The 66270-nt window shown below is 41.3% G+C and overlaps 3 protein-coding genes across 3 annotated transcripts; 1 reads left to right on the plus strand and 2 right to left on the minus strand.

Moving 5' to 3' along the window:
- Positions 1-5441: 5441 nt before the first annotated feature.
- On the minus strand, positions 5442-7143 carry LOC140225532 (ATP-dependent DNA helicase RecQ-like). Its single transcript, XM_072304733.1, has one exon. It carries the CDS (start codon positions 7141-7143, stop codon positions 5725-5727), a length of 1419 nt encoding a protein of 472 aa, XP_072160834.1. The 3' UTR covers positions 5442-5724.
- A 6312-nt stretch (positions 7144-13455) lies between these two features.
- Positions 13456-60367, plus strand: superdeath (Suppressor of ER stress-induced death). Its single transcript, XM_072304766.1, has 16 exons — positions 13456-14163; positions 15439-15597; positions 16621-16938; positions 25696-25879; positions 27554-27710; positions 28994-29075; positions 33521-33704; positions 41017-41221; positions 43342-43425; positions 45089-45285; positions 47175-47371; positions 48629-48712; positions 49351-49434; positions 54455-54598; positions 56076-56157; positions 57914-60367. The coding sequence occupies exons 1-16, from the start codon at positions 13493-13495 to the stop codon at positions 58121-58123; spliced, it is 3042 nt and encodes a 1013-aa protein (XP_072160867.1). The 5' UTR covers positions 13456-13492; the 3' UTR covers positions 58124-60367.
- On the minus strand, positions 33711-36543 carry LOC140225545 (uncharacterized). The gene is given in 2 exon segments (XM_072304767.1): positions 33711-35617; positions 35620-36543. Coding segments are annotated over 2 exon segments (930 nt in total). The 5' UTR covers positions 35990-36543; the 3' UTR covers positions 33711-35057.
- Positions 60368-66270: the final 5903 nt, after the last annotated feature.

A 66270-nucleotide genomic window follows, 5' to 3' on the forward strand; every position in this document is an offset into this window, starting at 1 on the left:
CTACTATCATCTAAACGATTCAGTTTTATGGTGAGATTCTTAATAATATTAAACCACTCCACGTAATGTAGAAATCCTTCAGTGCGATTACTACATTTCCCGCAAATTCCTTTTCCATAGTTTCCGTCTACCCATTTACAAATTAATTCTTGGTAGCACATCCGTTGTTGAATGACTTTGAAATGGACCATTAATCTGTTATTGCCCTGCACCATCGTGTTGCCCGAAACAATTTTGCACGATACAAATTCTTTGCGCTGCATCGCCTCCTCCAATTGATAACATATTTTCTTATAACTATACGAAGAATCATAAAATGTGATACAAAAAGAATTTTGCCCTTTCCTACCACAACGTCCTGTTTCTTGAATCCAATTTGAAATCGACGAGGAAGCTCCTAAATGTACAGCAAAGTCGCAGTTTTTATTGTCGACGCCCAATGAAACGGCTGACGTCGCGACTAAGATATTCTTTTCCCCAGAAAGCCAGGAATCAATTTCCCTTTTCTTCCTTCCTTCCTTCATTTTGCCGTGGTAAAAAGCACAATTAATTTGATAGTGGGTGAAACGTCTGTATAGATTCTTTAGTTCTTTGATGTTATTCAGAAAAATAATTCAAGATGATTTTACTTCCAGAATTTTACTAAGGATCTCTATTAGGGAGGAAATTTCTTGTTGAATTCCTTTTATGGATTTAACTGATTCATTTATGGAACTCACATGGAGGCAACTGTATGTAAGCTCCTTCCGCATATTAACGACACTTACTTGAACCCTCGAAACACCATGTATTTTCGCAAGGAAGGTTATTTCTTCCTCTCGCAAGGTGGCGGAAGAGAAAATTTTTTGGACATGATTACTTTTTCCTATTATAAATGAAACATCAATCAACCCGCGTCGGAATTCCAAACCCCATGATGGAATGGTGTGGGCCTCGTCAAGTACGAAAGAAATGTTACAACGGGCAATACAGGGCATTAGTAAAATAAAATTGTATAAAACGATTTGGATAGTTAGACCGCGATAGGTACCATATTCGGGATTCTTTCCTAAACCTAGCTTTCCACCCAAATAACTGTAATGACCAGATAAAAATTTGCATATGCATAAAATGCATCCTTTTGTTGGGGTTTCGAGAAACTGTATCCGCGGCAGCAGAGTCGTCAAGGGTTTGATTATATTCAAAATCTGAAAGTTCTCCGGCTCAACGCAAGCGGAGCAACAGCCACAATCGGGGGAGTCGCTTGTCTTCCCAACGAAAAAAAGCATTAGGCTCTGAATGCATGAGCGTCGTTGGGATAGAACAAACCACCCGATCATGGCGTTGTTTCCGAATATCGTTGAAACGTGGGTAGAAATATGTAATCGTTCCTCCCTTTCGATCCTCTGACATGCTTCATTATAGGAATGGGACGAGTCAACCAAAATTACACATTTCGATGCCTGATTAGCTCGGCCGCACCTACCACTTTCCTGCAGGAAAGTGTCATTACATCGTGGAGGGCTTGTTGCTTTAAGAATGATTCTTGGTTGCCTACAAGAAAAAAAGAATCACCTCCATCTCTCATCCTTAGGATGTCTCCTACGGTTGCCACACTTAAGGTTTCGGATCGTAAGTCAATAGCATTAACAATATTACGCAGTCAATCGAACATATTCTTGTGTAAGCAAATAAGGGGTAATAAAATTATCACTAAACATTTTTTCTTAATTAAAAAAGGAACGACGAAACACAACGTTTTGCCGTGTCCCGTGGGTAATCGAAGAGTCTCATCTTTCCCGTCCAAAATGTGGTTCATTGCCTCTAACTGGGGTCCAGATAAGGCAGTGGGGGATGAGTCGGTGCACAGTCGGTTCTCTGCGCGGGGGCGGAGAAAGCTAGGATGTCTCCTACGGTTGCCACACTTAAGGTTTCGGATCGTAAGTCAATAGTATTAACAATATTACGCAGTCTATCGAACATATATTCTTGTGTAAGCAAATAAGGGGTAATAAAATTATCACTAAACATTTCTTCTTAATTAAAAATGGAACGACGAAACACAACGTTTTGCCGTGTCCCGTGGGTAATCGAAGAGTCTCATCTTTCCCGTCCAAAATGTGGTTCATTGCCTCTAACTGGGGTCCAGATAAGGCAGTGGGGGATGAGTCGGTGCACAGTCGGTTCTCTGCGCGGGGGCGGAGAAAACTCGCGGTTGAGGCGTGGAACAAGGGAGAGCCACAGTGGGCTCGAACAGGGGCCACCCCAACGGTTCAGCATTTTGACGACGTACGTGTTCAGCACCATACGAAACGAACCTTAGAGGTGGAGTGTCGGTTTCAACTTCAGGACTTCGATGAAGAACCTCAAACGCGTCAGGTTCAATCGTAGGGTCGCCAGGTTCGTTTCTAAGAAGTTGAGCGAACTTAGCAGGAGGTGTTACCTCAGATTCATCAGGATCTTCAGTAGTTTCTGAAGACGATGAGGCGGTGTGGTACAGCTCTTCGGGGTTTCAACGTAGAATCTCAAGTCCCGCGGGTGAATTGGAAACAGCCTGATAGATCGGAATGCACCTCATCAACTCGCACAATGGGGCGACTGAACGTGCCCCAACAACTGTTACATAAGCCCTGGGGGCTATCCCTTGGAGGTCTTCACCACCATTATTAATTTATATTATATGCATTTAATCCACTATAAAATAATATGTATAACTTTTTAGAAGGTAATAACTAAAAATAAATAAATTAATGTCATAATTCATACATTGAGTTTGGGATTTCTAATTCCTACCCTTTGATTGCCATTTACATGGGGTTTGGGATTTCTAATTCCTACTTTTTGATTGCCACTTCTCAGTTGAAATTGATCAGTCACCGATGACAGGGTAATTCCTCCCGATTGATTTATCTCTCCCTGTGCGCGGCGCACAGTGTGGAACTTTCATAAGCGGTGTGGACCGAAATCAAAGGCACCGTACAACTAAGACGTACGGAACCAAGAAAGTAATGAGATAATCAACTGAGCCCCACTGGACCTATGCAACGAATTTTGACTTACCCAGCATCCACGAGTCGGCATCAGTAGGTCAAAAGTGGCTATGCGCTAAATACTCGTAATTAGAAGTTATGAAACTAATTATTGCAACTATAAATGGTGAAGTTAATTTGATTTCGACCACTTTTTAAGTGCAAATAACTCCGATAATTGCCAAAAGTCGTAGAAGTTAAACTACAGGATTGAAGTCGGGTGTCAACACCCAACTTTCACAACGACGACAACAACTATCAAAAACACATTGGATCTGGAGTCCAAACTCTTAAAAACATCGACAAGAAGAAATACTCTCGATTCAATCAGATTTAAGCTTAAATCTTGAAACAAGCCTCTTAATTCGAGCGGATTTCCTTTTGATTTAAGCTTAAATCTGGTTGAATCAAGAGTCCTTTTTCTTGTCAATGTTTTCTAGAGTCTCGACTTCAGATCCAATGTATTTTTTTCCAGTGTAAGATGACAAACTCTATAAAAAAATATGCAGATGTCGAGTTGCGAATTTTCGATTTCTGTCCACAGAGGGCCGCTGCCGCACTGTGCGGCGACTCCGGCGTTTGACGAAATCCGGCGTGATTATTGGAGTAAAAATGACGGGACGGATAGCGCTTACCGGCGGCGCGCGGCGGGTGCTTTCGGCCTATGCAAACGAGCTCGAGCGGCTCCCACGCTTGATTGGCCGGCCCCTCGGCGCGGAAACCGCTCTCGTTTTTCATCGGAAAAAGTTGACTGCTCCCGGGTTTTCTGTCTCGTTGAGTATTGCTCAACGCTCTGCCGCTGCGATGTTTCCTCGCGGACTTTCGTCCAACAAGACGATGCTCCGTCATTAGGCAGCGGGCTCACCGTTCCAATTTTTGGACAAAGCTGTAGACGAAAAAGACGAAAGGTATATGAAGGGCTCCTATTTGTGGAAGTGGGTGGTTGCAATCGACATATGAGAGGTTTGGAGGACAATGCGCCCGAGTGCAATTTTTGCTGTTTCCAGAAATATGAGTTCGCAGTCTCGAAATTACACGGATCCTCGAGGCGGAAAGAAAGTTCAAAGTGACTTCTTGATGGTTGAAAATTGGAATTTTGGAACGAATTTTTCTCGGAATATGCACTACACTGGGGAAAAAAACACATTGGATCTGGAGTTGACACTCTTAAAAACATTGATAAGAAAAAGGACTCTTGATTCAATCAGATTTAAGCTTAAATCCAAAGGAATTCCGCTCAAATCAAGAGGCTTGGTTCTTGTTTTAAGCTCAAATCTGATTGAATCAAGAGTATTTTTTCTTGTCGATGTTTTTAAGAGTCTGGACTCAAGATCCCTCAATGTGTTTTTTTCCCCCAGTGTAAGACTAGTTTTACTTGGAGTCGTTGATAGCTCAGTGTTTTCAAAAACTGCTCTAAAGCGCCTTGTCCTCCAACCCCCCAAATTTGGTGGTAATGGACTAACTAACGGCAACCTACGAGAGAACCCTATTGTTCGGCCATCATTTTCTCCGTTTGTCTATTGAAACCGGCCATTTTAACTAATAGGATCGCTCCATACTCCCTATGTCAGCTTTGTCCATAGCTTTGTATATAAATTTCAACCATCACCCCGCAATAACTAATGTATGTATTTCGTCCACAGTCAGCGGAGTCAGCGGGATTTGATCCTGGACCAAAGTAATTATTTTTGGTTCCTGGCCGACGTTGTGTTCCTGAATATCTGATGGCTCTAAGTTCATTTCTGGCAGATGATACATTTACGGGATTGTCACTGGAAAAGCGAGAAAAAAATGAAACACACAGAAAGTGAACAAATACTCCCTTATCTGATGAGACTTCTACAGAGTCCCTATGTTTTCCTTGCTATCTGGGGAGCCTTGATACTCAGATGAGAGGTGAAGCGACATGATGATTAAACTGAAGAGCGCTTTCAGTCCCTGCGCTCCTCACTTTCCATACTTAAGAATCGGAACTACTCAGTTTTCCAAAGTCTCCTTTTAGCTAAGGACACATGGCCTCCTCCATCTAGTTTCATCCATGCCAAATACTGGGCTTGCAGACTGATTAATGAAATGTTGCCTTTGAAGATGGAACACAAGAAGGCCATGTTGAAATGATGAAGTGGTGTTATTTGTAGGCAGAATCACGAGTGATTTGTAAAATCAAGCTCGATCAATGGTTGGACGGCTCCTAAAGCAGAGCCAGTAGCTCGTCGTCAATCCGATTCCATACAATAGTCTCTTGATCCAATCAAGCGATGAAATATCTCCATTTTAGCTTTGCATTATCAATTCCCATTTTTTTTTTTTTTTTTTTTTTTTTTTTTTTTTTTTTTTTTTTTTTTATTCAACAAATTATGTTACAACCACCTGTCTACAAGTGTAAATTAACTTCGTTTTACAAATTTAATAACAAAACAACAAAGGTGCCTTTTGCATTAAGAAGTTTAATCACGCCTGATCACTACCACATACACTGCGCAAATAATAATGTGAGAGATCGTCGATGATAGTCGTATTAAACGTTGATCGCCATCCACAGACTTCGTCAATGTTAAAATCTGGGAATGTTAATGTATAAAATTAGTGGATGAAGATCTTATATAATGACGACAATCATCCATAGACTTCGTCGTTGTTGAAATCGGGAGCGTGAATCTATACAATGAGCTGTAAGCATCTACACCTACAAATAGATTAAAATTGGCACGGTTTATTAAATGAAATTGACATCACGAGCTTCAAATGACTGCGGATCTATGTCGATGTGTGCTTTTAGGGTGCCGTTTGCAATAAGAAGCGTAATCATCTGGAGGATTAGCTTGATGTCATAATTTCTGTAAATTGACCTTTCCGGATAAGCGTCCAGGTGATTACGTTTCGCAAAATCACAAGATGCCGCCGAGAGGAATTTGGCTAGTGTGAGAATGCACGATTTCCTTTGATCCCTGATGTGCCTTGTTCGCTGGACTAACTGTTTAATGACAAAAGCTATGCCGGCCAAGTGAAGGTGGTCACCAGGTGCCAAGCAAACAGTGCATTGCCCACACGGCTCCGCTGCAACTTCGGGATCGACAAATCTGAGAAGCAGCAAAGGGATGCAGACGTGACGTCCGCAAATAGCCCCCCAAGCCAGCAACTCCGAATTACCAGCGAGGATCTGGCTGACGGCAAGATCATTTTCTGCTTCCCTTTGCCGCTTTTCGATTTGCGCGCACATTTGATTGTAGGTTGCCGATTTATCAGTAACGACGATACATTCGGAAGGTTGTCCTCTTCTGCCAACGCGACCGGTCTCCTGAATGAAGTTATACACGCTTGCCGGGTTGCCGAAATGGACGGTACCAATGCAGTGAGCGTTATCGACTCCCAAAGAGATGGCTGAAGTAGCAACGATAACGCGAACCTCTCCAGCGGACCAAGCGTTGAGGTAAAGTGTCTTCAAATTAGACGGCAGGTCGCTATGAAACCGGACGGCCGGCATACCTGCTTCATTGAGTCCTGCCGCCAATTCGTTTACCCGCTTCTTGTGTTCGCTGAAGAGGATCACGCTGCCATTGGGAAACTTCTCGGTTATGAACTCGATAACGTGTGGAAAGGATGAGAGAAATTTTGCTACGCTTTTCTTGCCACCCGGCAGCGTGGAAACTTCTATGACGGAATATGTTACGTTGCCGCGAATGTACAAGTTAGAGATTGTCTCGTCCATGGAGGCACCGTAACATCTCTTAATGAAATCGACGTCGCTTAATGAGATGGAAGCGGAGGCAAGTATGAGCTGGCAATTCGGAACGGAGCGGATCGTCGTGGCGACTCTGAGGAGCTCCTTTCGAAACTCGAGGCCCCAACTCGGGATCGTGTGGGCTTCATCCAGTATGAATGAAACCCTGAAACCGATGGTTTGGGCGAAAATTCTGAGCTGATGGGACCTGTTCAGGGCTTCAGGTGTCATTAGGATGAACACAGATTGTCCGCTATTTAACACGTGATAGACGTTGGTGAGTGCATGCATATTGAGTTGAGTTGAACGACCATCCAATATATGGATCCTGTTTGCAAGTTTGCGCAGTTGATCGTGCAGCAGCGCTATTAATGGCACGACCACTACGACTAGAGAAGGAATTACAGGGTCCATGAAGGGGACGATGAAAATAATTGTCTTGCCCGCTCCTGTGGGGAGACGGACGCAAACGTTTCTTCCCGATTCGATATGATCCATGCACCTCTCTTGGACTTCAGTAAGGCTTATGATGTGCTGGTTAAGGCGCCTTGCTCTCTGCAACCTGCACAGAATATAACGAACAATCATTTTCTCTCTCCACCTCTGTCGATGTTCTGTTCCAGGCAATTTCCATGCGCCAAGACAAACGAACCCACCAGGGGGACAGTGAAGGATAGGGGACAAAGAGAGGATTGGCGAAAAAGGATTCCCATATCCGCGGAGCGTCCCGCGTTATTGGTTATAGTTCATCCCTCTCAACCACAAATGTATTTGTCTACAATTTCATGTGCAACTATCTACATTATGTACACTCGCCGTCAACCATCACTGAAAATTCTACACTCAGTTCTCTACTGCAATCACCAAGCGTATGACGACAGTAAACTACTTACCCGTCTAGTTCAGGAAAATATGGAGGGACGACCTCTTATCCGCGGAGCGCTGCACAGCACTAATGAGGCCTGCCAGAATAGCAATCACAGTAGGGCCGAGAGGAACCACATAATCAGTAAAATTAGACAATAGACGCTGGTCTACGTTAACGCATAGAGTCCTTCCTGTTCGGCACTTCGTAAGCCGCCGGTACAATCGGGACTCTACGTGTTTCCGCACTTTCTGCTGCCATTCTGAATTTTGTAGTCCCCCTTTATCGGCAGGAACGTCAATGATTATCCCCGTTGGAGGCAATTGGCCTCCAACGGGGCCTCCAACAAATTAACTATTTTTAATTTTCATTTTTAACTTTAGCATGTATAACCTATTCTCACACAGCACCCAGACTACATTCATACAACACCCAGACTACATTCAAACTAATTCCCATTGAGACAAACTTTCGACGACTGGTCAGCAGGTCCTCATTGGTACGTTTAAGGTTGATAATCCACGCGAAATAAATTGAGCCACTTCAGCAGTGAAGCAGAGAGTTTGCCACCTTGATTCTTGCAATTAGTTCCTAGTTAAAAGGACAGAGTCAAATTTTCCATCACACTTTAAAAAAGTCTCAACTAATTTGGCATGGATTTAGAGGGAGCATTGACCTGATATCAACGATTTAGAAACTATAGAGTGGTGGTGGCCTACGAAATAACGTAACACACATGGAGCGGTCGTTCGAGAGGCGGGCGGGGAGTGGAAATGGCCGATTGCTATCTTCGTCATAACCTGAAATACATGGAATCTTACGGGAGTTTTTAGAATAAATGATTTAACGTTGAAATTTTCATCGTAAACGCACTTGATGAATGGCTAATTACCATATCTAGACACAGATTTTTAAATAGTTAGTTCAATAGTCAAATAAATTCTGTGGCAATCCTGATAGTCGGCTAAAGTAATGCACTACCCTACCCTTCTAATTCCTCCAAATTTTAGCACCTTATCGAGGAGTTGACGCAACTTGCAACGCACCTCAGTTCAATCCGCCCTGTAGTGGATACGACGGAGTGAACTCCGTCGTTGACGCGGTTTTGAAGTCGTAACCGCGTAACTGCCTCCGCCGGCGCGGCGTGCCACGAAGGGCGACACCTCTCCGAAGCGTCGATTGCCCCAGATTAAGTCGCGGATTTACGGCGGGATGAGCCCGTCAAAGCGGGGAAAATTGCCCGGATCAGGGCGAAGCGCCGGGTTGCCACGATCCGGGAGTATCGGGACACATCAGGGATTTTACAATGTACAGGATGACGTAGAAATTGGGCCAGAACTTTTTTTTTTCTTTTCAAGCGCTCAGCCGATAGGTAGGCGCTTCTTGTTTTCGTTTTCCCACTATAGTTTTTCTATAGTAGAGCGCTCAAGCGAATGAATGGCTCGCCATCTCAACGAAGTCTGGCCGACGCACTGGAAAAAAGAAAATACATGACCTGACGTCTTGGCGACGACGAATACAGCCGTTGGACTGGCAACGTGCGCGCGGTTTGCTGACTGGACGCTGAGGCGGCGCGCGGCGGAGCGGGAAAAGAGCTTTCCAATTTAACGGGTCACTTACAGGCGCCCGCGATCCGAGGCTGCCTAATCGGCGCCGCGGGCCTTATGCAACCCTCCCCGCAGAGCCGCCATCCCCCAGTCATTATCGGCTCGAAATCGGTTTCCTCCCGTCGAGCCGTGTTGAAACCGCACAACACGAGGAGGTTTCCCGGGGCGGTTGCGCGGTTTTGGAGCAGCGTCGCGGAACGAGACCCCTGCCCCGCTGGTCCAGTTTCGTTATCATCGATCGCTCGGATTTCCTTTCGATGCATTTCCCGCGAAATAGATGTCGTAGCACCTGGAATCAGAGTCTCTTTCAGACTTGTTCATGGCCAGTGTCGGAAAATGCATATTTTCGATCCTGATGTTTTATTCGACCATTCTCATACACGGAGAAAAAAACTTCGTGCGTGGGACCCGAAGTTTAGGTCACATGGATCTCTGAAGTTTTCGGGTTGAGCATCTGAACGCTTTAGGTCCAGCTGCTGAGGTTTGGATCACGCATCTGAAGTACTTCAGTTCTTACATCTGAAGTACTTCGGTTCTCACATCCGAAAAACTTCGGTTCTCACATCTGAAGTACTTCGGATGTAAGAACTGGAGTTTCAGATGTGTGATCCGAACCTCGACAACTACAGACTTTAAGTGTTCAGATGCTCAATCCGAAAACTTCAGAGATCCATATGACCTAAATTTCGGGTCCCACGCACGAAGTTTTTTTCTCCGTGAACATGGATTGCATTTTGCAACAAGGAACCAGGGGCATTGCATTGTTGCTATGATTGTGCAACCTTTTTTCTTAGACAAAAAAATCTGATTATCTATCAACAGTTTCAGTTTACTGGCTAAAAGCTGTAAATTTAAGACAAAAATTACCATGTGAATTTTATACTTTTTCAGGATTTCAATAGTTTTACTGCAAAGGATGAAGTCGCACTATCTTAGCTACATTGCAATGCTTGTGGTTCTTTTTTGCAAAATGCAATCCATATAGGTATATCTCCTTCTCTTTGTATTTGAGCAGCATACTCCCTACGTAATCGTTAGTTTTGAATGCGGGAAAAGATCCGTGAGATCTAAAAATTCCACCAATACTTCACTACTCCTATTTTAATGCTATAATCTATTATAATCCTTGAATTCAATACTACTATCTGTGAACTACTACCATTTTGTTCATGATTATCCTTTGTTTTAGAGATTTTATTCACGATGTTATCTACTAGATACCTAGGGTATCCATTATTCATGCAAATTTGAAAAATAATTTGCAGCTCATTAATTCGATCTTCGTTTGTCATCGATACATTAAAAAAAAGCCCTTAAAAGCCCATTAAAAGCCCTGTAGACTAATGAGCGAATTTCTGCTAACTTCAGCGTTTTGGGCTGGTTCGAATCATATGGAATGACGTGTTAAACGTTTTAAGACTCATACAATTGTCTATTTCAGGTTAATGTTAGTTCTCTGTAAGCTAAAGATTATTCGACACTAAATGGAAAACTTTGAGGATCTACTTTTAGCCGATCCTGACTATTTTCTACTCCGACTTCATTCTGTCCAACACGTCGGATTAAGTATTTGATGTTTGTTCTTGAAAAGTTGTGACGAGGTGTTGAAATACCAGTCTAGTGCACGCACTGCACACCACAACTTTTTAAAAAAGCACTGTGATGTCTCATTTGTGGGTATTTTTAAGTTTAAAATAAAACGTTTAAGACTTGAAAATTGCTTCGGGTTATTTTCAGTTCTCTGCAAGCTAGATATTATTCGACACCTCAGGGAAAATCTTAAGATTCTACTTCTAGCCGATCCTGACTATTTTTTACCCCGACTTCTTTCTGTGAACACTTCGGACTAGTGTATTTGAGTTTCTTTGTTGAAAAGCCGTGACGGAGTGTTGAAAAACCTTTTTAGTTAAGGCACTGCACACCCCCACTCTTGTAAAAGCGCAGTGATGTCTCATTTGTGGGTATTTTTAAGTGAAAAAGAAAAAAACTGTTTGACACTTTAATTTAAAGTTGAACTTCTTTTTATCGGGCTGCATTATGTTGATGAAATTACCTTTCTCCCGATCACTTTTTATCCGGTTTTCAGACGATAGCTATTTCGATGTTAATTATCATCATCAGGTCACTTCGACTTCGATTTGGTAAACACTAACAGTCACATCTTATAGTGTTTAAATTTACTAAAATTTACTATAAAACACTTTTAAAATACTCGTGGTTGCACCCGTCGCGAACGCGTTCTTAAGTGTGTTTATAAGTGTTTAACACTTATTAAATTTACTGCCTCATGTTACTTTTAGTCCTCTGCAAGCTAGAGCTCTCTTTTTCATGCTCTCTATCTCCTCATTTTTCTTTTCGTTATCAATTTTCATTCCTTCAAGTAACTTCTCCATATCCTCAACCTTCTTCTTCAATGCTACATTCGCCCCCAGGCACCGATCACATATCCACGACGTGTTCCTAACCGAAGTAAGAACTTAGTAAGCCCTCTTCCCTAACTTAACACAGCTGGCGTGATACCAGCAATTACACATGTCGCACTCAATCCCCATATCCATCTCCTCTACACTCTCTAAACAGTCTCTACACTGAAATGCAATCACGCTCTTTTCACCTGTCCCTACTATCGTCTGATCCCCATCATCCAAGGAGGATAAACTAGATATACTCCCTGCCCTAGCCACACTCAATTTTTTCATTCCTTCTGCCAACTCTACTTCTTTAATCATTCCCTCCACCGTCTTCTTAATTTCACCCTCTTTAGAATCCATCCGAAAGCAATATAATTTCCAATCCCTAAAACAAAATCCCTAATCACTACTCGATCCCCCAATCTTCCTATCTTCTCTCACACATGTTCCCACAAACCCTAACCACACTCAGTCGGTCCACTATCACTCCACTACACACATCTATTCCACAATAATCACTAATCACGCACAAAAAATAACGCACTATTAACACACTATCTAAATCCAGAAAATCACAAAAATGATCCAGAAAAATCACAACTCAAATTTAGTTCGCAAGTACGAGTTGTAATCACTAATCACGCACAAAAAATCACGCAGTATTAACGCACTATCTATATCCAGCAAATCCAGAAAATCACAAATATTCGATCCAGAAAAATCACAACTCAAATTCAGTTTGCAAGTACGAGTCACTACGATTCCAAAATGGCGGCGCACATTCCCCAACCTCCCAACCACACTCCACCGATGCACGATGTAGACTGTGCCCCGACTTCATTCCGTCAAAAATTTCGATTCGATGTATTTGAATTTCAATAATAACAAATTAAACAGCGGGTAACTAGGCCAAAGATCACTTAAATATCACTAAATCGTTTCGGCTGAAAATTCAGCCTTCCTCAGTTAGGGGAAAACAGTAAAAAATTCAAAAATCTGAAAACTTGGTACTTGGCTGTACCTTAATTTCACCAAATCATTTCGGCTGAAACTGAGCCATCCTCAGTTGGAAAAAAAGAGTTAAAAATTTTAAGATCCAATAACTTGGTAGCCGCTCCGACATTCACCGCGAGGTAGAAAAGCTCTATTCCTTAAAGATGTGAGTATTTTGTGAAAGGGGGTGGTCTTCGGGCCACCCTAGTATATTCGTTCGTTTGATGACAGGTAGCCGGTTGGTCGGCGAGGAGGGCCTTTCCTGACGTAGTTACGCCTTGACGTGTTATAAGTGCCATCAAGAGTATTAAGAACAAAATCGAGATCAATAGGAAAACATAACAAAGACAGAGAAAGAGCATATCAAATCTGGTGCTTGAGATGATGGTTGATTGCACGCTTGAGTGACCTTTTTTGAGCCTTCGCTGCCTTTCTGGACAGCCATGCGGACAAAGTGTTATAAGTGTATTTTCCCCGTTTCTCCAGAGTCTCATCTGAAAATGGACCTGTCAAAGCGGGAAATGTGTTGTTATGAAAGACTTTGCATTTCGACGGTGAAACTACCAAACCACGTATCTCGTTTGCGGTGTTTAAAAATCTACGCTCACATTTTATTTTTTTGAAGTAGACCAAATCAATATCATTCCTTGAAATTTTCACGGAATTTTCTCCGCACAAAGAGGAAAAATCACAGAAATTTTCAAGACTGGATGTTAAGTAGTTTTTCATTTAAAAAATAAAGTATGACAGGAAGTCTACGACGTCGCAAACCGAGATACGTGGTTTGGTAGTTTCACCGTCGATTTGATTTTGGTTGTGTTAAAGCTGTGACGAGGTGTTGGTTGTCTGTTTCAGATAATATCGGCCCGAAGCCCCCGGCCAGCGGCATGGACGCCGGCGCGGGTGGAGGGGCGGCAGGGGGCGTGGCCGGGGGTGGAGTCGGAGGCGGGAAGATGACCCGCGGCGGGGTCCACCTGTCGGCGACGCTGGCGTTCCTCCTGACGACGGCGTTCGTGGCGATGCTCATCGTGAGCTCCCTGCTGGCCGCCCGGCTCCTGAGCCGGCTCCCGGGGCCGGAACCGCCGGGCGCGGGGCGGGACCCGGACGAGACGGCCCTCCTCCGGCAGCTGGACGCCCTCGCCGCGCCGCACAAGCCCCGCCTCGACGTCCGCCTCCCCGCCTCGGTCCGCCCCTCCGCCTACGACATCCGCCTCCTCCCGTTCATCCACCGCCGCGACTTCACGTTCCACGGCGACGTCGTCATCACGCTCGACGTCAAGCTGGCGACGAGGAACTTCACGCTGCACGCCGTCAACCTGAGCGTGGAGCGCTACCGCGTCACGCAGCTCCCGCCCCCGCACGCCGCCGACCAGGCCGAGGAGGAGCTCGACGTGGAGAGCATGAGCCTGGACCCCGAGCGGCAGTTCCTCGTCTTCCGCTTCGCCCACCTCCTCCTCTCCGGGACCCGCTACCGCCTCTTCATCTCCTACGTCGGGCACATCAACGACGAGCTCGTCGGCTTCTACCGCAGCTCCTACACCGTCGACGAGCAAGTCAGGTGAATTCCATGACTAACCTTTATGAGTCAAGTAAATGCATAGATTGGACGTATTTCTACAAACAGACCTATGTGCAGGTGAGAAGATATGGGGTTTGCTCTAGAAAGCTGCATAAGAAGCAATGTAAAAGTTGGGCGTGATTCCTTTTGAAGAATTGGAAAAGCGGGATTTTACATTCTATCAAACAGACCTATGTGCCAACTGAATGCGAGATCCATGAGCCGCGAGCATGGCAAGAGAGCGTTGTGGATAGGGCTCATGAGTTACAGCGCCCCTACGACGATCTCCCCCTCGCGCGTGCGCTCGATCATTGCCGCTGACGTCACTGGCGCTTTATTAATCTCATTCACTCTTACGGCCAGAGAACTAACGAGCTACACCCTATATTTCTCACCTCCACATAGGTCTGTTTGATAGAAATACGTCCGATTATAGTATTCGGAAACGTAAACCGAGAAATGTCAGGGCAAATGACGAAAGAGTAAAGGATAAACTGTTAAGTCACCTATATTTGGTTTCCAGAATGAGTTCATACCAATTTTCATCAATTCGAACAACAAATTTTGCGTGAAAACTATTTCAATTCACGTCTTTTGTAAGTGTCAGGGAATTTCACCGAATGTCTCATGTACTGAAAAAAAAACACATTGGATCTAGAGTCCAGACTCTTGAAAACATTGATAAGAAATAATACTCTCGATTCAATCGGATTTTTGCTTGAATCAAAACGAAATCTGCTTAAATTAAGAGGCTTGGCTCTGATTTCAGCTAGATTCTGATTGAATCGATAGTACTTTTTCTTGTCGATGTTTTTATGAGTCTGGACTCTAGATCCAATGTGCTTTTTTTCCTAGTGTGAGAATCAGAAAAATGTTGGAGGATTTCATCGTGAGCATTCTGAGGTAACTCGTGGCTAAACGCACGTTATTTTATCCATAATGAAGGCTTAATATCTTTGAGGGAGCAGATCAACTGCTTTAAATTTTTTTCCCCTTTAAACCATTGGTTTTTGCTTTACCTGCACAGATCACAGGAACACCACCCATTGATGAAGCTTGTGCTGGGTTATACCATTTCCAAGTTTTTCAAAACTGCACTAATAAAAACCCACGTACGTAACACCAACAGAATTTAAGAAATGACGTTTCCCTGATCCGTGTGGAGAAGGCTGTTTCCGGCACCGTAATCCGTCTATTTCAAATAGCGATCGAATGACGGTGCCATGATTTCTATACAATTTTTGTTTTTATGGGGTCGATCTTGGTGTTCTGCAGGTGGTTGGCGGCGACGCAGTTCCAGGCGACGGAGGCCCGCCGCGCCTTTCCGTGCTTCGACGAGCCGGCCATGAAAGCCCGCTTCACGATCCACATCGGCCGACACCGGAACATGACCTCCATCTCCAACATGCCCAGAATCAGCACCACTCCGGACGTGTAAGCATACGTTGGAAGTGGAACATACTTTCGTGAAACAATTACCAGAGCATGCTTGGTTCTCTGGAATGAAACCACCTATTTTTAAGAAGTTTGCTATAATCGTGCTATGGACACACCCAAGGCGCAATATCAAAAGCATTGTAAAACATAAGAATAAAATGAGGAAAAGGAATCATCATTAGAATAGAAAGTGATAACAGCGATTGCAGCGTTACAAGTGACTAAGAGGGAAATAAGCTTACGAACGTAAGCTTCAGAATCGAGAGGTGGGCGTCTAATCTTGACAATAGGCAAATCCTCCTTCTTTTACATCTTTATGCAAATCCTTCCCTACGTAAATTTGTGAATCTTTCAAGAGTAGATAATTTAAAACTGGGGTAGCGATGCATGCTTACGAAGGTAAAAAACATAGAATAGATGAGAAAGAAGGAAAGTTTCAGACTCGAGAGGTGGGCGTCAAATTTGAAAAGTCGAAGCACTAGGCGAACCCTCATTGAACTTCCATCTCCTTAAGAATCATTGAATGGGGTATAGCTTTGTGCAGATCTTTTCCTATGTAAATTGGCGAATCTTTCAAGAGTAGCTCATCTGTTAATAAGACTGGAATGTTCGGGTCAAACTTGGAAAAGTAGAGTCAGTCGGCAAAACTTCCTTCTTCCTTCAATTGAATCATTGAATAGGGTATATCTCTATGTAAGTCTCTTCCTATGTAAATTGGTGAATCTTTCAGGAGTAGTGAATCTAACAACTGGAATGGCGGTGCATCCTTCGAGGAGTATCGAGTTGAAGTATGTATCTTAACAAATCTAAATTATGTATAATTACAGGGTGTAACCTCTCATCCTAATGTTTTCACGTTTAATGTAACACGCAGTTCAGCCCAACATCTTTAAGTAGACACTCAAGTGGCGACAAAAATGATCAAAAACCGTACTTGCAACCACTTGGGTACACCGCAAACATAGTTTCCCCTGATTCCCTCGGGCACTTACGTGAAACCCGTGCTGCGGTTTGTTCCAGGGAGGGCCTGCCGGACTACGTGTGGGACCACTACCAGGAGTCGGTGCCGATGTCGACCTACCTGGTGGCGTTCGTGGTCTCGGACTTCGCGAGCATGTCGACGAACGAGGAGCAGCAGGGGAACGGGACCCGCTTCAAGGTGTGGGCCCGGAAGGCGGCCCTCGCCCAGGCCCACTACAGCCTCGAGATCGGGCCCCGCATCCTCGAGTACTTCGAGGAGTACTTCGGCATCAAGTACCCCCTCCCCAAGATCGACATGATCGCCCTCCCCGACTTCCAGGCCGGCGCCATGGAGAACTGGGGACTCATCACCTACCGGTCAGTATACCCAGCTCCCATCTCCGGTTTCGCATCAAAGGCCAAGAAATGATCCTCAACTGACAATTTTGGCAAAATTGAGCTGACAGCTTCGCAGCATTCTACTGTATAATATTGCAGCTAATTTCTTTGATACGTTCAAATTCCGTATGTGGGCACTGTAATGACTCCATATTTTATTTATTTATTTTACAATTTAGTACGTACAGAGGCTGAGTTTTAGCTTATCGTACGTGTCAAATGTGGTTTGTACCTCAAAAAAACTTAATTTCAACACAAGTCAATCGAATTTAAATAAAAAATACACCAAGCTTAAAGTTTACTAAACGCAAAAGAAGAAACGATTTTAAAACATTAATATGAAATAAATAACTGAAATAATACTCAAAATTCTCCCTGCAGAAGAAATTTTGTTTCACAACAGGTAACAATCGGGATAACCTGAACACCGACGAGGTATCCCACTTAGTCCAGGAAAATTTGTGGAGAAAATGTTAAATTTACTCCCATAAACATAACATCAAATTGAGACGCCAAATTATAGTTATTTAAAGTCAGACCTATAATTAGAGGAAATCAATAAATAACCCCATACATATAGCAAAAATAATTCCTATGGATGAAACATAATGAAAATGAGCAACAACAAAATAAGTGTCATGCAAGCAAACATCAACAGATGAATTACCAAGAATAATTCCAGTTAATCTGCCCATGGTGAATAAAAATAAAAATCCTGTACATCAAAAGCTGTGTTAATAATAAATAAAGTGCTAAAAAGTGTTAAATATAGTGCTCAGTTTCAGGTAACGTGATTAAACAATCCATCTTTTGTCGTAGTTCGGCTCCTGATTGGGTGATAGACTGTTGCTCAAATAAGCGTAAAATGTTAGAACTAACATTCCTCTCGCAGGCCGAAGCCATCATTCGACATTCGAAAGTTGAAATGGAAAATACCCTGAGGTCAATCTTTAGCTCCCGCTCTTTTGCCATCAGTTGGATAACAGCCCATAGGGTTCCTCTCGCAGGCCGAAGCCATCATTCGACATTCAAAGGTTAAAATGGATAATACCCTGGGGTCAATCTTGAGTTCCCGCTCTTTTGCCATCACTTGGATAACAGCCCATAGGGTTCCTCTCGCAGGCCGAAGCCATCATTCGACATTCGAAAGTTAAAATGGAAAATCCCCTGGAGTCAATCAAGATCTCTAAGATCAATCTGGTTTGTTGGCTCATGGCTGCCTTCCGAACTTCAATCACTGGCTGGATTGGAGGCATCATTTAAGGTACTCAAGGTGTAAATACCCCTTTTTAAAGACTTGGAGGTGGGTATAATTGAAGCACGAATGCTGGTGCAATTTTGAATATAAGGCATCATTCAAGATATTCAAGTCGTGATTAAACCCTTTTTCAAAGGAGTAGTGGAGAGAATAATTGAAACACAAATAATGGTGCAATGTTTGCCCGATAGGTGAAAACATGTGCAGAATGAGTGCATTAAGTATTGAAACATTTTAGGAGTAGCATCAATGATAACAGGTAATATGTTTAAGGAATAAAACGAATTAATTAATTTTTACTCTTTAATTGGCAATCCACGACATTGCATCCCCTCTCATACTCATATCTCATAACTTGTTCCTCGGCCTTATTCCTCTTAATAACACGCATAAAAAGTAATCATCTTACTCAGGAAGAAAATGAGTGGAAAACTTTACCAACATTACATTTAACGAAGTAGTTCGGAAGAATCTAAGGATAACATTTACAACCTTCAATTGACATGTTCTAGGGCGTGCTTTAAAGCTCCTGCGGGAAAAAAAAATAAATCATTTTTTCCAAAGAGAACAGGGTTCGTCTAAAAAATGATTGGTTTCAAAATTTTAAAAAATTTCAAAGTTTCAATGGTTTCAAAAATTCTAAAGTTTCAAAATTCGTAGAAAATTCAAAATTAAAATCTCTCGTAATGACACATTCGCGTATGCTAGACTCACAAGTTCAGCTAACAAGACATTCAGGGGTACACATTTAGATAAGGTTCATAAGAAGTCCCAGTTCGCGGGCTGCCACTTTGTAGTCCGAATATCTTGTCCGCATTATTACCGAAGCAGGGTTGTGATATTAACGGAATGTTGGTTTGGTTCAAAATTCCTGGCTTAAACCAGGGCTAAGGGCCTACTCTGGACAATACCAAGGAATAATTGCTAAGGAAGTCATGTATACCAATCTGCGGAGCTATTTGGGTGAGCTCAACCATCAGTTTTGTGAGGTGGATATTTTCTGAGCTAATGCAGGTTGTTAATAGCTCATGGGAAACCTTCATTAGAAATGTAAGGTGTGATAATTTTATCCATGGGGATGAACACAGAAGCCCATTCAACCAAATATACAAGGCCCTATATAATGGTACTCCAGGTGCTGCAGTGGTTATTGGAAGACGTAGTCTGTACCTGTTATGTGGTCTTTCCAGATCCAAGCTCTTAATGTATCTGATGACCGCCGATTGGATGCGGCGCCAAGGCCTTTTCCTGATATGAATAATTCGGCAGATGTAGATTTGAACCCCTTCCGTGTAGCTAAGTATCTACTAACCCTAGGGAGGCATAGGAATGGTTTTAACATATCCCAACTATGGTCAGGAAGCCGCTCAATTAATAGATTGCTACTTTCCCATAACTTGATGTCCATTGAATTGGCAAATCTACTAATTGAGGGAAGGTTGTCATTAAACCAGACAATCGCCAGTTGCCTAAATAGGATATCTAAATTGATATTTTCAAAGTAGCTAACAGTGAGACTAGAGACGGTTCCATGTCTATGATCCATCCTGAAGCTAGAGTGTAACACCTAGAGTTACCTATGTATGTAACTCTCCTATTATACTTATAGCACAGCATGTTGCGGATTTCTCCTGGAGAAGGGGGTCGGATTCTATTGGGACAGAGTCATACAGGGTGGGCCAGAAGTTCCAGGACGGTCGGCTAACTTTTGAACGGTTCGAGATAGAAAAATGAAACTTTGCGAATGTTCCTATCTCAAAGGGGACCATCTTTTGGGGGAGTCAAAATTTTGGTCCCCCCTAAGGGAGGGGGCGGGGGGCCCCCAACTTTTTTTTTTCAAATGGCAACCCCTATCTTGTGATAGCTCATTCGAAAGACCATAAAAAACTAAGAATTTTGGCGCAAACCGCAGATCAATATCTCAATTTTTGACCGAGTTATGATAGGATCAAAGGTCAAATTTGACCTATTTTCAAAAAATCACAACTCCGGTTCAAATTATCGTAAAGAAAAAAATAAAACGGGAAAATTTACTAATTGTGTTCGCTTTTTTGTAAACATTGCAGAAATCACTTCGAACTAATTTTAAGGGGGGATTCGGACCTCCAAATACGTCAATTCAAAGGTCACTCAATTCTCCCGCGAAATAAGCCAATTTCCCCTAGATTTGCCTCCACATTATCTCAGTAAGGTCAAAATCAGTTCAACATTACGTTGGGCAAGTCCCCAAATTTCAGGAAAAGTTAAAAAAAAACCAATTTAAACGGTCAAATTTAATTTTTTTTTAACGGTTTAAGCGTTTTTTTAACTTTTCCTGAAATTTGGGGACTTGCCCAACGTAATGTTAAACTGATTTTGACCTTACTGAGATAATGTGGAGGCAAATCTAGGGGAAATTGGCTTATTTCGCGGGAGAATTGAGTGACCTTTGAATTGACGTATTTGGAGGTCCGAATCCCCCCTTAAAATTAGTTCGAAGTGATTTCTGCAATGTTTACAAAAAAGCGAACACAATTAGTAAATTTTCCCGTTTTATTTTTTTCTTTACGATAATTTGAACCGGAGTTGTGATTTTTTGAAAATAGGTCAAATTTGACCTTTGATCCTATCATAACTCGGTCAAAAATTGAGATATTGATCTGCGGTTTGCGCCAAAATTCTTAGTTTTTTATGGTCTTTCGAATGAGCTATCACAAGATAGGGGTTGCCATTTGAAAAAAAAAAGTTGGGGGCCCCCCGCCCCCTCCCTTAGGGGGGACCAAAATTTTGACTCCCCCAAAAGATGGTCCCCTTTGAGATAGGAACATTCGCAAAGTTTCATTTTTCTATCTCGAACCGTTCAAAAGTTAGCCGACCGTCCTGGAACTTCTGGCCCACCCTGTATAACCTAATCAAACTTCCATCAGGTATATGAATAAGATCAGTGTCTACTACTGAGTACAATATCTTGCTGTCTGTAAAGGTTGGTACCGTTGGAGGCTCTGCAGTACTCTTCAAGGGGACTTCAGTTAATAGTTGGAGGCAAGATTCACATGGAAAGTGTTGGTGAATGATCAGTTGCTGATCCCAACTGTAGTCTTTCATATGTATGTACAGCCATTTCTTCTACAAAAGAGAATGAGGACAGGTAACATCCCTGGAACAGTATGTTGTGGTTCTCTTTTCCCAAAGAAAACACCCCAAGTTTATCACTACTGATGATGATATGACAATTGATATTCACTATCATACCTGGCCTGCTTTCATGCTTGGACGTTACATCAGGGAACCGACGAAAACCGGACGTGGCATAGTTTTCTCCTGCAGTGAGTTTCAGGAAGTTCTCACTCGCATCTGTCCTTGATAATATGACAGACTCGATGTATGACCTTAATGTGTCAGTGAGATCATCCGGGTTTGTCATCCAATCTGCCACTCTACGTAACTGCTGAGCAGCTAGTAGAGCACGCTCAGTCTTAGGATATTTAAGGACCGCACCGGACCTCTTCTCAGTAGTTTTTGACCCTAAGTAGTGCCTAAATGTTCCTCGCTTAAGAAACTCCCTATCGGTGCCCTTTGCTACAGAGTGTTTAACACAAAGGATATACGGGGTACACTTACAGTCCGAAAATGAACAGGCTGACTCTCCTAGTATGCACAGTTGGGTCTGTTCTATCGGATGTGGTACTGCGACACCCTCCACCTTTCTACCCCAACTATTGTCTCTGATTTTCTTTACTGCCGTATATGAGCATTTGGCAAAAGTATCTAATTCATGCTCCCATGTATCAGGATTATTTGTGAAGGGTTCATTGACGATACAAGATGATTGACGTAAGACTACGTAGCCAGGCGAAATGGCTTATAATTTCAGTATCTTCATCTTTCAGAGACTTGATCAGACTGGTGGCCTCCTTAGGTTGTAATAACATCTTCATGGTTCTGGTATCGTTAAATATAGCCAAGAAGCTCATCATAAAGCCCTGGGGCGAGAAACTCCAAATCTCATTCAGCACCCGGGGATAACAAGCCTCAACTGTAGCGAGATAGGCCTCTTGTTCAGCCTTAGCAGCATCACTGATATTAGCGAACATTAAAGCAATTTCTTTATTTTTACTGGTATCTCGAAGAGAGGATAGCAGCATATCTTTTATCTGGTTTGCGGTGCGTCTCGCGATTTCCTATGATTAATTGCATGGGGGTCCTGTATCAGGTGTGCAAATTCACGTTGGGGCTCTAGGGAGTACTCACTACATACATAACCAAGAAATCTCTTTGCAATCGGGAAGGTCTTTGCCAGGTGCTTAATCCATATAAAATAAGTCATGTATGTGTCCGGGTGCCCACGGTATAGTAAGGCTGGGAAAGGGACCACCGGAAATCCCCCAGCATCAGGCGGAACAATTAGGGACAAAAGCTTCATATCATCTCCCCACTCAACTCCTTCTGCTGCTAATATGTCTTTTAAACGGCTTTTGTTAGTAGATCCAAACCGACACTCCCTACCGAGTGTGTTTAGAGACTCGAACATCGATACCATATACGGAGCTATGGCATCGAACCCCTTCATCGTTGCTGCTCGGGCTGATGTAGAAATGGCAGCTAGTCTGTTTCTAAGTGTAGGATAAATATCATTCACATTTGAATATGTCTTAGACATTTTCTTGAGTGAACCTGATGAATAGCTACCATTGTAGATGATATCTTTCCCGTAATTTAGTAAGCTAGTAGACACATATGTCTTTTCCAATTTTAATTTCATGCCAATATCTGTCATGATCCGCTCTAAGTTGACAAGAACATTCCGCACTACCTTATCCACTTCTAGCGCATACTTCCTCAGGTATTCATCTGGGCTACAAGCGGGATCTAAGACAGGGATCAACAAGACTAACACCTGGTTATCTCCTTGGCCTACAATAGTGCTAGATATACCAGTTTCTGCCATATTGACAACTAACCCGGAGGAGATGATAATAGTCCATAATTTTTGGATTTGACCCTCACATCCTCCTCCTTGTCATATATGTGTCGTTTTCGACTCAAAAACGGTGTCTTCTTGGGTGAAGTCTCAAATTTCTTGGTTTTTTATTTTTTTTTTTCAGGGACATTCCCCATCTGACTTTATTCAGTTTTAATGTGATACAAAATAAATGAGTGTGCATATAATAATTGTTTACATGGTGTTGATAAAATTATTTACATTTGAATAGGACGGAAATTATCGGTAGATATCTCTATCGCCCTTGTTAGATTTATATATGATAATTATAGTCTCTAAGAATCAGGAGTACATGATAGTCCAGGCGCCTGGTAGCTAAAAATGAGGCTACCTGGAATTTTGGGTACACAGCGATTTTTTTGGCTTACTTTATGTTTTTTGGGTCGCTGAATCCGAATCTGAAGTTTCCGCACGCGTATCTGGTGAGCATTTTCCGCTATTTTGAAAAAATGGCCTAAAAAGGCCTTTTTTTTGCGGTTTTTTTGATATAGCGGCTACGGATGAGGAAAAGTCCCGGATTTAGCTAATGTTTTGAATAGCTGACATAATTTGGAAGAAAATGGTGTATACATATGTTAGGTTTGCTTAAAAATTGAGGAAGATACAGCATCGTGAACATCGCGCCCATTCACGTTTTCGCGGCGCACCCGTCAACGCGCGATCCGGCTCGCCGCGGTCAGCCAAGTTCCGAAGCGTTTCAAAGTTCCGAAATCCGAGGTTCCTCAATTTTTGAGCAAACCTAGCATATTTATATACCATTTTCTTCCAAATTATGTCAGCTATTCAAAACATTAGCTAAATCCGGGACTTTTCCTCATCCGTAGCCGCTATATCAAAAAAACCGCAAAAAAAGGCCTTTTTAGGCCATTTTTTCAAAATAGCGGAAAATGCTCACCAGATACGCGTGCGGAAACTTCAGATTCGGATTCAGCGACCCAAAAAACATAAAGTAGGCCAAAAAAATCGCTGTGTACCCAAAATTCCAGGTAGACTTACCAGGCGCCTGGACTATGAGAAATAATATCTTAAGTCTATATTATAAGGGACCAGGGGAAGATGCCCGGGGACCATCTGTAGTTACCACATCGGGGGAATGTGGATTATTTACATGTAAGTTAAAATTTCTTGGTTTATTTACTAAAGAATGTCCTTTCGTTAGCTAAATTTGTGAGGATCCTACACTCAAACTACACTCAAAATTATGATAATAATTTTGCCGAAATGCCACTCACTAACGTGCACCTCAAGGTTTGAAATTCCAGGATACATTTAAGAGGAGAGGAGGAGTGAAGCTAGGCGAGATGCCACTCACTAACGTGCACCTCGAGTCGAGAAAGATTCAGAAAAGATGAGAAAAGAGATGACCCTCCGGAAAGGAGAGGGTGATGAACAATGTTAGGCTTAGAGGGCCATCAGATTGATTTGAAGCTCACTGTTTGGCTGAGGGGAAGATTCAGGTTGCGGTGTTGGAGGTTTCAATACTTGAGACCGAGGTATTTCCTGAGATTGTGAGTCGGTCAAACGTATTGGAAGACGATCTCGACATTCATTGCAATATTTTTGTTACAAGGAAGATAAATATTAAATTTATAGAAATGGATGTAGGAAAATTTCCTACAGAAGTTTATAGTAGTTAAGAATTTTTTACAATTTTTCGTTTTGGGTAAAACTACGGAAAACCCTGATTGCGCAGTACAATGAGCATCTTCGAGAGAGAAAAAGGAGAGAAACAGTATTCCATTTCTTTTCATTGTTCAAACAGCTGATTTACCGTCACCGGGCGTCGCGGCGCGGTGTCGCCAAGCCGTGACACATTTGTCGCTATTTTGGTCTACAAAAGAAGGAGAAAAACTTAAAACGGAGAATGAAATTATTCGTAGGGGACATTCTTTTGTAAATAAACCAAGCAATTTGAGACATACGATTTTGATCATTCTTCCCCTCTTTCAAACTCATCATTTTTAAAATTGGCGCCCGAATCCAGGATCCCGGCGAGCTCATTCCGGCACCTCCAGTAACGTTGGCTTATCTTATACCAGAAGGACGTATGTGCCTCTGATGTCCTGATCCTGCACTGAGAAAAAACTATGGCTTATAAACCTATTAGAGGTAAATATGGAACACCACTAATAGTAGTACCTCTACATATAATAATAGCACATATACCTTAGTTATGGTACCTGTACCTCAATTAGGTACAGAGACCTTAGTATGGTTCACAGACCGAGAATCATTAGTTTATTTACGACTATTATAGGTGTTCCATATTTACCTCTAATAGGTTTATAAACCATAGTTTTTTCTCAGTGTGCTTTGCAGAGAAGGGGGATTTGCGTCGTTACAAGGTGCAACTGGAAAGCTTCAGCAACTATATCATGTAAATAATCAATACACATAAAATAATGTACACCATCACGGTTCCATTCCTCATATTAGTTTCTCAGTGAATGAAGTGTTGATAAATAGATGAATTCCTCAAATGTGAACGTTGATGCAGGGAAACAGCGATGCTCTACCAGCAGGAGACCTCTTCTATGAGCCAGAAGGAGAGGGTGGTGACCGTGGTGGCTCACGAGCTGGCCCACCAATGGTTCGGCAACCTGGTCACGCTGGAGTGGTGGTCTGATCTATGGCTCAACGAGGGGTTCGCCAGCTACGTCGAGTACATCGGCATGGACTCGGTAAGGCAATGGGTCCGTCTTAGCTGCACTGGTAAAAAAACCTCTTGGTTCAAGAGTGCAGTTTCTTGTCGCCGGATTTAAGAGTCTGGACTCTTGTTTCAATGCAAAATCCGCTTGAATCAGTACAAAATCCGCTTGAATCAATGCAAAATCCGCTTGAAACAAGAGTTCAAGACTCTTAAATCCGGCGACAAGAAACTGCACTCATAAGTCAATGCAATGCGGCATTGGTCCAAGAGGTTTTTATTTTTTTACCAGTGTATGATGAGACGCACTGATACAATTTACTCTTAAGCCATGGTTGTATGTATTATCATGATATTGAAATTTATTTTGCGACCTCTCTGTTAACACGGTTGATTTCATTATTGACACAGCTTCTGACCCAAAGGTCATGACGATGAAGTTATTCCGACATAGTATACGCTCATTCGAAGATGTTCGACTATATTTTGCAGGTCAAAAATCCCGTCGATGACTGTACGTCCCTCACTTGCGAATACGTTACCTCTCCCCGCTGCAAAAACTATAATATCACCATTTCATATGCTCTTTCTGTTCTGTCGCCAGAACAGGGCCCAGTCTTCTATATTACCATTTTCCTTTTACACAATCCTCACCTTTGATTTTTAATCTGAAAACTTTCACTAAGCGATCCTCGACTTTCGCCGTATAGTCATCGCTCAAAACCCAAATTGTCCTTGGACCCACGTGGACTGTACGTAAGTACAGTCCAAACAGTCCAGGAAAAATCAAGTATAAACTTGATTTTTCCTCGCCGAGAAATCTCATTAAGTAATGTCCGATAAGGAAACCAGTGACTGATCTTCCTCGGTTAGGCCGGATCGCTAAAATAAGCAGTTGCATGTGATCCGATCCATCGTGTGAGCCATTTTTCCTGATTTTCTCCTTGCAAGGCTTTCTTCGGAATAACCTCCTGAAACTGCCATGAAATTCAGGATTAAATGTTGCTGATCACTGCTCAGAGATTTTGCGTCGACGAAATCTAAGTCGATAATTGTACAAACTGGCCCAAATTCGATCACTGAATGAGTGTGACAATTTTTAAGCTCCGATCCAATGGGGTCCGTAAATGAATAAGGGTTTTTTGTTTGGCCGTCCAAATTTTTTCTTTGCCGTGGACGCAAAATTAACATTTGCAATGGTTATATCATTTGCGGTGCTGCAACTGAGAGTCCTAGCCGGCGGTAAAGCCCGCCCTTGCGCTGACTTGAACGTCATCCTGCATTGCATGCATCCTTTTGCCAAGGTTTAACTGGTATTCTAGCGGCTAAGAACTGTTTAATTGGTCCGGCGAATGAAGAACACACCATTTTTGCGATTTCCTTAATCTCATTCAAGATGGCACTCAAGTTCACCAATATTGAAGAAATGCTCAATTTTTACATTTTGCGGAACATGAAAAGGAACTGATATTTTTCAGTATAATTAATAATATTTCGAAATTTCGTGAAATATTGCATGTGTTTCAAGATTTTATTTTTCACAAAAAATACCCTCCTTGAGAAGCGTCGATACAATCATTTGAAAATGCGGATGTCCAGTAATGGCCACACTCAAGCCGAGGAAACAGAAAATTGAAATGAAATATTTGTTAAGGTTGGAGGTTTCTTTTTCAAAGTCATGTTGGGAGTAAATGTTCTCGTGCCGTAGGTGGAGCCGAAATGGCATGTAATGGAGCAACTGGTCACGAATGAGCTGCACTTGGTGCTTACCTTGGACTCTCTGCAGTCGTCGCATCCTGTATACACTCCTGTCTCTCACCCGGACGAAATTTCGGAGATTTTCGACAGGATCTCGTACGGAAAAGGTTCAGTTTTCACGTTTACTCTCCTGCGTTTTATGGCTTTAAATACCCATTTACCTGAGCACAAAATTAATAGAACCTGATGGAATTTCGATTATCACTTAAAGGCTCATTTTTTACGTTTTCGCTCTCGCGTGAGAGAGAAAACCCGAGATAATTTTGGAATGTAGTTCCCCTTTAAAATGTCACTTTTTAAAACAGAATTCGTACTTCTTTCTGAAAATCCGGCAAGTAAAGTGACAAATAATTCCTCATCTTCAACCTCGTTTGCATTCCCACCTCCTCTGGGGACGGAATAACTGGTGAGTCAGCAATATGGGGGAGTAATTTATCAGTTGAATTTTTTCCAGGGATAAATTAATGATCCAGACAATGGGAACTTGAATCTAATTTTTTCCCAAACAAAAATTATCTTGGGATATGAGGATTTCATCGTCATTGGGATGAATATGTCTTATGTTCAGTTTTGATTTTTTATTTGCGGCGCCAATTATAGACCGACAGTGTTGTTCTAAACGTCGGTGTTCCGAAACCAAACGAAGAATACATTATTCTTATGATGAGGACCTCCCCGAATGATACAGTTTTTATATGAATCCACCAGAATTCATAAACTATTGTCGTCATAGGTCGATGCAGTTTTTATCGTAGATCCGTTTGTAATATGATGAGAAAGTTTTTCTTCCATCTAAGCAATTTGTCTTATTTGTGTTGAATCACTGCGACATTTGACATATTTACGTGAGGTAAACCTTTTGATGTTGTCATATGACTTTAAATACCCGCTAATTGGCACAACACTGGAAAAAAAACACATACGATCTTGAGTCCAGACTCTTGAAAACATTGACAAGAAAAAGGACTCTTGATTCAATCAGATTTAAGCTTAAATCAAAAGGAAATAGGCTTGGCTCTTGATTTAAGCTTAAATATGAATGAATCAAGAGTATATTTTCTTGTCGATGTTTTTTAAAGTCTGAACTCCAGATTCAATGTGTTTTTTTTTCCAGTGTAGGAATAAATTGAACTAGATGGAATTTTGATGAACACGAGAAGTTTCATTTCCTATTTTTTCTTTCTTGCGTGAAACGATTAGGTTCCTAGTGTCAATGGGTAAAACAAAATTCTTTCAGTGAAACAATTGTCTAATGTTTTTACCGAAGTTCAATATTCACAATATTATACAGAGGTAGAAAAACAACGTACACATAGAAACATTGAAACTGAAAAACTCAGAAGTTCTGCTGAGTTACATCACAGAAGCTTTTCTTCCCGACTTGTTGCAGGAGCCTGCCTCATTCGCATGATGGATCATTTCCTTACAACACCGGTCTTCAAAAAGGGGCTGAACCACTACCTTCTTGAAAAGTAAGATGGCCGTATTATTATAATCTCCGGCTTTTGTAATCCTCTGTTACCCGCAAGCATTTAGCAATGCAATTGGTCGAAAGATATTTAGAATATGGAGCCCCTCCTAGAACTATCATAACTCAAATCTTTCGGACCGAAGCATTTCAACGGTTTTTCGAGGTTTTTTATTCTAATGTTGGCGCTTGATTTGTTGTATCCTTGTCCAGCAGGCCGATTATGAACGATCGAATTCTGACAGAAATTCTGATCGATTTGGGGATGCTATCGATCTAGAAAAGCATTGCGCTTATGGGCCGGTCAAATCGATAGGACACAAATCGATGCAAAAATGCAGAAATACGGCCCTAAATCGATCAGAATCCCGAAATCGATGGAAATCCAAATCGATGGGTCCGGACCCATCGATTTGGATTTCCATCGATTTCGTGAAAAACCAAGTTTTCCATCGATTTGGGTTTAGTTTCAAAGATGGCGAATCTCGTGCTAGTCATTGAGAACTACGAGGATGTTGTAAATGAAGAGATAGAGGAGCGAGCACTAATTAAGGAGAGAAGAATATGGAGGAAAACGTTAAGGGACAATTGCAACCCATTTAACATGCCAAAGAAAGTATTCCAGCAGAATTTCCGATTGCGGAAAGAGGACGCTTGGGCCATCGCCGTTTGCTGCCACGATGCACTAGCAGGAGAGAGGACGTCGGCTGAGTAGAATCAAATAAGTTTTGCTCTTGGAGCCATCGTTTATTTAAAAAGTGACTTCAGTTATTTTAAGACTTCAGCATGTTTTCTGAAGTCCTCATACTCTTGGAAAGTCGATTTCAATAGTGGTCAATCTTCGTTTTCAACAGACATTTTTTTTTTGGCCTCTTTTATCACTGGAAGTTAAATTTTTTGTCCGTACCGTAGACCAACTAAACAGGCTTGTTTTTCTATCAATACGTGCGATAATAATACCGTTTTAAGTTTTTTTGCACTCATAGAGCTATATTCTTGTAAAAGAATAAAACAACATATCCTTCAAAGTTTTTACTTTCAAAATTTAGCCCCCAAATTGCCCTTAAGTCCGATTTCTAGAATTTTGCGCCATCATTTTTCTCCTAAAAAAGCCAGGAAATGTAATTAAACGCTTAATTTTAATTAATTTCTTTAGAACTAACTTAGAAGATGTGGTAGACATCTTTTTAAAGAATTTCTACAGGTTTGCTCTTTTTAAAGCTACAAATTGTACAATTTTTTACTGGTCTACGGTACAGGACAGTAACGTTACGGTACGGTCAAACGGGCTACGGTAAGGACGAAGAGACATTCGTAAATATTACTGTATGCAAGGGCCGAATTATAAAGAACTGAAATTCATTTGGGGAATAAACTAAGTTATAGCATAGCTTATAAGTGCCACTTTTATAAATAATTACAGGCAATAAAGGTAAAAAGAGTAGGTAAATCAGTTTTTTAAAAATAATGAACTGCTTTTTTTTTAAAGTAAACGCATTAAATAAGTAGGGACAAATCTTAGAAGCTGAGTTCTTAAAACAAGCTTGACAACGTTAGAACGTTTTAGGTGCACTTTTACAAAATAAGAAAGAAAACAAAAAGGTAAAATTATCGAAAATGTGGTCACAAATCACCTTAAATAAATATTTAAAGGACAATAAGAAAAAAATTAGTTAGATATTAACGAATAAATATTAAACGAATAAATTGCTATGAACTTCAGACGAAAAAGAGGACTCAAAGTTCTAAAAGAAAAAATGAAAAAAATAAAAAGATGGCGATCCTTATGCAATCATCGATAAAAAAGCCTCCTTCTTCTAAGTCAAGTCGTACTAAAAAAAAATGCATCTCTCTTTTTTTTTTTAAATTCCAAATTTTGGTGATAGATAAAATAAAGTAAAGTGGGGTGATCTATCTAACAGCGCACCGATCTTTGGATGACTTTCGCATTTTGTCCGTACTTACCGTAGACCCGGCCGCATCGCGCGTGAGCTACGGGCTACGGTACCGGACGGCTACGGGCTACGGTACGGACGGCTACGGTGCGGACAAACCGTGTGATTATTGGTAACGGTGCTCGGGCATATTCACGCATGTGGTTGAAATTCTGGATTTGAGGTTAAGATATCAGAGCGTATCGAAACATACCAAAATTCGAGAGTTTGAAGTGATTTATGCATTAAAAAGGTAGGTATACGGTAAGGACATCCTAGATGGTCGTTAAACCTAGAAACTCATAAAAAACGGTCAAAATTTACCTTTTCATTCCGGTTTTTTTCCTCCTCTCGGCTACAACGTGCACGACAGTTACGAAAACACAAAAAAAGTAAACAAAGTTCTTCAGTGCTGCACTGTAGCGGACGAAATGATGCTGAAAACAGGGGGCTACGGTACAGGACGCGAATTCCGCAGACAAGGCTGCTTGACGCACAGACGGTCAATATTTTCACTTATTTGGATGAATATAACTGAAAATAATAAGTTAGGTACAAGTTTAGTGTGAATTTACAGCAGAAGTGGAAGTATTTAGATGCAAGATGATGGTTATGAAGCGCTAAAGTTGCGCACTTGAGTCGCAGACAGGCTACGGTACAGGATATTTCAGCTGTTTAGGGCCAAAATTCTGATATTAAATGGCAAAAACTGCCTGAAACGATGTTGGGATCTGATTAAGCGTAAAATTTTGAACAAATTTAAAAACAAAAAAGTCAGATTTTTCCATTTTAAAGGGCTAAAAAGTCGGGAGACATGGTAGAGCAAAACTTATTTGATTCTACTCGGCTATCAGCCCTGCTCTAAAGGTAAGATGAGGAAACTTCCTCCATCAACCTCTCAAGTGTTTTTTTAAAAATTCGCGCCGATCTTGCGAGGTCTCTGCTTACCTGCCGCCACTTCTTGACCGGCCTTACAGCCGGCCCCATCTTGTTCAGCTCCTCGGCCAACGACGTCCAGAGAACATCTCCTTGAAACTTGCCCATGGGCCCAGGGCACATATTTGTTTTTGCAAATGTCGGATGGGATTCCTGAAAAGCTATGAGGTGAGCTCTTTGTTCCGCGCTCATGTGTCTCCCGTTTCTCGAGGGATCCCGGGATTTTCGGCTCTTGGTTGTTTTATTATTCATTTCTGACATTTTACAAAGAATCTAGACAGAGGCACAAGTCACACCTCCATTAACACTGCGAAATTTGGCGGTACACATACGCGCATGCGCATTGTTGGTTCCCCAATTATTACAATTACAACTGTTGAGAAACAACTTCCGAAACGCTGTAACACAAAACGCCTTCAATTAAATTACTTACTTTTTCCTTGACATTAAAGTATTGATACTCAATGGGTCTAAATCAAGGCGCTATGAACAGCGGTTTTGATAAGATTTCCGGTCTTATTCTAAAAACTTGCCTACTAAGGCAATAATGAAATTGACTGTTTTATTCAAGGCAGTCATTCGCCTGATCATGAATTGGAACAAAAGCTAAAAAATTTAAAATTATAACAAGAAAACGATCATTTATCTTTAACATTTGAGCTTTGAACGTAACCACAATCATCAGTGCACATACTTTCGACGTCTGATTGTTTTTTGTACAAATGGAGTGTTAAGTTCTGTTCCGTGGTGTCATGTACCCCGACGTTCCTTCCACTCGTCCTTAAAAATTAACAATACGAACACATTACGTACTAAACAAATGGGTTTCCAAGGCCAAGGAAATCGAACGAACAAACCAGGACGTTTCGGGCTAATTACGTGCCCATTCTCAAATGAAATAAATCTAAAAAATTAAAAACTAACTAAATCGTGCAACATCAACATTTGAGCTTGAACATTACCTTAACTTGACGTTGGCCTAACGAAACCATCGTCGCGAAGGATCTGGCGATGAGTTTTTTTTTTTTTTTTTTTTTTTTTTTTAATTTTATTGATATTAACCAATACAATAAGTGTCACTACTACCCAATTAACCTAAGGTATCTATTGACTATTTTTAATATTAAGTTAAAGTTATAAGAGTAAAGAACGTATAATAAGTATTCTAATACGATACTTATTATTCTAACTAACAGTATTTAATACTGCAGTTGTTGTCTTAATAAAATATGTACCAAATAGAAGTGTAGATATAACTCATAAAAGAAAAACAAAACAAAAAGAGAAAATTAACAATGTTAAGAGACAAGATGTAATAAATAGATGAAAGAAGATTTCTGTGTAATTTTATTTGCTCCATGTGCCGTTTCTGTGTCAATGCTACTCTTTCAAGCCTCAGACTAGTATAGGTGCAGAAATCTGCCATCTAGATTAGTCCTCAAGCTATCAGACTTATTATCGCCACATCTACAGTCATCGAGTAAGTTACTCAAAGCGGGCAGGTAAGTCGAAGATATTCCTTCTTCTCCTGAGCCGTCTATTGAGCCGAGTTCATGCTCTCAATTGAATGCGTTTTCAGGAGCTATCAGAACGCGAACCAGAACGACCTGTGGCACTCGCTGACTCTGTTCGCGCACCAGGATGGGATCCTGGAGAAGAGTGAAACTGTGAAGCAGATCATGGACACGTGGACCCTTCAAACGGGGTACCCGCTCGTCACGGTCATCCGCAACTACGAGGACGGATCAGCCACCGTGACCCAAGTATTACAATTAGCTAATTTACTATATTTAGCAATATTTATGCATTTAGCTATATTCACACATTGAGCTATATTTTCGTGCTATCCTCCTACCAGATGCAGCTAGCCAATAAACCAAAGAGAGGTGGCGGACATCAAAATCATAGTCTTGGATCAAAATAAAGTGACCCATGTCAAAATTTAAAATTGCCTAGTCCCCGACGTAAATAGCCTAGATGCTGATCGTCGTTAACTAAAACTAACTAACTAACTATATTTTCGTGGGGTTATTACGTGCCTGGAATAGAGGATGCTCCAACATCAGACACACAAATCTGGACTGCGGATTTGAAGGGACTGTTACTGTTTTAATCGAGAGTTTTAGTTGTAAGAGAGCTTTGGTCGTCAGTTTAGTTGTCAATGAAAAAGAGGAAATGAATAATAAGATTACAATGGACCACTAGACAAGGTACGAATCTCAGCATTCTGATACATGCTTCTTAACCCAAAATTTTACGTAGAACACGATGCGCACAACAAACATTACCGAAATCAACCCCTTACAAAGATATTTAATGATATTTTAATATAATATCATATAATTAAAGAGCACAATCGTTATTGTAAAACCTCCATTTTTCTATCACTTGAATTCTTGAGTTGATTAGTACATATTTTGTTTGTGGAAAGCAAACACAAGAACTTATATTTTCTCTTTTGACTATTCAGCCTACCATCTTTTTCAAGGGAAAAAAAGTATATACAATACTTACAGAGTACTGTAATAGTTGGCAATCCCAACCTATGACCTTTTCAGTCAATATACTTCTCACTTTCTCCATGGCTGCAGGGTCGGACTGACGCACCTCTGGGGGCGCATACCCTTAGCCGGCTAGGGGGGCGCAATGTGATATTTCGCTCAGAAGTATGCGAGACAACCCCCCCCCCCCCCCGCAAAACAAAATCTCGGAGGGGGCGGGGTTTTTTAAAAATCAAACTCTCCTAAGCGAATTTTGACGATATTTTCAGGTTCAAAGTTGATTAATCTTACAGATGAAAATTCTGAAATTGAACATAGTAACAAAAGTATCGGAAGAATTGTGAGATGATAAATGTAAAATCGATCAATCAAAAAAAAGCTATTGGAAGCATCCAAGCACCGTTATCTCTGAAAGAAGCAAGCCAGAGCTCAAGAGATCCAAAATCATGCTTTTAAAAACTGAAAGTTTGAAAATGAGGGACACAAGAAAACAAGAAATATTTCAGACCCTGTATATTGTATGAAAAGATTTTTAATTATTTTCGACAAAGTAGGAACAACGAATATACATAAAGAAAAAGAGGAAATGAGCCAAGGGAACAGAATATTGATCTTTTAGGTGCTTAGGAGTCTGCGGAGTTCAGTACTTTTCTCGCATAATTTTTCAATAATCTGCTCATCGGAGATACGAAGGAGGATGTCTCGCTCGACAACCATCAGCATAAATGCCTCGAGGTTGTCTTGCCCCATTACTGATCGCAAGCGCGTTTTGATGATTTTTAGCTGCGAAAACGCTCTTTCACACGAGACTTGCGTCATCGGAATTGTTAATAAAAATCTATACACTTTGTACAATTCTGAAAAACTTATGGCGTACATATTATACTCATAAATGACAATTATCGCACATGATATGCGTGCGTTACATCTTTTGTTCTCTTTACAAAATTTCTCATTCCCCATTTGGTCATTTTTAGTCTCGTCTTCAGTTTCACTGGTTCTCTCATTCTCGTTTTCATTTACCCATTCACTATGGGAATCTAGCATATCTGCGTTATTTTCATCGATTTTAAACGGACCTTTAGAAATATTCGGCCATAAGCGCGCAAACGACAGAAGCTCTTCGACTAATCGACCTTTGTCAACGTTTGGCAGTAATTCGCAGATTCTATTCAAAGCAGTGGGGGGAATTTCAGACGGCATCTCTGCGAAATTTTTGGGATCAAACAAAGATAAGTCTGAGTACAATCTTTTGTGGTCAGAGAAACGGTTCTCAAATTTTTGGGATCAAACAAAGATAAGTCTGAGTACAATCTTTTGTGGTCAGAGAAACGGTTCTCTAGACTTTTCGTGATAGTATCCATAACAACGTTAAAAACCGTAAGTCGAAATCTTTCTCTCCCGGAAGTTCCTACAATCTCATGAGAGGCTTTTTCACCGGCCATTCGTTTCACCCGGATCTGTCGCTTTGCCGGGAAATCCACCTCAATTGTAATTTCTTCTAACTCTTCATTTTCGACAAGAGCATTCTCAAGTTTCGCCGTCATCTTTTCGACGAAAGTATCTGTTGCTGCAAGAATTTGGTCAAATTTGTCTCTTCCAGCGAGCAGATCCTGCTGCGCGTCAGAAATTAAAGTCGACACCTGAGAATAATTTAAACTCCTAGTTTGCAAATAATCAGATAATGGTGTTGTATATTGGAAAATGAATAAAAATGTCATTGCACAACAATGATAGTTTCATAAGAGGTAAATTTTGCTAACAGGGACAAAGCTGTACTCCTCGTCTTACCATCAAAATTTTTCGAGTGGCCGATCAAGGATAGGGTAGATATCAACGCCATGTATACTGGTTCCTTAATTTTCTTACTGTCATCTTTGGTACCATACCAATAATGGAACCGGCCAACAATTTTTACGGTGGCGTCGTTTCTGCTCCTCCACCTAGTTACAACGGCTTTTGATAGACGGAAATTGGGGTTGTGTGACATGTATACTGCAATGCGTTTGTGAGAATCTTTAATGAAGGTATAGCTTTCTTGCAACAAACCGAAGAAAGACACTACAAGAATGGCACACCCGCCCATATCACTGACAGAAAGATTTAATTGTGAGAAGAGCACCATGTGTGAATATGCCCAGGGATAGCTGCTTGAAGTTTGGCCCTTACACCATTAAATTCCCCGCTCATATTAGCGGCTCCATCAAACGAATCTGCGATACATTTATTCATATCAAGCTCTCCTTCTTTAAAGGTATCTTTAAGAGTATTAAAGAGAGATTCTCCCGTAGAAGAAGTTATTTGTTTCACCCCTATCAATCTTTCAAACACCTCAGCCTTCAACACATATCTAGCAACAATTTCGCATTGGTCAAAACTAGATACAGGGTTATCCAGAAGTCCGGGACCCCCCTTATAACTTTTGAACAAAAAATGCTAGAGATTTGAAATTTGGGGAATGATCCTAGGTCAAAGGGAACTACTTTTTAGCGTACCCAAAATTTTGGGGGGCGCCCCCCCCTGAGGGGGGGCGGACCCTAACTTTTTTTTTTCAAACGGGAACCCCTATCTTGTGATACATCATTCAAAAGGGCTTAAAAAAAGAAAACTTTTGGCGCAAACCGATTGTCGATACCTCAATTTTTAACAAAATGGCGGCTCATTCAAAAGTCCGGGCCTCCGCTCATAACTCATGAACAAAAAATGCTAGGGATTCGAAATTTGGGGAATATTCCTAGGTGAAAGGGAACTACTTTTTGGCGTACCCAAAATTTCGAAGGGGGGGCGGACCCTAACCCTTTTTTTTCAAATAGGAACCCCTATCTTGTGATACATCATTCGAAAGGGCTTGAAAAAAGAAAACTTTTGGCGAAAACCGATTGTCGATACCTCAATTTTTAACAAAATGGCGGCCAAAAAATGGCGGAAATGCGTTTTTTGGTTATTTACCGTCGGATTCGCTTGAAACTTGGTTTCCACAGGTTTTCGAGCACGAAAAAAACAAATACGATATTGGATTTGCAAAATACCCGAGCTTTTCCAAAATGGCGGCCGAAAAATGGCGGGAAAATAAGTTTAAATCGGGATGTGTCAGATTTCCTGTGCGTTGCTCTCAGCCAGTTGAAAATCGTGTTTCCTGATTTGTCATTTCAACTACCCAGGACTCACCACGGGGAGGTGGCTACGCGTTGTTTTTTTCGTGCCCGAAAACCTGTGGAAACCAAGTTTCAAGCGAATACGTCGGTAAATAATCAAAAAACGCATTTCCGCCATTTTTTGGCCGCCATTTTGTTAAAAATTGAGGTATCGACAATCGGTTTGCGCCAAAAGTTTTCTTTTTTTAAGCCCTTTTGAATGATGTATCACAAGATAGGGGTTCCCATTTGAAAAAAAAAAGTTAGGGTCCGCCCCCCCCAGGGGGGGCGCCCCCATCCATCTCTACGGCGAAAAAGGGAGCTGTTTTTATTTCATCAAAGATTATATTCAACACCTCTCCTTTGATGATCTGTAGAATTGTATTTAAAGTCGTCTTACTCAGAAAGGTAACAAATTTACCTCTCCCTCTATTTTTCACGTCTGGATTTTCATCGTGAGTGGCTTTACTGATTTCGATACATTTATGTAGATGGCCCTGTAAATTTGCATCAAACTTACTGACTAAAATTAGAAGTACGAGAAAGTTTCCATGGTTGGCAGTTGGATCATCTAGCCTAAATACACTTTCTGCCCTCCCTCGGAAAGGTAGGGCCTGCTTCCCACAAATTCTACCAGTTCGATAATTGTCGACAGGACCTGTCTTCTTCTTGCGACCTGTAAATTTTTTACTTCAAGTTGTTTTTGAAGTAACAACTTATCAATAGAGCAACTGTTTTTCCGTGCAAGAAAAACTGCAATGGAATTAGTATGATGGCGAGATTTTTCATGTTCCTTTAATGCCTGACTTGTGCGCCTAAATTTATCATACCCCTCACAAGAAGCTGAGCACTCCTCGCTAAAAGCTAAACATATGGAACAATATAGCTTTTTATTCCTCTCATTGTACGATATCCAGCTTCTCCTAATGGTTTCATTACCGTCGAGGTGGGAAAAATAAATGCTCTGCTCGAAAGGTAACTTCTGTTTAGACGACGAATCATCCGGCTGAAAAGGATGTCGACCAAAAAATACATCAAGATCCTGCAAGGATGGTTTCTTAAAAAAATCGAAGGAATCCTCTTCTGTACATGTAATGTGCGTAACAACTGATGGTTCTTTGACCCGCGGTCCAGTTTCAGTCTCTAAGCTTTTGGATTCTTTTCGCGTTACGTTCAACTCCGAGGGTTGTGGGTTTTCTTCCGATATTTCGGGGCACGCGTCGGATTCTTCTCGCGTTTTGTTTGGGTGATTTGGGTCTTCCCTGGATGACTCAGGACACATTGAACTCATTGAAGGTCCAGATGAATGCTCTAAAGGTTCAACTGGTTCTTTTGAAGAGATGAAAAATTGAGCTATTCTGGAACAAGAGGCGGCTGCATCTTTCAATTTGCGGACCTTATTTTCAGCCCTACGCTGGAAACCTGATTTCCGTTTCGGAGCAGCACTCTTATTTGCTCCATTCGTCTCCATAATTCAACTCCTGAAAAAATATAAGTGGGCCTCAAGCAGAGTTCTTGCCCAAGTTGTTGGCCGACTTCGAGAGTGAGACAGGAGATTCTTGCATTTAATTAAGTCCAAAAACGAGGAATGAAAATGAATGGTCTTCTGTCGTACTTTAAAAGTCGGGCAACTTATTTGGCGAGAACTCTATTTAAGAAGGATCCAAAGATCAAATGGACGTACATCTATCAAACAGAACTATGTGCATGATGACATAAGCCCTCTTAAGTACGCGTGTATTCTTATGGGTCTCAGGGCTCATGGTTTAATGCACATAGTTCCGTTTGATAGAAATACGTCAAAATACTCAGTGAAGCTTTCTGTAAATTACGTAAGGTACTTAATTGGGCGAGGGGAAGGTATTGAGCGATACCTTACGCGTGCCGCATGAAATGGGAAGGGGAAAGATACAGCGAGATGCGAGATGAGAAGAAAGAGATGAGAGTAATAACGTAGAGGATGACATGGTGCTGTACTGCTGTGCTAAGGAAAAACGCCGCACGAGCCTTCAGACATTGCCAAATTTCCTTCGATGAAATACAAAATTCCTGGAAAACTTGTAAATATTTTTCTCCAAATTCTTTTCAGAATTTCATTCACAATTTAATGTATAGTATCTGAACATTTCAGGGGAAAATATTCATAAATGTCCTCAAAATTTAACATTTGACTATGGGAGATTTGGCAACTCTCGAATGCTCGTACGGCGTTTGTCCTTAGCACGGCAGTGTAAGAAGAAAATCGGACTCATGGCAACTCAGGGTGGCGGAGAAATGGGAGGGGAAAAGGCTACGCGCGGTCATCAGCTGAGTGCTGAGTTGAGCGTAGTGATGGAATGAGGCGACGAAGTGACAGAATAACTGAGGATATCGGAGGTTCTGAACCGTAGAAGCTAGTTCATTTTCATTCTAATAAATATCGACGGTGAAACTAACTACCTCATACACTACTACAACCCGCCTTTAAATGAGCAGATATCGACGGTGTAAGTCGGCAATCACATAACTCGGTTTGCGACGTCGCAGACTTCCTGTCATACCTTATTTTTTAAACGGAAAACTACTCAACGGCAATTTTTTAAAACTTCCGTGATTTTTCTTCTCTGTGCGAAGAAAACTCTGCATAAACTTCAAGGAATGATGTCAATTTGTTCTCTTTTAAAAAAACAACATAGAGGCGGAGATTTTCAGACACCGCAAACGAGTTATGTGATTGCCGACTTACACCGTCGATATACTAAAAGATCTAAGTGAGTTAGCAAAGATAGAAGAAATGAGGTAGGTAATCGTGTTAAATCAAATCAAGTAGTACGCATCTGCCACCATAACCAATTAGGTATCCTCATTCATTCTATCAGAGTCCCACGATTCCACAAAATCCGACACAATGACAGACAAAAACAACATTGTTTTGATTTCCAATTCAAGTATTTCAATTAATTTCCTACCTAAATCAAATCAAGTCATGAATCCACGATGATCTAATTCTTTTGAGAAAACTTCAATCAATCCAAACAAGAAAGGAGATAACTTCTTCCAGCAAGTGAGGTGCTTTGTGCTTTGGGCAGTGTTCATTTTCCACCATGTGTTGTTCAAACTATAAACAAATTGCTATAGCTGAGCCAAAGCGTCAAGATTGAGGTTTCCAGATTTTTATATCGCAGAGACTGTCATGCTAGCGTTTAGCGCGCGATGTGAGTCACGAAGAGCTTTGAGTTTTCATGAGCGGGTGGTTTGAATTCACGCATCAAGAATCATTTAATATCTTCGTCAGGAGTTGATTTTGGTAATTTTCGTTGTGCGTATCGTGTTCTACGTGAAATTTTGATTGAGAAACACGTATCAGAATGCTGAAATTCGTACCTTGTCTAGTGGTCCATCAGGTGGATTTGTGTACACTCTCTGGGGTGTTTTCATATATTGCCGTGGCGTTTGCGCAGAAACGGTTCTACCTGTACCCGGAGAACATCCAGAGAGGAGACCGGATAGGCGGCTGGTGGATCCCGATCACGTACACGACGGCCGGGCTCCTGGATTTCGAGAGCACGCGCCCCGACCTCTGGCTCAAAGCCGAGCACGGCAAAGTCCTCGCCTCCGTCAACGCCACCGCCCAGGAGTGGGTCCTCTTCAACGTCCAGCAAACAGGTATGCAACCCGCGCCACTCCCAATCTCGCCTCCATTTTCGTAGAGTCCCTTTATACCCAGAGTTAAGACAACTCACTTTTGGTTGGGCTGAAAGTGGCCTAAAAAAAAATCCAATTCTGATTGGTTCTCGCTCATGGAGGCCGAAACGAGTGCACCAAGATGGCGGTACCTCGAATGTGAACAAGAATAATGAAAATATTACCTAATTGTGGTTTATCAAGAGTAAATTTTTATTTCCATCGGTCTGAAATGAAAATAGATTAAGAAATTATTCACGAACCAATCTAATTTTCGTTTTAATTGATCAATTTGTTGATGTTGTTGTTTTTGTATGACAGACATCGCAGGATTCCTGATCCTTATCCCTCAATATCGTTCGTTTGGGTGCACTCGTTTCGGCCTCCATGGCCAGCCAAGGCCGGCTGCCAGTCAGCTGATAATTGAGTTGTCTTAACTCTGGGTATAAAGGGACTCTACATTTTCGCAGGGTGTCTACTAGTCCGGAATTTCTGGAAAGTCCGGAAAGTAATACTGATTTTTCAAGGGCGCACAGTGGATCGAGTCAATTAGAGAGGTCGGACATGAAATTTTAGACTCAAACTGCAAATTTTGATGTTTATTTCGTCACATTTTAAATTTTAAGGGGTGCCTCTGAAAGAAAATGTTACGAGAAAACCAATGGAGCCACTTTTGGATCCTCAAGTTTTGTAAAAATGGAGCTATAAGCGTTTAAAATTTCCAAATTTTGTCCGACCTCTCCTATTGACTCGGTCCACCGTGGGGCGGTCCGGAAGTACTGAAAAAGTGCGAAAACTCCCCACGAAGGTCCGGAATTCTTGTCATTTTTGTCGCAATTTGAGCGAGAAATTCAAATTTTTGAAATATTTCGAATTTCATCAAATGGAGATACTGAAAAAGCACTGCATTTTCTGTTGAGGAGGTACTGCATTTTTCTGTTGAGGAGGTATTCTGAATTTCGTGGGAATGTACGAAAAAGGTACTGTGATAGTACTGATTTTTGGTCATTCTGTTTTAGTAGACATCTGTTTCCACCGAGATCTAAGTCGGGTTAATGCAAGAAACCTCTCTCTAAATATTTTAATTTGCTTGTTATCATAATTTTGCAAATTATCGCTGTGTTTTTACCAAGTCTTCACGAAAGGACGATTGAGTCGATCTGTCAACGCAAGCGTAGCATCTGTCACCGTCGCAGTACAAAGCTCCGATTGGGTGGGGGTGGGGCATCGTGGAGTTGTTTGGGTATGGCACCGTAGACGGCTCTTAGAATAACTGGCGACCCTATTCTCATTGTGTTACTATTGAAGAAAATTACATGAACAAAGCCAGGTTGAATTGGTGTATGTAACTACCATGTGCTAACTTGCGTCACCAAACTTGATAACGCTGTTGCTACACCATTTTAACCACCCTCCAAAAATTACTACAACAAAAAGCAAACATTTGTACGTCCTCTCGCGGCACTCTATGGTGGAACGAACACATCCTGCTCTAGGAATAGGATGTCAGTTAGAACCCGTCATTTGGATATCTGGCCACGTCTGCCGGATCGGCCGCTTTGTTGCTGAAAGTCATAAATTGAACGCGGAGTTCCGTATTGCCGTCTTCTTTACGCACAGAATCTCCGTCAAAGTCAAATTCACTTTACGTCAAATTTAAATTCACTTCATGTCAATTAGTCGCAGGCAGTCAGCAATCGCCTGCAATTTGCAAGTGGCATGCGTGTTAACTCTTCAAATTGCAATTATTTCCATCAAAACTGCAAAAGTTTCATCGATGAAAAACTTCTTTGGCATGAACTCGACATGGAACGCCTTCAAATCTCATGACACTCTCCGCTTTGCAAGGCAGTTAGTTTAGTTGCCTGTCCGAACCGAACCCAACAGAGGTCAGAAATATCATCACATTTATTCGTGAGTTTGCTAGCGGGTTCCATGCATACAAGAAGATTATTTGGAAACATGTTTGTTCGAATTATAAGTATATTAACCAGTCTTTCTATGTTTTTCTTTTCCCTTGAATTTCACGTCTGTCTCGAAAAATCGTTAATAAGCTATATCGAAATGCAATCCATCGTAATTTCACTGTCCCGATTTTGCAGGAATTTACAGGGTCAACTACGATCCCGAAAATTGGCGATTGCTGATAGACTACCTGCAAAACCCTAAAACTTACACACTCATCGGTAAGTTTTCTTTGGTAGTTCGCACTATCAATAGCCATTAACTATTTAAACGACAGACCGTTAAAAACTATTCACAATTGATCCAAGATGTATTTCACTTTATTCTAACGGCATCTCGACATCATATCTTTAAATTTTAAAGTTTCCAGCATCAAGCCGCTAATTAATTTAAAAGAAAAATGGATACAAATTATCCCCTATTGTTCCACGATTCATTTCGCTTTATTTTAATGGCAACTCAATGTCATATTTTCCAATTTGAATTGTATACTTTCCATCGGCATAATGAACGTACCTTCACCAAATTGGGCATCCTTCAGCATATGAACGGTGTAACTAGGAGATCACGTACCTCGTGCACAATGTTTTTAGATTTCCGCACTCATTTTTAGGTAGATTTCGAAGAACTATCTACCTATTGCAGACGGTACGACCTCGTAATTTTCGGGAATTTTCGCTCAAAGAGCATCAATCCTGAAGCCCTGAGTTGAAAAATGTAGGTCGAAATAAAAGTACGATGTATATATATTTATAACTGGGATCCAACGAACCTTTGCGACCGTTCATTTCCGGAACTATCCATACGATCTAAACTAAGCATGGTTCTTCATTGCTATGAGGTCTGCATCAAGTTTTATTTTTGGTGGAAATCGGCCCAATCCAACGGGATTTCAGTAACGTCAAGGTCACTGGGGGAGGATAATTCCTGCAATTTTCAGATGTATTAGATTGAATCGCGAACTAAATTTTCTGAAAATTACAGAAAAATATCCACAATTTCTTCAGTATATTTGTCTTTTACTGAAAAAAATACGACAACCTCTTGCCAAATTTCTCCTGATAAGACATTTATTTTTGAGACTAGCTGCGCATATTTTTTCTCTAAGTCTCCAGATATTTTAGATTGAATTGCGAGCCCAATTTTCTTAAAATTGCAGCAAAACCTCCACGATTTTTCCAGTGTGTTTGTTTTTTCATATAATGGATTATGGCAACCTCTGAGGTCTCATACGGCGTTCATCCTTAGCACGGCAGTATTAGTCTGTGACCTTTTTATTTCATGAAGGACCGATTTAGTGGCTACTTCATTCGAAATTATATCCCTTGGTTCAAATTTAAACAAACACAGAATCTCGTTTCTGGATCGCTCGTCGCGCCTCATTATCAAAATCGCTCGTGTTTAATGAGTCCTAAATTGAATACCATTTTGCAAAAAGGAACCACCAGCATTGCGAAGATGCTAAGATTGTGCAACTTCATCTTTTGCAATAAAATTGCGGAAATCGTGAAAAACTATGAAATTTAGATGGTAATTTTTGTCTTAAATTTACAGTTTTTAACGAGTAAAATAGAAACTATTAATGGATAATCGGGTTTTTCCTCCAAGACAAAAGAAGTTGCACAATCCTAGCAACATTGCAATACTAGTGGTTCCTTTTTGCAAGATGCAATCCATTTGATTGATGACCGGTCACTGACTAAATTTTGATAACTTTACACAAGTAACGCATGAAGCGTTTTTAAGTTAGGTTGTTTTGCTTTGAACCGCGAGTCCGGTATCATATCGGATGACGTAGTCACTGAATCAGTCTGTAAGCCCGCTGGGGGGCGATTTTCTCCCATTGCTTTGTTTTGCGTTTGTTTTCTTTCGGGTTTGGGACAGCGCCGATCAACAGGGCTCAACTGGTCAACGACGCGATGAACCTGGCGCGCTCCGGGCTCCTGGACTACTCGATCGCCCTCAACGTGACGACCTACCTGGAACACGAGCTCGACTACAGCCCGTGGAAAGCCGCCTTCTCCAGCTTCGACTTCCTCGACATCATGCTCGCCAAGAGCGGACACTACTACGAGTACAAAGTACGTTCATCGCCCTAATCCGTAGACTTCGTTTCCTTGAGACGTTTCGTGGGATTTGTCCCGGGGAGTAATCTACTTGCGACCTTTTGAACATCTCTTTAGATGCGTTGTTAAAGTCCACAACTGCCCAACGAAAATTACCCGCTGAGCGTTGAGCTCAACGAAAGCGTTGGTAAATTCTGGTGGATTCACCCGTTTTCCAAGATGGCTGCTCAGCAAACTGCCCAACAGCTCAGGGAGGTTTTTGGCTGCTGTGGACCGCTGCCGAGTTTGCTGGATTGTTGTTATGTTATTGTTTACATCCATAACCGCCATTTTTTCGCACTTCTTCGCCACATGTTCGTCACCAGACTGACTTGCAATTGTTTGTAATCGTTTATTGCGTCAATTTCGTAATAATGTGGGTGTTAATAAGATTTTTAAATGTTAAAAATATTAAATTTCAATAAAACTTAACCTCCAAGTCCGCGGAATCCGACGGGAATTTAACAGCGACACCTCGATTTTCTCCCGTCTGTTGAGCTGACGTCGTCGTTAGATGACGTCAATCCTGCTGAGATTCGGTCATTTTTGTTGGGCAGTAAAAGTAATTTTACAACGCACCAAATGTTGCTAACTTCAGCTATACTGGAAAAAAAAACACATTGGATCTTGAGTCCAGACTCTTGAAAGCATTGACAAGAAAAAATACTCTTGATTCAATCGGATTTTTGCTTGAACCAAAACTAAATCCGCTTAAATTAAGAGGCTTGGTTCTTGATTTAAGCTAGATTCTTTTTGAATCAGGAGTACTTTTTCTCGTCGATGTTATTAAGAGTCTGCACTCTAGATCCAATGTGTTTTTTTTCTAGTGGAGCGCGAAAAGAAGAGTCGTTTCGGATAGATTATGGCTCAAAAATCGCATAGAGAACATCGAGTCGTGATGTAAGTGAGAGAGCTGGCGCCACTTTGAAGCAACTCCCAGGTCACTTTTTCGATCGAATCGCATCACGAAGCGGACCACCGTTGTTAAGAATTGCACGAAGTATTCTGCAATCTCTTTGAATAACTGATTACGTGATTACCTAAAATTTTAAACAAATGTGTAATTTGGCCATCCTAAATGCCAACCTGTGTTCTTTTTTATCACACCTGAGTGGATTTTCTGTAATACGCCGCGCCAATTTACTTACTCGAACGAACTCTGAAGTTGAGAAAATATACATGACACAGTTTCCGCATTTTCTTATCTTTTTAATAGTGCAGTGCAGAACAAATGTATTGTATTTATTCATTGGAACATGGTGTTGAAAATCACCGTTACACCAGTAATAATTGTAAGAATTCGTTAGTGGAAATACAATGCCATGGTGTTATGATTCGTTTATTGAACTATAGCTGAAGCTTTTCAATTTTCCCGATCACTATCAAGGCAATTTTAAGTGTAATGCGTCAAGCGATTGTAAAATACAAAAATATAACAAAAATAGAAAAACAGAGAGAGCAGAAATGAGAAAAGACACATAACATCGTTCGTCAACAGACGAAAACAGCAACAACCAATATAGCAAATGTAATTTTGCTGGGTGCCTAGCATCAGGATTTGAGGAAAAATCGGTCATAAAATCAGGATTTAAGAAAAGTCGCCCTTCCGATCGGATTTTTTTTATCGAGCTCTTAATTCTTGAGTTTTGCTTTCGCATACCTAATGCAGAAATTTTAATTTTTCTCCGCAACAAATCAGGATTTGGAAAAATTATGAAATCAGGATTTAGCAGTCAAAAACCAGGAAAAATCAGTATTTTCCCCAGAATGAAAAAAAACACCAGACACCCTGTTTTGTTATTGTGAGCTTCAGTAACTCATCGGAACCTTGTGGCTTTATTTGGGGATTGGTTTATATTGCGCAGGAGTATCTGTGGCACCTGATGTCTGGGCTCTACGATTCGGTCGGCTTCACAGATCCGCACGGGGACGAACTCCTGACGGTCTACAAGCGGAACGAGGTGCTCCATCACGCCTGCAACATAGGCCACAAGGATTGCATCGACAACGCCATCACCCTCTTCCAAAGCTGGAAACGGCTCGGCAGCCAGCAGATGAACCCGTAAGTTCGGTCCGAGTATCGATCCTGTCCAAGTGAAATCAACGATTGAAGTACAAAAAAAACTGTTATTTAAACTTTGACACTATAATTAATAAAGTCACGCTTCTACTACCGGGTATAGTAAAAGAAGTGATTAAATGAATTTCGTGAGTTGTATAACCTTTCAAATTACTTTTTATTCATTTTAAATTTACATTGTTAACTCCAACCAATTACAGTGAACGCACGGGTCGTAAGACGAGATGTTTGAGTTTTTTAGCCAACGTCCGTAACATTGTTAACGTTTCGACGTGTTAACGTTTTTTGTTAACGTGGCGACGTTTCAGTGGCTGATTGCCACCATCATCAGGCACAGACCCTGAAAGAAGTGAATAAAGAAGTGATAGTAGTAGTTTTTAGTAAAAAATGTTACTGAAAGCGTGAGTTTTTTTTTTAATTTGTGTCATTTTTTTTAAGACACAGCTTTAACTGATTTTCGATATCGGTCCTAATCTACAAACCAGTTGTTATCCGAGTAATGACGAGGGGATAGGGCCTGATTAGGATAGTTGACCGACGAAAGCGCTTTCAAAATGCATCCCACCGGAAAATATCTTTGAATTTTGGTGCTTGATTCTGCACTGGAAAAAAAAAACCACATCGGATTTAGAGTCCAGACTCTTGAAAACATTAACAAGAAGAAGGAATCTTGATTCAATCAGATTTAAGCTTTAATCTAAAGGAAATCCACTCGAACTAAAAGGCTTTGTTCTTGATTTAAGCTTTAATCTGATTGAATCAAGAGTATTTTTTCTTGTCGATGTTTTTAAGAGTCTGGACTCTAGATCCAATGTGTTTTTTTTCCAGTGAGGCACTGGACCCCAGGGCATATCTTTTTCCACGCACTCAGCATTTTCGCACTACGTTCCTCAACGTTTCCAAACTTTCGCCTCATAATTTATCATCGTCTATGCTCATGTTATCCTCAAGTGCACAACCGATCAGTGATTTTTCTAACATGTAAGCTTTTTGCCTTGACCCATAGGACGAAAACAGAACACTGTTCTTTGGGTCCTTCCGGAATTGCGGAGTTGTTGCAATAATCGCGGTACAGGCTCATTTTCAATAAGTTCTATAACCAGCTCCGCAATCAATTTTGGACGATACTAAATTCCTCCTTTGCCATCGCTCTTTTCGATGATGATACTCCCATGTGTATCTCAGATACCTACTTTTAAGGATATTCTTTCTTATGAAGGAAATGGATGGTTTTTTCAGAATCTCGGCTAATCTTCGTGGAGTCGTTTACTGCAACGCAATCAAAGTCGGAGGAGAATCAGATTGGCAGTTTTTATGGGAAAAGTGAGTTCTTTTAGCCAATACAACTTTGGCCTTTTTTAAGACCCTTAAGTTCTTCCGTGAACTGGAAGCTTAAAGCTGGTTCAAGCTTTACATCAAGGATACTCACTTTTTGTACTTCGGACTCCTTACTTGTTTGTCAAACATAAGTGCAAATGCCACTAAGTGAGGTCCTCTAGATTTTAGTGACCTAAGTGCTTATCATATCTTCAACACGAAGGTTTTACATTCTGATAATAATTTTTACGGATTTTACTCATTTGATCGTCCTCCATGTTTCTACTCAGATTGAGTCTCACCATGAGTGGCTTAGAAGGGATGGTTAAGTTTTATAAAACAATGATACTTCCGTCTCGCACGTTAAATTCTTTATATGGACTGGAAGTCAGCCTTCCACTTTCACCTCATCATATGATCTCAATATTTCAACATCATATTTAACTTAAGTTATTTCGGAAGCAAGAAAAGCGGAAGAACTTGAATCATACTCTTAAATACATTTTATATTCAAAACTAAATTCGTATTATATTCCCTTTATTTCCCTTAAATTTTTTATGTAACTTGATATTTAGCCATCCGCGTAGATAGTAGACATCTTGTTGATCTCCTGCTTTTCAAATAACTCTTTTAATTCTTTTAGATACCTAAAAAGCAATGTTGGATCAGAGAAAGACCTCATTCTAGCAGCTTTGGGTTGTTCTCGGGAGCCCTGGATTCTAAGCAGGTCAGTAATTGCATTAAAGTACGTAAAATCTGTCCATTTTATCATCATCGTGTCAAGGGACAATTGATTGAAAATTTCACAATGCGTGTATATCTGCATGTGGTTAAAAAAAAGAGGAATAACCGAATATTGCTAGAATGCACGTTCAGACATTCTACCTCGCAACAAAAAACTGTGCTAGGGGTCGACCGGGGAACATAGGGGGAGGGTCGAGAGGTGGGTAACGGGAGGGGGGGGGGCTGGTAGGGGGTCTGGTTTACGAGGATCCATCTGGCTGTTCTCTACAATACCTGAAACGGACAACACACAAGAATCAGTGATTCGCTCAAAGTCATAACTCAAATCGACCGTACACGCCGCTCTGTCGGAATGAGTTGCTTCCTATCCACATGGGAGGAGGAGGAATGATAAGAATACCAAAAGGAAAGGTTAAAGAATCTTGGACAACGCGGACTTGAGCCGAGCCCAACTTCAGATCTGGGTGCCAAAATCACCGAAAGAAAACGAGGGAAGGCCCTCGGACTACGCGGACGTTCGCACTTGCCAAAATTAACGACGAATATAACGACGGTTTATTCCTATAATAAACATTGCTCCTTTATATGTATAAAAAAATTACCTATTTTCAAAAGCCTTCTTTGCACAGAATGCTATAACGGCAGTTGGCACCACCATTTCCTCATTTGAGAAGGACGACTTTGTGCTTTCATATTCGAGGATAGATCTACAAAACTCGAGAACCTCTTGCCAAGAATTAACTTCTTACTGTAAGATTTTAACACCAACGAGATGTCTTTCAGGAGATCGCCATCTTCGTAATAGTCACTGACCACTATTAGTTCCTTTAGGCACATTATTATTGCTGCATTAGCCATTCTGTATTAATCTTAATACAACTATACACTTATAGAAGACATAGAAATAATGATTAAACTGAGAGGGAGTAATAAATTACTGAGTGCAAAGAAAAGATCAACGTACAAAAGGGATTTCTTGGGCAAAACACTGAAGCCTGTAAGTTACATAACTGAGGTCTGAAACTGATCGGGATTTTTCAAAATCCACCCGCTTGACTTACGTATCAGGGAAATCTCAACCCCCCTTTCCTTATCTCAAGATTTTATAGTGAGCGGCAATCCGCGACAAAAAAATTACACTTGAAAAACATTACTACTTACAAGCTAAGTACATAAATTAAGAATGAGCACATGCCATGAAACCAGCAGGAAAAAAGAAAAAGAAAAATGAGAACGAACACATCAATTATTAGGAACATTGTAAATACACATGACTTGCCTTCAGGTACTCTAATCACGGACATGGACCAATGCCGCGAAATTTTCCTCAAAGAGGATTGGTTGTGGGGGCCCGATAACGGAATATTGGAGCTCCGCGGTTTGGAAGCGCTGGGCTGCCAAGTGACATCACTAGATAGGCCTGCTGCCAAGTAGCACGAGGAATCTCTCTATTTCATTCACCCCTGCCTCGGGCGCCGGGCTACCGAAACCCACGGAATGGCAACCTGACCAGTTGTTTTCCTGGATTTTGGAGTCCTGGCGGATGTGACATGTGTTAGGGGACTTTGGCGAGCTAACCGTGGGAAATGACGCCTAGTCAGCAGGCCTGGGGACCCACTTGCAAAACGACACGGACAAAGTCTGTGAAATTTTCCTCACAGAGGATTGTTTGTGGGGGCCCCACGCGTCTCAAGTGGCGGGAATCTGACTCACCAAGCCAATTTAAACTGAAGACAGAATTCAGAAATCCAGTCAATAGTCAAATACCGGGGCAAAACGCAACGTGGAAGGGGGAACTGATTATGGGTAGCGTTCTCCGTGGAATATTCACATCGAATATTCTCAGGGATTTTTCTCTGAGGCACGTGAAAATTCTTTTCCTCCAGACTGAGCTTTCGTCGATGGGCTCGTTTGGGCGTAATCCTCTGAATGAACGATATGCGAATAATGCCACATAAACGCCACAGTCGTAACCATTCGATTGTTAGGGGTGATTTCTACGAATAATTTTAAAATGTTGAAATTTATCGGTGTAACCTTTACTGATTGCACAGCTCTCAAGGGAATTAAAGACTAATCGACAGGCCGTTTCGGGGCGATTTCCAAGAATAATTTTAAAATGTTGAAATTTATTATCGTATCCTTTACTGATTGCACAGCTCTCAAGGAATTTAAGACTAATCGACAGGCCGTTTTGCTTGCCTCGCCGAGGCTGGTTTTATGGTAGCACTCATCTGCGTTTTTGTCGACGTAGATTATTGTCCAGTGCTTTCTCTAACAGATTAGGAACAGGTACTTCGTTTTTCCATTAATGGGTGTATGTTGCCTCCACAATGGCAGCCCGATGCATGGCTTCGCCGAAGTCAATAGGGGCCAGATTAAGCTAGGGATGGCCGCTAACTCTTCCTCCATCTTCCCAACCGCTACCTCTTCCTCACGGACTCGTCGATTGCGTCACTGCTTAGGAAGTTCTGATCATTTAAGGAATCAGATTCCTCTATCTTGGGTTGAATATTCACCGGTCTTGGCCTCGAGTAAATGCTTCGTACCACTTCGGCTTTAGAATCGTTTGATCCTTTATTCACACGAAATGGTTTGAAATGGTTTGATCTAGTCTCGAGATCGGCGTGTGTTTCGTGCCTTTTTGAAACTGGATGGGATAGTCATTTTGGTCCTGAAATCAAAATAACGAAAGAGGCTATAGAAAGAAGTTATGTTCCTTTCAGGAATCGCATCCCTCCCTCCCCGAAACATTTTAACGGAACACTCAGATTTGTCAGTGATGAGGAATAACTGGATGAACATGATCTGGTGTTACCATACAAACATAACAAAACAACGTAACTAACATAACGTAACACAAACAAACATAGACTTTAATCACTTAAAGATTTTAAATCATAAAAAAAACAATGGATAGAATTCACTCACAATCCGAGAACATGAATAAAACTTAAGGAAAGTTTGCAAACTGCACAGCGAAACTCAATAATAAGCGCGAGGCTCTCAGGAGCTACCGAAGTTTAACACTGATTTCTGATTCATTTGCATGTTGTTGTGGTGCTTATCATCAGGATGAATACAAATCTGCAAATACCCCTGACGGATATCACATGAAATCGCTACCGCACACAATCGGAAATTTGTTAATACCGTCCAGATGTTGGTCTGTGACTTTGGCCCGGGGTACAAAACTTCATTCAGCGAGGCTGAAGCAACTGCCACTGTAGTCCTGAGGTGCCCTCAGGCAATTCGTCTGCCCCACTAATGTTGAGGAGCTGCCCATTCTCTGGAGTATCGGGCCGGTTGGCTGCGTTTTGTGGCGGAGCATCACTTGGGGACATAACTCTAACTGACCATTTACAAGAAGAGAAGCCTCATAACACCCTGCGGCAAAGTAATCACGTTCTCGCCTAGTAAGGGCTAGCCGCTGCATGAACCTCCACATTCCCTCTGAATTAATAGGGCCTGGTAGTGTGTTAGGCAAATTGAAAGCCCCACGTGAGATGATGGTGAACCGAATCTCTGGCCAGGTAACAGTCATGGCGGCTATTGAGGGTACTCCAGCGGGCGCTATACGACGGCCAGCATTTGCTAGATATTGCACATATTTGAAATCATTAGGATCGAAGTCAGTCATCATACCGTTGTGTGTTTAAAGACACATAAAGCGACAAAGCCCTCGCCATATTGGGGGAAGTGATCCACGGATTTAAGGCAGCTCCAGCGGTGCGATCATTAGGAATACCGTCGGGTTGAACGGCCTTCAGCTGCTCTGAGGTGATATCCCCAGTTACGTTGGCACGAAGGTGAATGACGCGAAATGGTATGCTAAGACGAAGTCGGCGCTCGTAACCTCCAATGGTCATGTGTACTCTATTACATCGCATCAGCCCTCCTTGAGAAGACCGGCGTTTGGGAAACGATTGAAAATCAACACCATGGAGATTTGGATCATAGAGGATTCGGGCATCTCCACGCGCAACTAATCCGTGTGACTCGTCGAAGAGTGGGTTCGAAGAATAAACTCTGGATGAGTCATCAAAGCACATAGGTGGAACGATGTGAGACGAAACAATTGAGCCAGTACCCGGCAAAGGCGGGTTCTTGCCACGAAAAGGTGTAAAACTCATCTTACGCAGTGATTGCACTCAAGAATTCAAATGTCTTATTTTAACAGCACGCAGGACCTGGCAGAGGGTACGCACTCGCTCTGCACGGGTAAAAAAGGATAACTAAGAAGGTTAGACGAACAAAACAAACAAACGAACAAAATTATTACTTCTACATTTATTACATTTATTACTTTACCTTTTTACATTTATTACTTTATACAATTTCAAAATTTTCAAATTTTTAATGATATTCAATCTGTATACATTTTTTAAGGGGGAGAAAGTAAAAACTTTACAACACTGTATAGTTTTTAGTTGCCAAGTGATTTCTCCCTGCTGTTCTGTGTATGCTGTTAATATATAAAAAGTTATTGCGACCAGTTTGGTTTCCTCCGGTATTTGAGATTATTTATTTACTGATGAGTTTAGCTATTGAAAATAGCTCCAGGCACATTACAATTGAGTGGAGAAGAGAGAAGGGTGGGGTATTTCTGGTGTAGAAAGAGAAGACCATAAACGCACACAACAAATCAATTAAAATATTACATAATTCATAAAGGGAATCAAAGAAATATAAAGCGGGAAAAGAGCCAAGAGACAAAATTCCCCTGAGTAATGGAAAGGGTACCGTTAATGGTGACATGAATGAATACAAATTGTCACTCAATAGGGTGCCCCTAAGCATGTTGTGGCCCCTAAAAGTGTTGTCGCCCTGAACATCTAGTCACCCCCTAAGCATCTTGGCGCCGTAAGAATTTGTCGCCCCCAAGCATCTTTGCCTCGCAGCATGCTGATTCATTCTCTCTCGTCTTGTTTTCCTCAAATTCTAAAGCAATAGTGATCTGGTTCACCGGATTTGACGTTTAATGCGAATTCGTGATGTTTTAGGTATTTAGAATGGTCCATGAACGAAACTTCAGGCGTGAGGAAGCAAGACGCCTCGCGCGTTTTCGGAGCGGTGGCCAGCACCCCTATCGGTCAACCCTTGGCCTTCAATTTCGTCCGGAACCAATGGTCTCGCATCGTCGAATAGTAAGTCCTTATTTCTCGCCGTATCTTAATTACACCTCGTAACGGATCGAGAACTTTCACTTTCGCAACCATAAAATATTACACCACTGTAACGGATAAAGAACTTGCCCTTCCGCAAATAGAAATCTAAAGTGATTTACTCTTACAAATAAATGATGTGGATTCTATGATCCACCAGAAGGTTTAGAACATTCGGAAAATAGAGAATTTGCAGGTGTCAAAATGTAAATTTCATGTTTTAAATGAAACTGCTGTAATAATTAAGCACGAGAACATCCTTGGTTTCTGAATTGAACAATTCTCGGAAGATTTATGACAGAAGAATTTAATCTGCTTAAGTACATTTGCTTAAATGGAAAATGCTGCTGGGTGACGTCGCAAGGCGGTGCATTTCTTTATTTTTTCAAAATTCAACACTTCAGCAGTAATATTCTGTAATATTTAATTTTCACGCAGTACTTCTCTCTTAAATATCAACGCTTTCGCATACCAGTTTCGTAAATATTAAATCCATTCGCTCTAAATGTTACAAGATATCAACATCCTTGTCATAAGTTTTCGTAAATATCAGTGCGTTAAGTGCTCAGTCTTCGGAAGGAAACCTTTTTTTTTTAAATTATTCAAACTGTGTATGTGTAATTTTACATTCTCGGAAGTCAAAAAAGTCATATCTCATGTTTCGTGCCATCCAACTTTTCTACTGAAGCGTTAAAGTCTCTGAGTCAGCCGAAAACAGTTCTTGCTCTCCTTGATTTTGTGGATATGTTACCTTATCCACTTGGCAGTCGATACACTTGTGTTTTTTATACCTATCTTCCCTACTCAATTTCACTATTCAACTTTTCCATTAAAGCCTTTCTTTCGGCTCTCGAACCGCGAATCGCACGCTTTGGGTGGCTCTTTATTGGAATATTGTCTGTCGCATGATAAGTCTAAGTTCTTATAAACGCGTAAGATTTTAAAATGTTTTGTAATCTAATTCCTGTACATTTTGCAACATGGAACTCTTATTTATTCCCCATTGTAGAAACAATCGCTGAAAAAATTAGGATCTTGGATCTTGAGTCCCGACTCCTAATATAATTGACAAGAAATAATAATCTTGATTCAATCCGACTTTTCCTTGAATCGGGGAGCCGATCCCTTGGTCTAGGCGAATTTACTTTTGAATCAAGCAAACGGTCCGATTGAATCTTGAGTAGTTTGTCTTGTCAATGTTTTTATTAAGAGTCTGGACTCTAAATCCAAGCGACTTTTTTCCAGTGATACATCTACTATTAGTTATACCTTATTCAGGTATGGTTCCTTGGTGCACAATGCAGTCTCTGCCATCTGTTTTATCGAGAAATATGCGTAAATAATTTGAGATTACCAAACACCACGAATACAACAGTAGAAACGGCCTCGACTTAACTCTAGCCAGTTTCTCGCGTTTTGGGCTGTATTATGATGCCAATGAAACTGATGCCTGTTCTAGTTTGGGATCGCAGTCGTCTATGCTCAGCGGGATCATAAAATCAAGCGTCACCGGAATGAACACGGAGTACGAAGCTCGTGATGTGAGTAGAATTCAAAATGCTTCATGGTATAGAAGGAGCCTACAGCCTAAATCATTTAATTTATCTTTCAATTCTTATTTTTAAAACTATACAGAGTTATTCAAAAGTCACGCACCACTGGCCATAATTTAGTTCTGTTATGGTATCAACTTATGATACGCGAGACAATGGGTGTGGAGAAGGACATCGTGCACGATATCAGGTCCAAGCAGTTGGTCTGGTATGGACACGTGCGAAGGATGGCAGATGATCGGTTGCCCAAGCAGGTCTTCGATTGGGTTCCTCCCGGAAGGCGACGGCGTGGACGTCCTGTCAAAGGTTGGCGACAAGGGGTGGAGGAGGAGATCAGAAGGTGCCAATTGCCTGATGATCTCTGGGAGGATAGGGGGCAATGGCGATTGGGCGGCGCTATAATAGCGGCTTTGTGTATGTATGGTATCGTCTTGCGGTTTAAGACGCTTTTCTCAAATTCGTTGGGGAACTTTTTGGATACTTTCCAGTTTTTGGTCCCTTGGGCGGAAGGGGGTGGGGGGCAACTCAACAATTTCAAATGGCCACCCCCTCATGGCCAATAGGGTATGCGATACTTTGGAATAACTCTGTATGTAATTTTGGCATTACCATTGCTCAGTCTTAAACAATTCTTGAAATTCCGAAATTTGATCATCGTAAGTAAATTTCTTTATTTGATCCAAGCGCGTCGAGGCTAAAATTTTGTTCGGCTTTCAAACGACTTGTTGACATGCCTTTCTTCAATATTTTCGGGCGTAATCATGCCTGTAGCAACTTACGACGCAAGAGCGGAGAGACTCAGAGATCTCTTATTTAGTGACAATAAGTTGACTTAATGACCAAAATTACCCTGCCGCGGCTTCCAAACGGATTGGAGACATGCCATTCGCTGAAGACTTTCTTCATCATTTTAGGCGAAATTATGTCTCTAGCAACTTACGACGCAAGAGCGAAGAGACTCCGAAATAACCAAATTTGAGCTAACACTAGTATTCCAAGATCTCTGATTTAGTGACACTAAGTTGACTAACTGATTAAAATTACCCTCCCGGCCTGATTGTCCAGCCACGGCTTTCAAACGACTTGGAGACATGCCTTTCGCTGAAGACTCTCTTCATTATTTTAGGCGATATTATGTCTGTAGCAACTTATGACGCAAGAGCGAAGAGACTCAGAAAGAACAAAATTTTAGCTTACACTAATAGTCTGAGATGCCTTATTTAGTGACAATAAGTTGACTTACTGACTAAAATTACCCTCCCGGCCTGATTGCCCTGCCGCGGCTTTCAAACGGATTGGAGACATGCCTTTCGCTAAAGACTTTCTTCACTATTTTTAGGCGAAAGTTTGTCTCTAGCAACTTACGACGCAAGAGCGAAAAGACTCAGAAATAACCGAATTTGAGCTAACACTAATAGTCTGAGATCTCTTATTTAGTGTCATTAAGTTGATTTAATGACTAAAATTTCCCTCCCGGCCTGCAGATTGCTCTGCCGCGGCTTCAAACGGCTTGGAGACATGCCTTTCGCCGAAGACTTTCTTCATTATTTTCGGGCGAAATGATGTCTCCAGCAACTTACGACGCAAGAGCGGAGAGACTCAGAAATAACCAAATTTGAGCTAACACTAATAGTCCAAGATCTCTGATTTAGTGACATAAAGATTACTAACCGATTAAAATTACCCTACCGGCCTGATTGTCCAGCCGTAAAAGCTCTAAATCTTAAATTTCGATCGATTTCAGCTGCAAAATTTCGTGGCCAAGCATCACAAAGAGATGGGGGCGGCCTACAGAGCAGCGTTCCAGGCACTCGAAAAAACGCGAGCCAATATGAAGTGGATGAAGCAGAACTACAAGCAAATCGTCCAGTGGTTGAAGTCGGCCTTGGTGCAAATCAGGAGTCGGAAGAAGGCCCCGACCTCTTTAGCTCTCCACGCCGGATTGCAGTTGTAGTGTCGACCAGCCATCTACTTTTCCTAAACTGTATTCACGATGTTGTCCAGACCCATGTGACATCTCTTTGTCGTGCAGTAATTTTTCATTCACTGGGGAAAAAAAAACACATTGGATCTAGAGTGCAGACTCCTAAAAACATCGGCTAGAAAAAGTACTCTTGATTCCATCAGATTTAAGCTTAAATCAAGAACCAAGCCTCTTAATTTGAGCGGATTTTCTTTTGATTTAAGCTCAATTCTGCTTGAATCAAGAGTCCATTTTCTTGTCAATGTTTTCAAGAGTCTGGACTCTAGATCCAATGTGTTTTATTTCCAGTGTTCCTGAATATTGAGGGATTCGAAAAAGGCTTCTCCATCGTGTGGTCTGTAATTCATTAAGCGAATTTGGTTATTCACCCAGACTGAGTCCACCAAGTCTTCCTACCATGACATGAGCATGCGTTTGAGGCTTCTCAATGACGCAAGAACAAGATACCACGACCCAAATAGACACATCGTATCCCCTCATACCCACCATGTGATTTTGTCTGTTAGAATGCCAGATTCCGCAATAGAATGGGACAGTCGCGTTGGTTCAGAATCATGTTTTGATCGTTGATTTTTGCAGATTTACTGAAAATACGAATATCTGTCCAAACATCTAAGTATCTTTGTTCTCTATTATCCATACTGTTCAGACAGATCTTTTGACCCACAGAAGTTTTTCAATAGCAGATCCTCCGGGTTTTTGGGTTCCGACCCATTCGTGTGTTCAGGGATGAATTTAATTTGGTGAAAAATTTTAAAACTTGAAACCATTCACTCGCATAAATCGTAAAATTTCAAAATTCGGACGCATTCTGGAGGTGCCTGACCTCCATCCTCAGCGCGATAACTTTTCATCCCATGAATTTAATTTACTTTACCAAGAGTGTAGGTCGCAAAAAACTACGTTTTTACGATGAAATGTCAATAGCTGGAACAAGTACCCTGCAACTGCGGGGAGGAGCTCGACGCTAGTCAGTTGACTTGCTGTTCTTTCTCTTCAAAATGGAAAGGACTTTGTAGGGACTGATAAAAACCAACGAGTCTATTTTCAAGTAAAAGATGATCAATTGGATACAGAGTCTATTCGAGGGAAAAGCAACAGGTCACAATGCAATGAAAAACAAAGGCTTAAAAAAAACGCTATTTTGTCACTGAAATCGGAACATTGTGTATAGCAGAACCGAAAAAACCCAACAAGTAATGTGTGATTACGATATCTCAATGTCCCGTCAGTGTAATACATGTTACAATGAAATCGGAACAATATGTATAGTAGAACCGAAAAAAACCCAACAAGTAATGTGTGATTACGATATCTCAATGTCCCATCAGTGTAATACATGTTACAATGAATCCTCATCTGATGAAATTGTTCGATGCATCAGCCGGGTTACATTTTGCATGAGAAACTTTTACGATTGTAAAGTTGCAAGCATAGTTCTACTTTTTCAAACAAAAAATGAACTAAAAGGAGTTAAGTTTATTAAAGTTTCAGGATAGTTTCTCGTTAAATAAAACACCTTATCATTTATGGTAGGAAATTTTCTCTTTTAGCGTTTTTTTTATCGGTCAAATCTGAAAAAGATGCAGGAAATTTGCATCCCTTTAATCCGACGTCAGTCGCTGGTCGCAAATCGTAAGCTTTGTTAATTTTACTACGACGTGATTGAAGATACTTCGTAATCAAGTTACAAGAGTTTTTTTCTCTTTGCTTCTTTTCTCGATACTGTGCAATAGATTTTCGCTTAACCTGTGTGCATAAGGTAGTTTGAATTTTACCTACAAATGATTGTAAACTACCGTTTCAATTTTTCTACAATTGGATTTGTATCCTTCTCAAATGTTCCTATAAGACATCCTGTCCCTTACTTCGTTTTTTGCTCATTCACCTCATTATAATACCTCAATTTTTTTTTTGACGAATCCAATGAACTCATTTGATTTTTGTTGCGTAATTGACCCTCAAGTTTGAGATCATTATGAATATTCGTAGCTGTAATTACAAAGCTTTTTTGGTTATTGGGTATTCGTCTATGTTACCACCCGAATTCTCTAATAATAGTTTTCCTTAATATATTTCTTTTTTGACTGAGGTTTTACTTGGCACGGCGAGTATCACGCCGCAAGGATGTCCCCAAAACTTCTCTGAACTTTTTGTTGTTATGTGTAGATATTGTCAATATTGTTTTCAATAAATTCAAACTTTGTAGCTGAACCTTGTACCGATTTCTTGCTTCAGAACTCTCCATAAAATGGTCACGAGAATTAAGACTCCAGCTGAAACAGTGCGCTTCAAGGCCACCCGAACTGAAATTTCAGGTCACTTATGAGTAAAGCTCCAAGTATATGCCTTAATCAGCTACTGAACAAGTTAACTCAAGTTCTTATTGTCTTTATCTCCTGGTAATTTGGAGTTAATAGATGGGTAATTATCCCGGTGCAGACGTTTGTCTTTATGTACCTATGTTACCCTGTGTTTATTCTCCATGAATTTTTCTTGTTGTTCTGTTTAATTTCTGAAGTGAACCTACATTTACTACAATTAGATTCCATATTGATCCCCAAATTAATATACTGCGTGTAATTTAAAGCAGCAATCGTTTCCGTAATCGCGTTACGGATGAAATTTTATCAAGATTTTGTGAGTCTCCCTGCGAAGTATGATGCAATATGAGGAATTCATCGAAAATTGTCTGTATTCCTAAGAGTGCGGCTGTACTTCAGGATAAGTGTATCGATAGTTTTCTCCTGAAGTCTCTCTCTGCCAAAAGTGTTTAAATCGAAGTTCAACAGCTTTACCCAGCCGCATATTGCCTAGCTCCAGCTCCATAGACATAGCCCAAGTTTGATTAATTATGGCGATTTTTAAAATCTCTCCTCTGTTAATAATAATTTGTGCAAAAGATCTCAAAGTGAAGCGAGGCGGGTCGAAATCGAAAAGCTTCCAAAAGTGACACTAAAAGCTCTTACGATCTTATCGATTGCGATAATCACGCAAACGTGCATGTAGTTTCTTAAGCCAAAACAAACGATCGATTTTCAGTGCAATAATTGCTAGTTTATAATTCTCTAATCGATCTCAATTATACGCGGTCCACACCGCGAATCATATCTGCGTTAATGTGAGCACCATCTCGTTTTCGCCTGCCTCTAGGGAGTCCCCACTTTATAAGCATTCAGAACAAAGACATAGCCGGTAACTTTCTGTCCTCGGATGGTGTTATTTAGATGGGCTTTATGTTTATTTGGGTCACCTTTTGCAAAACAGAAGCATTCCAATGTCTCTGAGATTATGCATCTTTATTTAACTTTGCAAATATAAACTGATCATCCAAACAAGTTTCATCTCTATTTTTATTTTTATTTTATTTTATTTTATTTTTTTCATAACATACATAAAGCCACCATATGGGGCTATTGTACTAGTCAACATGGTATTTAGTTACAAAAAATACATTAAAACAAATTTATCTCATAATAAATTTATAACCTGCAATAACAGCAAGTTCTTTTCACTTTACGTTCCTTAATATTTTGATTCAAGACAAAATTATCTTCGTTAATTCAATTTCTTGCAAAGAATTTAAGTTGCTTAATCCTCGCAACCCTGGAACGCTCTTGGTTCTTTCTGGCAAAGTGCAATGCATTTGTCCCTCAAACAATGACTACAGAATGCTTGAATTCCTACCTTGTCCGGTGGTTATATTCAGGAAAAGACGTCGTAATTTCCTATGCTGCAGTCCCCAGACACGTTCTTACGTCGCTTTGATCTTGCCAGTGTTTTCTTTCGAATGTTGCAAGTCGACGGAAGAAAACGCGATGGTTGCAGCGCATGGTCCTTCGGTGACTCGTTGTTTTCGAGGCTGTGTTTTCGTCAAATGTTTTCCCCTTGCGCCCCGGACGGCCCTTAATTGGGCCAAAATCGGCGTCAAGGCAGGGTAATTGTGTTGGCGGAGCAATTTAGAGCGCGCGTCCGTGTTTGTCTTTGCAATTTTCGTCGAATCCATTGACGCAAAGAAAGTTCGACCGAGGGGTATTTAAAGTGGTGGAAAAGTCGGAGGGAAGCAAAGTTCAGTCCTCGGCTTCGTTTGCCAGAACCCGACCGTCCTACCCTCCCCGATTCGAACATGCAGCTCTTCAACGTCCTTCGCATCCTCGTGGCTCTTCTGGTATGTATTCTCTGTCAATTGGACAGGTTAAGGTGATTCGACGGTTGCTATTTTTTGTGTCAGAGCCTAAGTATGTTACATCGCATCAATTTGTCCCCTAATTTCAGCTACTTTTCATTCTTTTGAGATCGCATATCTGTTGTCATGAGACTAACTAATTCATGCACGGACCAAGTTAGACAAAGAAATTCAACGTAATAAAGGCAGTTTTTTTTTTTACAGGATATGGCATTTGATACTGATATCGAAACTGCACTCGAATGTGATATTTTTTTACTGAAAAAACCCTGCCTCAATACGTTGAATTTATTTGTCACATTTGGCACATGAATTCTTTAGTCTCATGACAACAAGAGTGCGATCTCAAAATTTGAAATAATTGACAAGTAGCTGAAATTATGGAACGAACTGAAAGGATTATTGCGCGTCGCGTCGCTCTGACGCAAAAAAATGGCAACCGTCAAATCACCATTAGCAGAAATGAACCAAGCCTCATCAGCTACTGCTAAGTTTAATGTTCAAATTAACTTTCACATGAAAATTTTTTTCTAAGGAAAGATCAGAGGCATCGAAGTGGCTTCAATTTTTATTATTTTCTTAAAATTTGTTTTAATTATTTGTTTTTGTAGAACTATTGAATATTTTGAATTATACTATTTGTCTGAATTACATTCAATTTTGCAGGTTACGCTTTCTTCAGTGTAGCGTTTCCAAAAGCTTTTAGCGCGGGAAAAATTCATCCTAGATCTTGCAAATAAACATCTTATCTGTTTAGATCGTTTTCCTCTGAGAAACGCTAATTTTTTACCAAAAACTTTTAAGATTTTTAATAAATCGTACATACATACATACAAGTCGCTTTACAGCACTCCCTCGCGCTCTACGACTCCTAACCTCCACTGCTCTCTTTCAAACCACAAATCTTGGGGGATTGAGCACCTCAACATTTCTGCTTCAATCCCGTCCCTCCAACCTTTCATTGGGCGCCCTCTGCGTCTTCTCCCAGGAGGAACCCAGTCAAGGACCTTCTTCGGCAACCTGTCTCCTGCCATTCTCTGGACATGACCATACCAGATGAGTTGTTTTGTCATAATGTCATGCACGATGGTCTGCTTGGCATCCATGATATCCCGTACCGTCTCATTCCTGACGCGATCCTTTCTGGAAATACCAGCGGATCTACGCCAGAAGTCCATCTCTGTTGCCTCTAAAACCTCCCGGGTCCGCTGTTTCATCGGCCATACTTCACACCCGTAGGTTACTATGCTCCTGACAATCGCGTTGTAAATCCTCCTTTTGTTCTCTTTGGAGATCCTTTGGTCCCAAAGGACTCCATTTAACATAGCGATTGCCCTCCTACCCAGCATATTCCTCTTCTTGATGGCCTGGTCCAATCTTCCATCCTGGGTTAAAAACACTCCTAAATATTTGTAAATATCGCAGTTTCCAATTTGCCGCCCATCCTCTAATTCTATACTTTGCTGATTCCCGCCAACGGTCAACTTCTCGGTTTTGCTGACATTCACCTCGAGGCCCCATTTCCGATACTCAGCCACCAACTTTCGAGTCATGTACTCAGCATCATCTTGATCTTGGGCGATAAGTACTTGGTCATCAGCAAAGCATAACGTGTAAAGAGTTTCTTCATTATTTAGAGGGACACCCATTCCGGAACATTTTTTCTTCCATTCACGCAGTACATGTTCTAAGTATATTTTAAACAAGGTGGGGGAGAGGGAACACCCTTGCTTTAGTCCCTTTGTTACATAAAAACCCCCCGACAAGCCCCCTTTACATTTAATTCTTGCGAAAGTCCCTTGATAAAAAAGCTTAATTGCATTAATTAGTCCACGAGTAAAATCAGATTTTTCCAAGGCCTCCCAGAGTTTCACTAAAGGCACGCTATCATAGGCTTTTTGCAAATCCACGAACACCAAATGCAATTCTTGACCAACCGCCATCTTCTTCTCAATAACCTGGGTGATGCAAAATAGATGGTCGACGGTTGATCTGCCAGCCCTGAAACCCGCTTGCTCTTCTGCCTCATGATGAATCCATTCTTCTTCGATTTTAGCTTTCAATATCTTACCATAAATTTTGCTGATCGTCCCGGTCACCGACAATCCACGATAATTATCGAGATCGTCCCTTTTCCCTTTTTTGTGGGTAGCTGTAATCCAACATTCTTTCCACTCCTTCGGGACTTCATCACCCTTCGCACATTTATCCATTAAGTCCCTTAAGCAATGGAACAGCCTGTTGGACCCACATTTAATTAATTCTGAGGGAATATCTCCGGGTCTATAAGCTTTCACATTCTTCAACTCCCTGACGGCTTTAACCACATCACAGAGCTGGACTGATACAGTGGATGCCTCATCGGTGTTTATCTGCGTGCCTCCCTGAAACTCTGGTCGCCTTTCGGTCAATAATTGTTTAAAATGTTCCTCCAACTGGCGGATCGATATCGGAGATAAAATATCACGCTTCATATCCCTTCGTAGGCCTTTTAATAATTTCCAACTTTCTGCACTCTTTCTGCCCCCGAGGTAGATGTTAATTTTGGAGCAATTCTGCTCCCAAGCCTCGTTTTTCTTCCTTGTGATTAGACTCCTCACCCGAGCCTGAGCCTGCTTGTAAACAACCTTGTCTTCATCCCTCTTAGAGGACAGAAAAGAATGGTACTTGTTTCGCTTATCTTGGATCTCTCGTTCCACATCCGCGTCCCACCAGTATGGCTTACGCCTCGAGTTATCTTCTTCACAAACTCCTAAGGCCTCACTGGCCGCAGAGTGAATACAATCCTTAATGAATTGATAATGCTCCTCAGTGCTGCTAAAAGACCTCTCCACCAACTTTTCATCCAACCTTTGCCTGTACAGACGTTTAACGCTATCATGGTGGAGACTATCGATATTATACTTCTTCCGATGAAGGACAACCCTCTCTTGCTGCTGATCTTGTTGTACAGGCTCGACTCGCTGGCCGTCCTTCACCGGGAAAGCTATTCTTGCTTCGAGAAAATAGTGGTCACTGCCACATGAGAGACCTCTGCACACTCTCACATGCCGAACCTTCATCTTGGATTTTTGCCTCACAATCACGTAGTCAATAATGGACCTCAAACCTCGCGTTGGCTGCACCCAGGTGTATTTGTGAATGTCGCGACGCTGGTAGAATCCGTTTAAAATTTTTAGATCATTTTGATCACAGCTATCGATGATTCGGATACCGCTACAATTCACAACTTCCTCTTCATATGGTCCAACCACCTTGCAACCCCAAATCTAATTTATCTGGACATCTCAGATTTTCCAGTTCGTTCGATGATAAAATCTCGACACCGCCCTGACCATTAAATTCTAACGGAACGCCAATGTATCTAGAATACGCGTTTGCCAAAAACGCTTGCTTAGCGTTGATACGATCATAATCTGTTTGAAGGTCGTCAATCATGTCGTAACCAATGGGCATGAAGTCATCTGGGTTTCCAAGAAGCGGCGAGTTCGGGTTCCCGTTTTCAAAATTCCAGTATGCGTATGGAAGTGGGCTATGGTCATAAAACCGTTTGCGCTGGATGGCTGGAGTGTTCGGGTCCGCTAGTGCTTCAACTGTGCGACGTAAATTTAACAGATGAATGTTTTCTGGGCGTGGAACAAAACGATCATTTACTATTGTGTCTTTTGACAAGGCAGGTACAAACTGGGTCTCGCGATCATTGTGGATGCCGAGAGGGCGGACTGCTCGGACTATCGGATCTGGAAGTATTGTATGGCTCAAAACCGTGTTGATGGTGTCCGCAGGAAGACGGGGCCAAAAAGCGAAAGTGTTGTCGTATGGGAGCGTGAGTTCCCTCTGAATGAACACATATTTAGTGGAGGCGACAGCGAGGGCTATTCGGTACAGTGCGTAACTGTTCCCAGGAACAGGAATCTGATTGGTAGGCCTC

Source organism: Bemisia tabaci, chromosome 9 (assembly GCF_918797505.1).
Source record: "Bemisia tabaci chromosome 9, PGI_BMITA_v3".
NCBI lineage: Eukaryota > Metazoa > Arthropoda > Insecta > Hemiptera > Aleyrodidae > Bemisia > Bemisia tabaci.

Excerpts from the sequence above, each read along its gene's own strand:
- superdeath (XM_072304766.1), top strand. The coding sequence starts at position 13,493 with ATGGACGCCGGCGCGGGTGGAGGGGCGGCAGGGGGCGTGGCCGGGGGT. Across the intron at positions 27,711-28,993 it reads CAGGATCTCGTACGGAAAAG|GAGCCTGCCTCATTCGCATG; the intron begins GTTCAGTTTTCA and ends GACTTGTTGCAG. Across the intron at positions 43,426-45,088 it reads TAAAACTTACACACTCATCG|CGCCGATCAACAGGGCTCAA; the intron begins GTAAGTTTTCTT and ends GGTTTGGGACAG.
- LOC140225532 (XM_072304733.1), bottom strand. The coding sequence starts at position 7,143 with ATGGACCCTGTAATTCCTTCTCTAGTCGTAGTGGTCGTGCCATTAATA.